Raw genomic sequence first — 72,089 nt, 5'->3', positions numbered from 1 at the left:
TAATGAAAATAAATGAATGATTGGATAAAGAACTAAATTCTTGTATCTAAAATGGAATTTGGTTCAGACGATTGCCAACTCTTTTTTGGTGACTAGGCTTTTTTTCAAACAAAAATTTATACAGAAACAAAAATTTCCTCAGCAAAATATGGCCTGAAAGAGTGCATGGAAGCAATTCTCTTCCTGGGTCTCTGAGGAGCTTCATTGCTTACGCCAAATTTCTTCATTGAACCGTTGAAAAGAGTGAAGCCAAGAGAGATTAAGAAATTGAATTTACAAGGTTACATTGCTAGTTAGGTACAGAGTTGAAAATAGAATTCATATATATTACCTTCCAATTCTTTCTGTCAGAACTCAGGCTGGTTAGGAGAACAGTAAAGCTTAAACTATGCTTTGGCTAAAAACCAATAATACAGATATGGGCAAATCACCTGGACCAAACATGGGAAGGTCAGGGTAATAATATCTGGAGTAAGATGGGCCATTAGCATGAAGAGGACAAACTGACGAAAGGAAAATTCCCAGCACAAGAGGCTCAGGGATGATCTGAGAAGAGGGCTGACCAAGCTTGGAGATGTCTCTTGCACCTTACAAACATGTATAGAAGACTCAGTTTTCAATCGTTGAAAATTGCCTTTTCTGAATGAAATCCATGGGCTACAGTCATAGAGTCATATTAAGTACAACGTCCAATTCTGTTCAGGTTGTGTACTTCCAGGGTACAAGTTGTAAAGTGTGTAAGTTTCTAAATCGTAAGACTTAGCCCCAGACAGGTGCTCTGCCTTTTATCTGCATGTGGGAATTTAATTTTGCAGTTTCTACTAAGGAATGGTGGCCTCAGCTGTCTTCTTCCTGACGTCTTTTAACCTGTATGCTCCTTTTAGCCTTTGAACTGATATACTTCTTCTAACATGCCTTTAATTTCTACCTTTTCCCTTTATCTTCCTGATTCTCATATGCCAAAAGAAGATTACTGTTTAACCTTGCAAAAAGCTCCAAACTTATCACTATTTCACTGGATATTTTTCAGAATAAAGTTGATGTGAAAAAAAAAAAGTATGGACAAGTCAGAAATCCTGGCTTTTATTTTATAATTAAAGACTGAGCACATTTAGCTTTTCCAATTTTAATCCATTATGAGCCTGTGATGGAGATCTACTGAAGAAATAGCTCCTGATAAACAACAATTTGTTTAATGACAATGATATTCAGAAGTGCAAGACTGTTCCAGAATCACTGAAGGCTCTTCCTTCTGTAGTTGATTGAGTTGTCCTTCTAAATCAGGGTTCAGGTCACTGGCGTGGCAATTTCAGAAAAAGAACATTTGCTTGCAACGTACCTGGCTATGGATGTATGCTGGAATTTAATTTCTACTGCTGTCCAACTCTTGGCTTTCCAAACACATACACTGGTCCTAAAAAAGGGCTTTGCGGTTCAGTTTCAGGACTTCCCCCGACCCCATCTCCCCAAATGGGCCACGGATCAGGGAATCTTATTTCTATTGTATTCATTAAAGATTTTAAACCACGATCAGCATCCAGAGGAACAGACAGCCCTTAATGAAATTCTAGAGGTGTCTGGTTTTATATGCAAAATAGCTTTCCCATCTCGGTCCAACAGTGATTCTCTTTTTACATTCTTCGTTGCTCGCTAATGTGACCAAGTTGTATTCTCTCATAACAGGTACTACCCCCCTTTCTGCATATATACAAACATTTCAACTCCTTTCCCTCTGCAAGCCACTGGCTGATTATTTTTTTTAAAATACTCAAACTAGGAAAGTATGGCATGAAGTACACCTATCCAAATTAGCCACTGCAAATGCAAATAGAACAGTTCTAAACATTGCATTTGATCATTTTTTTCCCTGTAATTTGCTGTTCATACGGATGCTTTGCATATGGTGATTAAATATACACTTTCTACTACCTGGGGAGCCAGAGCCCCTCACAGCAGACCAGTGTTATTTGGTCCCAGGAGACTGTGGCACTCCAGAGGGGCACTGTCACACGCTCTACCTGCTCCAGCTTGTCTTAGCAACAATGATCGCCATATGTGAAGCTGCAGGAAAACAGATGCTGTTTTTCCATTTGTGAAATCAAGTTGTTGGAAAGTCGTCAGGTTTCCAATGTAGGAAAGCTCGTCTAATCAACCTACGAAGACAGTGTGAGCTTTCTCAGAAATATCTGACGACATTCCCGAGTATGGGTGACTAGAAACATATATTAAATCATAGTTCCACAATGATAATCCTCTCCCCATACATGGTTGATAATATCTGTTTTGATGACTGAAAATGGAGTCTCTAACTTTCTTAAACAAAGGAAATACATAACCCAGTTTTCAGTTGCAAAAATGGTTCAGGGCACTAGCTCTAGGCGTAGGGTAGATTTACTGTAGCATGTTATTACATCAGTCATAAGTATCGAGGATTAATTCTCCCCTGATGACCAGGAACAGGAATATGAGAGATTCATAATCCCCTTTTTATCAATGCAAAAGTAAAATTTTTACAAAGCCCACTAAGTGTTCTGTGATCCACTCCTACCTCACTCTTGCCTGTATCATGAGGACTGATGCTACCTGCCATTTGTGTAACAAAATACTGTACTCTAGCTGTTTGCAAAGTCTCTTCATTCATAAAATTTGACCTGCTTCTCAGAGTCAGTGCCCGTAGCAAAGGAAAGTTTGAAATCTGATAGAATACATAACATATCATGTCAGGAAGAAAAGAAATGCTGAAGAAATAGAGTCACTTATAAACCAGACAAGCCATGGACATTCATTTATCTGCAATTATGACTATTTTAATTTTTTCTGATTTGGAGAAAGAAATGCAGGCAAAACCTGAATATGAGCAATATCAAGTTCACTTCAAAGGAACCTGGCTTCTAATCCTGTTTCCATCACTACTACCTGATTTTATTGCAGCCCACCTTTTAATTTTTCTCTCTGTGAAATGTAAGTAATACGCACCACAAGGCTGTCATAATAAGAAATACAATGATCTTTAAGGACTAAAAATCTATAGAATACCCAGGTATAAATAACATTGCCCTTCCTCACTCATGAGTTTGTCCCAGATTCCCTGATATTCTGACACAGGAGATGCAACTTCCAGGAAAACTTACCTCCTTGCGATGACTAAGGTACGCAATGAATAATGACTTCACGATAGTAAAAATATTATAGATACAAAAATTGCTGTTTGGAAGACAAATACATTGGGCCTACTTAGAGTAATTTAGGAGTTAGCATTTGAGCTGTGCTTTGTTTGAAATGTGGAGAATTCAATAGGATGGGGTGTTTCCACAGGAAAGAAAGAGCCCATGTAGGACAAGCTTGATGGCAGGAGAGCACAGGGCATTTCCAGGGGTGAGGGGTTTTTAAGTTACCATAGTTTGCATCTATTATGTGCACTTTTTGCTCAAATTTTTGAGGGGAAAAATTAAGATGTGTATTATATATGGGAAGTACTAATTCCATATCTATATGTTTTTAATTCTTTTATTTCTGCTTATGATTTAAAAGTGTAACGCTAGAAATCAATAACAATATACGTATGCAAAATAATACCCTGGAATACGTTAATCGGTTTTGTTGAACTTACAACGAACTTTTGCAACGACAAAGAGTTCTTGGACTTCTATGATGTGTAAATATTGTACATTTGTTACTGGTACATAAAATTTCTTGTACCTTGTATCTGTTCTTGTGATTTGTAATTATTTGTCACATAATATTTTTTGTACCATAATATGCTAAAAATAAATGCAAAAATTCCTTTGTAATACAAAAAACAAGTACCTAAATGTAAACAATTTTTTTAAAAGTTAAAGTTTATTGGGGTGACAAAGGTTAGTAAAGTTTTTCAGGTGTATAATTCTGTAATTATCAACCATGTTTCCCCAAAAATAAGACCTAACTGGACAATCAGCTCTAATGCCTCTTTTGGAGAAAAAAATTAATATAAGACCCGGTCTTATTTTACTATAAGACCGGGTCTTATATAATATAATATAATATAATATAATATAATATAATATAATATAATATAATATAATATAATATAATACTGGGTATAATATAATATAGTAAGACTGGGTCTTATATTAATTTTTGCTCCAAAAGATGCACTAGAGCTGATTGTCAGGCTAGGTCTTATTTTCGGGGAAACACAATATATATCACATTGTGTGTTCACCACCCAGAGTCAGTTCTCTTTCAATCACCATATAACAAATTTAAATTAAAAAATAAAAACAAAAGATTTTCTTTCCCTGAATGTTTGGGCTAAACATGTGAGTGCACATCATACATGGCAAAATATGGTAATCTGGCCAGAGAAAGTTGAAGGGTGGTGAAGGAGAGCAAGGGAAGAAAGACAGGTAAGTTAAAGCCAGATTGTGAAGGGTTCTGAATGAAGGTCTAAGGAATTTAGATGTGAGTCTGAGCAATGGAAAAGTTAGATGGCTTTTCACAGATGAGAATCAAGGTCAGAGCTACACTTTGCGGAGATCAACTTGGGACTTCAGTGTGTAGCATAGCTTGAGCCTACTATGGACTAGCACTCTGCTTGCATAGTAAAAATAAATGAAAAATGTCTAACTATTACATTGTTTTGTGCACCGGAAACTAAAAAAAAAAAAAAAAAATTCAAGCTAAAAAAAAGAAAAAGGAATGGACCATAGTAAAGAATCTTGCATTCCAGGAGGGAAGACCAGAAATACAAACAGTTATAAGTAAGTGCCAGGATTCAATAATAAATTGTATGGTAACAATAATTGTCATTGAACTTTATAGTCTACAAATCACTCTCACAGTATTTATCTCAACCCCTCAATAAATACTTCCTGAATGAATGAACAATCAACTCTCTGAGGTAAATAGGAAAGGTAAGGAATCTGAGAATTGAACTCACATGGGCAGTGAGTGCCGATCTGAGACTCAAATAAGATCTCATGGTACTTAATCTTCTGCTTTTTGTGGACTGATATGCAGAACTTAAAAGAAAAAGACATATCATTGACTTCCTCTGCTTTTAGGTTCACTAAGTACTACTGAGAGAAAAAAGAGCAAAGATAGATTATGCTAGGGTATTAGCCCAGGAGTCATAGTTAAATACTTCTGTGAATGAAGCATTCCTTAAGTGGATATTTAATGACCAAGGAGTGTGACTACTAATGGAGGTGACAAAAGTCTATGCCCCATCAAAGATTTGGGGCATAAATGGGACCATTTCTCAGCCCTTTTGGCAACTGTGGGAGCCACCCAAGAGCCTTTGAATAAATTGACTTTCTGCTTAAATCAGCCCAAAGTGATTTGGACTACTAAGAACCTTAACTCATACAGTAATTTTAGTAAATAGACGCAAAGTTTCGGTACCTAGTCAACTATGAGGACCCACATCAGAATCCTCGCTCATTACACGCTATATACCCTTGGACATGTCACTTTACCCAAATGAGCACATTTTATATCTATAAAATTGCAGAAATAATTTCTATCCCATCTACTTTTAGGTAAATGGGTTACCTAGGTAAACAGTACCTTTCATTCCTATAAAAACCCACTTTAGTTTTTTTAAATTAAAGTTTATTGGGGTGACAATTGTTAGTAAAGTTACATAGGTTTCAGGTGTACAATTCTGTAATGCATTATCTATATATCACATTGTCTGTTCACCAACCGGAGTCAGTTCTCCTTCCATGACCATATATTTGATCCCTTTTACCCTCATCTACCACCTTCCTCCCCGCTTACCCTCTGGTAACCACTAAACTATTGTCTGTGTCTATGAGTTTTTGTTTCTTCATTTCAAACCACTTTACATTTGACACAGTGATTTTATGTGCATTTTCTTATTTTTTATCAAACAAGTAAATGCACATAAAATCACTCTGTCAAATGTAAAGTGGTTTGTTATAGAAATGAAAGGTACAGTTTACCCAGAATATGATAATTATTTTGATATCATATTTCACCAACTGGTGAAAAACTAATAAATATATTATTTTGGATGTTGTTCTAAGGGGAAAAAATAATTTATTCCTGATTCTTATATTCTGCTATCATCTTCTATATCATCTTCAAGACACAATGGCTCAACACTGTTCAAGAAAAGGGAAAAAAAATTCTCTCTCTTTATTCCTCCCAGTTTCTCTGGGGACTAAGAAGCCCCAGGAAACTACTCAGCCAGTTCGCTGTGTGAAGGACAAGCCAAAGTGTTCCTGGAGGTTAAAACTCAATATAAAAGAACATCAGCAGTTGGGGAACAGGGAGCAAAAAACATACCCCTCAGCAGTCTGTTCCCAGCGAGTCAGAAGACAGGCCAATGAGCCTAAGTGCATGTGTGGGGCAGTGAAATCCGTGACCACCCTACTCATGTCATGAAGGGAAGACACTCACTTCTCTCTAGGAAATCCTCCCAGTTCATCTTCCCTCCTAAGGGTTACAACCTCCTGCTCTTCATTTGTGACAAATGACCAGGATTGTTCAAGTTGAAACCATGTCCTGGATATGTCTGTGGTATGTAGAGTTCAAGTTATTCTGTGGCTAAGTGACACTTGCATTGGCTTTGGACCACAAGTGAGAAACGTGGAAACGAGGCATCCAAGTTGACTGGCAAGAGTTCCAAATTGTATAAGCACCCAGGCTGTGATATGACAGAAGGCTGTTTTATTGAAAGGAATAAAAAGACCACAAACATTTTGTGTCTGGAACTGGTAAATGACAATTACCTCAGGTCTCATAGTGACCCAAAATGTTGCTTGGAGAGGCTAGACATTTGAAAGTTGTTTTTATGAGCTAGTATTTAGAAGGTATTATATTTTCACTGCTGTTCATTCCAACAAATGTTAAATGACCATCTAGCAGGAAGTGGGCCCTGATGAGATGCAGAAGAATACATAGTCTTGTCTTCCTGAGATTTATGATATGGAGGATTATCTTCCGTTCGTGTGAAAGTTCCACTGAGTTAGTCTGACCTTATTTCTACCTGAGCGGTGGAGAAGATTACTCCATCACCATGTGCATTTCCTGCCATTGTCTCCACTTTCAGGTGATTGCTTTTGTTTGTTCATCTTGGAGTCCCACATAGTTATAACAATGAGCCTACATAGGAACGCCTGCAGAGATTTTCAAAATCTTTCATTGCATTTCAGGATTTTAACACAGTTAACAAAGGCTGAGGCTTTCTATCGCCTTTATGCCACTGTAGCTTTGTGACACCCAACCATACTGGTGTCTCTCTTGAGAAGGCTTGCTTGTTTGCTGCATTTATTTCTGAAAACTTTTGGCTTTCTTATTGGTTTATTTTGCACTAGAGTGACCTTAAGTAAATATATTCTTTATTTGTTTAATTTGTCAAAGAGGAAAGGGACCATTTCATTTGTAAATTCTGTCCATTCTAACCTTCAAAATATATCCTGACTCTGAGCACTTTTATCTCGTCCATGCACCATCTTTCCTAGAGAACAGCACTCATCTCCTATGTCTTTCCTATTCTCCTGCTCCCTTACTAGGTCACTCTATGCTCCACAGAGTAGCCAGAGGCATGTAAAAAACAATCCAGATCGTGTCACTTCCCTGCCATCAGTCCTTCAATAGCTTCAGAGTCAGACTGAAGCCTTCTGGGGCTGAGGGGTCTAAGAGGGTTGGTGATGGGAAGTGAGGTGAGAAAGTCAACGCGGACCCAGGCGTGGGAAGCCTCACTTCCTCCCACTCGAGTCTCACCCTCTGCCGGCCTGGCTATAACTTCAGTAAGCTAAGTCTGCTTCCCTTCAGGAATTTTGAGGTACAGTTCCCTGTACCTGGAACTCTCATTCCCCATAAATCTCAGGTTTTGCTTTCTCACTTCATTTCAGTCTGCGCAAATGTCACTTTCTCAGACAGACATTTGTCCACCTCTGATCTAAATATCACCTTCCCACTGCCACTACCTCTACCCTCATTCTGTGGTGTATGCTTCATAGACATAATGGAATCTGTTTATTGATTTGTTTCCTCCACTAGAATGTAAGCTCCATGAAGGCAGGGAAATTATTGTGTTCACTGTTGCCTAGAACTGGGACTGGCATGAATAGGGTGTCCCATAAATATTTATTGAATGAACGAATCATATTTCATCCTTACCACAAATTATAAAATATTCTTAATCTCAATTAGCAGAAAAGGAACGTGAGGATCATGAAGGTTAAATTATTTGCAGTTCATTATGGAACAGATCTAAAGTATAGATTCAATGCCTCCTGATGTCAGAGGTCTTGCTCATCCCTCCACAGTTCTTTTCATGTACATTCTTTGAGCTAGCTCTTTGGGTGAATAGTTTGGACATTTATTCAACAAATATTTATTAAAGAACAGATTTTAAATGTATTTGAGAAAAAAATGTCTATCAAATTGCATCCCAAGTTGTCACATGGATGGATCTTGAGATTATTATGCTAAGTGAAATAAGTCAGACAGAAAAAGTCAAGAACCATATGATTTCACTGATATGTGGGATATAAAACGGAAAGCAAAAAAGGAACAAGGCAAACAAATAAAGAAACAAAAACTCATAGACACAGATAATAGTTTAGTGGTTACCAGACGGTAAGGATGGAGGAGGCTGATAGATGAGGGTAAAGGGGATCCAATATATGGTGATGGAAGGAGAACTGACTCTAGGAGGTGAACACACAGTGTGATATATAGATGATGTATTACAGAATTGGACACTTGAAACCTATGTAACTTTACTAACCATTGTCACTCCGGTAAACTTTAATTTAAAAAAAAATTCATCCCATCATTTAAAATTTAAAGAAAAGAAGTAACTTTCACAAATCACCAGCATCTCTCAGGGAATTTCTTCAGGATCATGGGGACCAGGAGCCCTGTGTTAGCAGCCAGACTCTCTCCTTAGCTGCATATCCCTCCACCTGTGCTGGTCTTACCTTTCACTGCCCCATGCTCCTGCCCTAAACCACAGTCCTGTATCATAATTAGAAGTGGATATTTTAAGATAAAAGCTGTACCTAGCAAATAAAGAAACATATTTGCTCTAAGTTTAATTAAATAAGTCTGGGCAGCCTTTTTGCAATATGGAGATTAACTGTCAAATTTATGTTAATATGATCTCAGAGAATGAAGCTGCTATAAAAAGTTTCTCCCCTCACTCCTCGCTTGAGCGCCTCATGTTGCCTTATTGAAGTTTCTTTAAATTGGTAGTGTCTTATTAAAATATCAGCAGGTCAGTTTTGCAAGAACAAGGCAGTTAAAAATATCTAACAAATTCCAAATGTTAGTTTAGAGACATCACTACAAAGAAACTGAAATCATACCTATTATAGAGAGAGAAACGTGTCACAATGGTGGAGTTTTCAGTATCTCTTTGGAATCATTCAATGCCAAGCTGTCCTTCATCTGATTAACACAGGATTATAAAGATATTCTAAGCACTCTCAGTATAATACAAAGAGCCTTTCATTTCTATGAGTGTGCCCCCCCCCTTTTTTTTTTTGCATGTGAAAAAGATGTGCCACCCAAATTTTTTTATTTTGTGATTTAAGGAAAAAATGCTAACAGTTTGAATCATGAATCCTGTTGTGGGGACTGAGTTAATTAAAAACCTGATGTATACATACAGCTGATCCTACTCATCCTAATGAACAACATTAATTCTAGGACATGTGTGGCTGTAGTCACATTGCTACAAATTACTGGACTCTTTCCTTTATCTGTTTCCAAGAAAGTCTCCCCCTGTTAGTTAGGAAAAAAGAAAAATATGATGCCTTAGTTCTGGGCAGCATAAATTACATGCATCAATCAGAGAAAGCTTAAATTAAAATACACATTTGGCAAACAAATATGAATATGTGGATCTCATCTGTGAATCAAAATGACTTAGTGCCAAAGCTGACCCCCCACTGTTCAACAGGAAGGTCACCGTGAGCAGCTTCTTTATCGTTGAGAAATGTTTTTGTGTCTTTTAAGGATGCAATTTTATATGTGCCCTAATGTTCAATCTAATGAGTGTTTCCTATGTACAGAGACTGATTTATTTTATAAAGAAAATACGGGCTCGTTTTTATTTATGTAATCCAAAACAGATAGCCAAATTAAAATGTGTGTGTATGTGGTGGTGGGGATGCAGTGGTTTATGCTTCCCAGGCTGAGGATTCTCCAATGTGTTTATGGTATTTTCTAATCTAGCAGAATACTATTTGTGAAATGGAATGCTACACCTTTCTGATATTGAGTGGTCATAAATCAGTCTATTCTTATTACCTACCGCATGCATTCTCGGGGCAGGGATAACTGCTTGAGAGATGCCCATTACAAGGCAAACCTTAAGTAGAGATGATCTTGGGTCCTTCAGGTTGCCATTTCTTGAAAATATCTGTAGGCGAAGCAGGCAGCTTGAGTAAGGCAGTGATCTCCCTGGACAGAAGTGTGTTTTATGTTGTGACATTTATTGTGAATATTCATGCTGTATTTTCTCACTAAGAAGTCATTCGCATAACTACAAGCCAGTATGATGAACCTGTCCATATTAAAGGGCGGGGTATCAGGGTATGCTACACGTGCCTTTGGTAGTTTGGTTGCAACTCAATACCGAGGACTCTGACAGTTAAATGGAAGGAGGCAAATAACAAGACTAAGATAAGACTGCACAAGACGCACACTTCAGTCCACAAAAGTCAACTCAGGAATTTGTTAAGTTACAGATTCCCAGGCCTCCCTCCCCCAATTTCCAATTCAGAAGGTCTGGAATAAGGCATGGTATCTACATTTCTCACGAGTTTGCCCAGTACTTCTTATTAAATGTTACTCAGAGCAAACTTTGAGAAAGACTGCTGGAAAGGTAACTGGGGGAAAAGATGACGAAGTGATACATGATTAGTTTGTTTCTATCAGTTAGACAAAAGATTCTATCAAGAGCGTAAATTCCAAGTTGGGATGAGTGATTTGTGCACAAATTGTCACTATAGACAGCAGGGTCCCCAGGGGATGGATTATCACACTTGTTTTACGTGGAGGTGTTATTTTTTTGGAGGAGGAAGACAGGAAATAAGTGAGATCAGAGAAGGGAGCTGCCCAGGATAAGGCACCTTTTATCTACAACTGCCAAACTGCCCAGATTTTTTAGCGAATTCCAATTTGAAATATTCGGTTCCATTATCCCTATCTGTACCATGTGTACCAATTTTTGATTTAGGAAACATGATTGCTGTGTTTCTTGGGTAAATTCTCACACTATGTTTTACATTCTAGGGTACTAATAAGCAAGTAGGGAAACTGCCAGAAGGAAGAAATCCACGCAGGTAGGGTGAAAGAATTAACGCTACGTAGTACCTATTTTGGAGGATATAGGGACAATAGTTCTGTCTGTTTCTCTTATGAGAAACACTGAAGTCTTCAGAAATCGAAAATGATGTGACCAAAAAGATATTTGAGGAATATTGTATCTTAGGGAGAAAAACAGCAAACAAAATCTAAGTCAATTGTGCATAGAGCCATGTTGATTGTTAAGATGGCCAAGATGAATGGGTTGGTTGTGCTGCAGTCTGTTCATTTGGCTCAGATAGGCACTGCCAAGAGTAACTTGGGTACAATTTTGCTCTGTGCTAATTAGAGTTGGTCAAATGATCCTCTGATGAATTTCCTCCCCTAGACAGAATTTGGGAGGATATATAACAACAAAGTAATTATCGGGGGTGCAAATTATCCATAGGGGCATCATCTACACTAGATCCAGGGATGGAGGACCTGGTCTCAACTTTTTAGAAATTTTGCTCCCCAACTAATGCAACCCCATTAAAAGTTCTCTTTTTAGTGGGCACATAACCAATAGTGCATATGCTGATAGCATTTTCACGTACAAATCTGATAGTTAGGCACACCATTACCCAATTTACACATGCAAATGCAGTAATTGTGTGCACTGGGTGCTCAGAGAAATCTGGCACACACCCAAAATGGAGGCCTTTTCAAAGCGTGACCAACCCATCAAATTCCTCTTCCACAGCAACTCATGGTACTGTCTTACCTCTATTATACAAAATTCTGGGGGATTCTGGGAGAAAGGATATGTGCTTTGTGGATTTCCCTGAAAAACTGGAACTTTTTATTTCTATTTGATTTGAACATGTCTTAAGTTCTCTTTTTCTTCCATTAATTGACTGAAGACTTTTCCTCTGTAGTAATTCACCATTTCATTTCTCTGCTTTAAAAATCAACTCTAATTAGAAAGTACAAATTCTCTCATTATGATTTATTCCCATCTAGAACTTGAGATGAGAATGATTATGAATTGTTGTAATAAATGATTTGTACTTTTAAAAGAATGGAGATTACTGTTTACAGCTATGTGCACATGAGTTTACTCCAAGATGCATTTGATTATTCTAATTTACTGAGCTGCTGCAGAAGCAGCCATTAACTATTTCCTGTTTCTTTGTTTATGTAGTTCAAATTTCCTGGGGCCTCTTGACTATTTAGGCAGTACAATGCAGGCAAAATAATTTAAGAAATATAAATAAGATTAAGTGTATTTGCTTTGCTAGTGTTTCTCAGAGAGGGAAAGTCTAAAAATCTGGCATTGATCATGGCAAGAGTTTTAGATTAACCAATGGTAGCAGAAAAATCACGAGAGGAAATTTTACAAAAAGTAAAGAAATAAGGGATATTTCAGTATTTTGTTAATCTATTGTCATTTTTAAGAAGTGAGTAAATTAAAATTAGGTTCAGCTAACGAGTGTTTGTGTCTGTTGCTTATTTAGAAATTGTACAAGCTTCCAAAAATTATTTATTAATTATTATTGATTAACAACCATTTGTCTAAGGTCTTAAATTTAGTTAAGAAAACGACTGATTTTATTTAACACATTAAATCGTATGATTTGGAGGTTTGTAAGAATTTTATAAAATTAAACCTTTAAAAAATTACTCATCATTATCATTCCATTTGGTTGAATAAAATTTTATACATATAATTTTAAAATTTAAACAAATCATGGAAACACTGATACTGTACTTAATTCACCAAACCAATGTAGGATATTTAGGAAGGTCAACTCATGAGAAACTTACTGCGGTGACATAATTCTTAATCAGTAAACTAATTTTTAAAGTATTTAAATCATGCTAAAACACATCTTTTATCTTAGAATTAAAGCCTTTTCTTCTTGTGACTACAGTCACAAAGGCTACTATGTAAATATACATAAAGAGAAATACAAAACCAAATGCAAAAAGAAACAGCTTAATAACTAATTTTTACTTTCTTTTGGACATTTTAGACCGTAGTCCTTTGGACATTTTAGGTTATATTCTTGAGTGGGCACTTAACTGAATGATTTTGTAAAATCTGTTAGTTTTTAATGTTTCTGGAGGGAGAAAAAAAGAAGAGGAAGAATAGAAAAAATAAGAGGGAGTCAGCTTCATAAAAATATGAAATTATTGCTCACAAAATGATATGTCATTATTGCCTATAATTAGAAAAAAATTATAAAGAATCAATAAAAAGACTCCTTGAACTAATAAGCAATTACAGCAAGGTTGCAAGATAGAAGATTAATATACAAAAGCAATTATGTTTCCTTTGCAAGAAAAGCAAAGAAAGTTTACATGTAGAAAAACATCCTAACACACATACACACAAAAGAGAGTAGCACATAACTGATTTGGACAGAGCTTGGGTTCTTGACAACTTTACTAACCCTTACAATTAAAAAGCCAGCATATATTAATTTCTGAAGTAGACAACAAAGTAAAAAACCCATATAGAAGGGTATGTCTCCTCTGTTAAACAAATTAATCTTTTAGACAAACAAGACAACTTTCTCATGAGGGTGTCTTTGCTTTTTGTTCTAAGCTAATCTCAATTTAATAATTTTGGGGGGGAGTCAAAAACTCCCCAAAGAGGCCACTGAAATTCCAAATTGTCCCTGGTGCTCTGTGTCCCTCAGAAAGAGAAATATACCAGTTAGCATCATCATGAGGAAACATGGAGGGAACAGGTGTTTGCCCTGGAAGAGGCAGAATTTTAGACTGAAAGGACCCCATCAGAACTGCAAGGGTTCAAATAGTCATGCTGTGAAACCTCTGTCTCCAGAGTTTGACCAAAGGCCGGAGCAGGGGCTGAACAAAACCTGATTCTACATCCTTGAAACTATAAAAGCAGTTCTCAGGGATACAAAGATAAGACTGAGGAAAAAGCCTCCAGAAAGTTTTGTGATGGTGATTGATCAAAAGCAAAGTTTTCCCAATGGTCTCTGATTCGAGGAAACCGTCTGGAATACTCAGATCCTAGGGACAGCTCAAAGACATATTTTTCAGCCATGTGCCAACCTTCTCCCCTACAGATTATTTCCCTTCTAGTAAGTACCACCCAAAACGCTCAACGAGCAGACAGACCATAGGAGCAGGTGTCAGAAAGCTAGAAACTAATTTCCCCAGGGAATAATATAAATCTGATCAGATAATAAAAACAATAGCAAAAAGTCACAAGGGACCTATTCCTAAGAAAACTACATAAACTCATTGAAAGGCTTCAGTGAATAGCAGAACTCAACTTAGTTTGAGCATTTCCAAGCCATGGGCAGGTTGATACTTCAAACAGGTAGAGACACAAAGCGTCTTAGATGTGCACACTGTTACTGATCTTAGGATCCTAGTCTAAAATCCTTTAGATGATTCTCAGTGGAAACTCCATCTCACTTCACTAACATTTTCTAGTGTAAGTAAAGTACCGCGCTTGGTATTTGAGATAGCGGGTCTCAAACACAGAAGATAGAATTTTCTCCCTATAGCAGTTTGCAATCCAACTAGGAAACACAAACACACACACACACACACACCATATTAAGTGTTACCATGATTGTGATTTGAAGTTGACTCTCCTTGGTGGACCATGTTGCAAGTGAGCACGGCACAGGTATTTCTCAGCATTTAACGCAAGGTTTTGTACATAGTGAGTGGTCATCAAACAGCTGTGGGCCTGATGTGATGCGGCTGACAAATATGGAGCTGACAACTAAAGTAACGAAATACTGAAGTTGTGTTCTTTTTCTTCTTACTATTTAAATGTATTTGCTGAAATTATTCATATCCTACTTTAGGACTTTTATCTCTATCTACCCCTAAGAAATACTAGCTGAAAGTTCGTTAAATAAATAAAATATTGCCAAGCCACACAAGTTCTGTGAAGACACAGAGAGAGATTATTTTGTTCATTGAGCTCTAGCCCAGAGGGGCAGTAACTCACACCTTCTTATCAATAGCAATAAATTGGCAGCCTCAACCCACTATAATTCTCCTGGGTAGGTACTGTTACCCATTCAGTGCTTGGATGCAAGTTTCTCTCATGGAAGTGTAACCAGAGAATGAAGCTACTATGTCAGACTCAAGATGGAGAGTCTCTCTTCAGAGATTTTAATTGGTTCATTCTCATTTTAACAAATCCATCAGGGAAAACTAAGGTAATAGAAAAAAAGAAATGGAATTGTGTTTTTTAAAAATAACTCCAATGGGACTCATACTGGTGGTAGAGATGTTCAAGGCCGATAGAGCACAAATGGCAGAGTTATTTTCCTATCTTGAGACTGAGATGTGATGTGCCATTGGGGCATACTTGGGCAGAGAGAGACAGTGACTGAGGCTCACCAGAATGAACAGGTAGATGATTCTGGAAGTTCTACTAAGTGACCAAAGAAAGCATCCAAGGCAAGCTTAGTAGTAATTCATTCAACAGTAGCACTGCATTTGTAAAAGTGGCAGCCAAGTCACAACAACGGGGAAGTGTGTCCCATGGATAAGAATCGTAGGAGACAGTTACCACCTGGATTTACCATCGATAGCAGGCTCCAGTCACTCAATGAGTGCTCAAAGACCGTCCTGAGATGTTGAAACAAAAGTGAGACCAGGGCTGCAAGCCTTGCTTTTGGGAAACTGCAGGTGAGGAGAGCTGGGACTCAAAAGGTGAAGGGAGGACTACTGGTCAGCATGGGATACACTGATTTGGTGGCTGCTCTCTATTCCACGGGGGAGAAGTTATTTGCATGTGGTGCACTGCACATCAAAATTGCCCATGAAACCAAGCAGAGATGCATGTTCTAATTGTGAAGCAGAAGCCTGAAAAATGAGGTAGGGACTGACCTGATGGAGGTCATGTAGCTGGAATGCTACCCCCCTATTATGAAAGACCTAACTTCTATGCATGCACTGCCTCCCACCCCTACCTCCGCCCAAATAGCACCACCAGTCTTCTTATGTGAACAAAAGGAGAACACAGAATTATGTCATTATTGTTTAAGATCTTCAGAGTTCAAAAACATACTCCTATGATACACATCTCCCTTAAAACATGTATCCTATAGGGTAGAGGTTGATTTCTCTATTTCTACAGTATTAATTACGTCACTTGGACCCAATAGTTGTTAGAGATTAGTCACACTGTAGAACCAGTTGGTCTTGAGATTCAAGAATCTTAAGTTTGAAGTCAAGCTTTTCTACTCATTTTGTGATGTTTAGTAAGTTACCCAATATCTAAGCAGATAGTGAACAAGAGACACTGAGATCAACAGAGCTGGTAGTAAAATGAAATATAAGACTTAAGCATTTCACATAGTTATAAGCTGTTGGGTACATTGTGCCCTATCCATGAGCTGCAGAGCTTTCCTGATTAATCTACTGGATCTATGAAAATCAGGTAAGGCAGGTATCCCACAGAGTATTGATTTTATAATACCTTCATTTATCATTGGCAGTGAGCTGCAACACCAATCTGAGAAATGTCTTGTTCTTCCCCGTTAATCCCCCATTGACCCCTGATAAGATGGTGATACCAAATGGAAAAGACCTTGATTTTGGTGTCAGGTGTATCCAGATTTGAAATCTTGTTCTGCCTCTTCCTAACTGTGTAAATTTGGACAAGAAATTTGATCTCTCTAAATGTGCATTTCTTTTCCTGTTGAAGACAAATGAAAAGAGCTATTTGACAGAGATGCTATAAAGGTTAGAAATGATTTATGTACAATGCCTAGCACACATAGTAGATGCTTCGTAAATGTAACTTAGTAAAAGGAAGAGAAAAAAGCATAGAATAGAAGAAAATGGGATTGGGTCTTCCGCACTTAACAGTTTAGAGGATTTAAGCTGATTGAACCTCAGTGTAGTCATCTTTAAAAATGGAAATAATAATAGCTATCTTACAGGCTTTTATTTTCATTTATACTACGTGCCATAGAGTGTGTCACGGAGTGGTTACTAAATAAATGATCATCATCACTGGCATTATTAATAATATATTAAGCTTCCTAATAGGAGCTCAGGTGGAACATATTTACAGTGACTTGCTGGTTAAAAAATGAGTTTACCCTATTTTATTGCCCTTATTTGACTTTATTTCTCCATTTTGGTTTTCTCATTTCATCATCTTACAGATTAAATAAATATCAAATGGAGAGCTGAAAATTATTTTAAAAAATTATGTTGAGTCCAAATTGCAGACATCTATTAGTAAATTATGCTAAATAGATACGATTCTGATTTCTTTTTATTTGCCTAAAAAAAAAACACATCAGGTTGTGTTTTGGCTTCAGAAAGCAAGATCCTGCAGTTGAGACAGGACAGAAATAGCCTTTAAATCTAAATGAAATGAATAGTCTTGCAAAGGGGGAAAAAAGGGAGTTTTTCATGAGTCCCTGGAAACCAGCGAAAAAGCGTCAGAACTGTTGTTTTCAGTAATAATCGTGATTACTTGGTTAAAATATCCCATACGAGGAGATTTCTATGTTTCTGGTGCCTCTACAAGGAAAATTAAAACAGAACACACAGCATTGGGGCCAATTTGTTTCCAAGGAAGTCAATTATTAATACAGTATTTAGTATTTAATGAACTAAGCCTATGTATGTGAAACGCTGGAAGGAGATCTTCATACCAGCGGAGAACAGGTGTTGATATAAGCTTTGCCCGTATGTTTACCAGCTGATTAGTACCCATTAAAATGATAATAATCTAATAAAAATTACTTTATATCCAGTGAAAGTAGAAAGTCCCCTGTGTGTTGGAAAATGATTTTTATTTCCATTGCCAGGCAGTGATAGGATTGAAATAACAAGAGTCCACACCCAAGGCAGCCTGAATATTCTGAATTTCTATACCTATCATTTTTCTCCTTTGGTGTCTCTTTCTCCACAGGTTGTCTCATGCAGTCAGGACAGTTTGCTTTTTGTCATGGCTACAAGGGAAGGGCAAGCAGATATCCACCCACCAACATCCTTTGTGACAATGGGAAAAGAAATCAGATCCTCAGTAAATGAGGCTGTTTTGCCAGCCTTAGAAGGCTAGATGAAGCTCTGGGTGTCCTGAAGGCCGTCCTGGGTTTGGTTTGTCCCCGAGAGCCCTGAGTAGTTGTTAAGGAAACTCTGAATAGGCAATTTCCTGGGAAATCCCTCATTTCAGGCTAGCCACCGTCAAACTTGTGAGGAATATGAAGTCACATCATCCCCTGCCTCAGAATTCTGATGATTTTCTTCATGACACGCTCTCCTCATTCTGTCTCCACTGAACCTGGCATACTTTGCTTTTGCTTTCCTACCAAAAGTTGAGCTCAAGAAATTTTGAGGAATTTAGTTACACCGTAGGGTAGAGATTAAAAACCAAGGGCTATTTGCATTGTGACCAGGGTCAAATCCCTCCAAGCTGACGAATTAACTGTTTCCTGGAGAAAATGTGGGCATTTGGCCAAGTACAGGCAACACAGGCTGATATGCATTCATTGATCTGTAAAGATTCCAGGGCCCAAGTTACTACACAATAGAGTATATATCATTATTCTTATTGACGTCTTCCCAAAAGTGTTGACGGAATCCATTTCTACTGAAAGAATAACTTTTGGAGGTAGAAATAAATTATTTTAATTGGTTTATTTTAATAGAGATGGGGACTGTATGGAAATGTAGAGTATGGGAAGGAGGCATAAGGAGAAAAACCAGATGATTTCTGGAAATAAGGATTGTGTAGAAACTGTGAACAAGAAAGAAGCATCTCAGTACTAATGCCAAAGTCTGTACTTTGTTTATGCATTCTGCAACCCTGAGATTGTGCAATATTTTAAATTGCTTAATACTTCTAATTAACATGAGGCCAGAATGATTTAAGGACAGTTTTGGTAAATAGAAAGTTCCACATTTAAAATAAAACAATCTAACTGATTGGGGCAAAGTAGAGTTCTTTTTAAAGGAGACTTGGGCTAAGCCCCAGATAAAGGCAAAGAGTAGTCAGGCTATGGAAGGGGAAGGTCAGCAGAATTGAGCATGGACCTATCCCCTGCTTTTCTGGGCTGCTACAGGAAACAGACTTGCAGGAAGAGGTCATGAGGTCACTTGAGGCCCTGGAGTTCAAGGTAGCCAGGCAAAAATCTCAAGGGCTCAGACTCTCTCTTTTCCAAATAACACATTGTGAATTGTTTCCCGTATGCGTGTGGAATTGTAGCACAGTCACCAGGCTGACAGAAAAGCATCACTGTCATTTCTATGAAGGAAACTTGGAAACTATGTTCTTTCTTTGCCATGACGGGTGACTTAACGTTCAGTGAAAACCTCTTGTTCTAGTCAGTGGCCTTGAAAAATTGGATTGGGAACCAAAAAAACTGTAAGTTGGCCACTTTAGAAAGTGTGACTAATGATTCTTTTGTATCCATATGTCTTTATCTTTAGCACACAGGATAGTGAGTTGGCACTGAATTAATAGTTCTTAGAGTGAACTTTCACCTGACCTCAGGAGAGCCGCCTGAGCAGGAGGAGGATGAAATCTGCGATTACAATAACAGGAACTGCAATATAAAATTTGATCTTATCTTTTCAGCACACAACAAGTACAAGTCTCAACTTTTATCACTCATTTATGGTTTATTCAGCAAAGTCACACAAGTAAGCCTCCAAGGGGTCTGCCTATTCTTATGTATCTGTCTAACACATCTGGGTAAAAAAACAATTACAATGGAATCTCAAAAGTGAGCAAGAAGCCCCCAAATCTCATTCAAGATAGAATTTGTTTTCCTTCCCTTAGGAAATTTGGGGAAAGTATTTGGATTTAGTATATATGGATTGAACTTAGGGTACCTAAGTTTGTTTGGGGAAGTCATTTGAATAAGTCTTTTAAGGATAACATATGGGAAGGAAGGAGAGGCTTTTATCAAGTCCCCAGGATATGCTGAAGTGATGGCTTCATTATTCCGTGAAAGGTCAGAGAAGGATGAGGAACAGGGAGCATCCCTGCCGACTGTGGGAGCTCTCCTTGAGTCCAGGAGAGGCAGTGGGTCTGTGTTCTTCCTCAGTGTGCAGTAAGAGACCTGGCCAGGTGGCTATAAGTAAAACTTACAGGGCATATGTGCTGCTTTACCCAAGGCCAATCTGCCCGTAGACTATTCCATGGTTGGTTCATGAATACATAACAGTGAACCCTAGGAAGTAAACCCTTCTGGGACCCATACTGTTAACATAGTGACATGGCTGCCAGATCTCTTGGCCTTCAAAATGGATGGACACCACTTCTGATTTCTTGGATCTTAACACTCCTGCCCAACTTTTGATCTTGTCCAATTCTTCTGGCATCCTTTGTAGTTTTCGGTAAGCTCACTCTACTCCAGCCTCAGAATACAGCCATTCCTGAAGAAGAACTGTAAAAGTATGACATAGATTTGTCTTTCTAGCTTACCCATGAAGCTTTGGGTAAGTTCTGGAGACAAGTTTGGTAATACAATGGCTGTCATGAATGCTGAGTATTATACATGCTCATAATAACAGTGAGGCCTTGAGCTTTCCAAAAACAGGAGGAATTCTTGAAGTCAAGATGGTAAGGTACAACCTCTTCTTTGGCCCTGGTAGCCAGCTGGAGCTGTCACTGGTATTAGCACACAGACTATCATAATGGTGTGTCCTTTCTGTTAGAAGAGTCAGGCTGTCGTCACAATTTTAGTGAAACTTAGAAGTCAGCTATCCCATCAACTAGACTCCTTGGAGAAGAATGTTCTAGCTCTATGCAGTGTCCATAAAGAATCTACCAGCTCACAAATCAATAGTGAGCAATGTGAAATTTTCTGGGGATTTTATCAGGGAGATACAAGAGGAGACTTACATCAGAGTCCAACAGTGAATCATTTAAAAATGCTCATGAGACATGTTTGTTTTCCTTTCATCTCGCTTGCTGGGACCCACAGGAATTTTCCTCTCTGTTCTTCCATCACATAGCACCCAGGCGCCTTCCGCTGGGTTTCCATCTTCCCCTATTTACCATGCAGTTACCAAGACCACTCCCCTTTTGAAGGCAATGGTGACTTATACTACAATAGCAACAAAACATTTCTATTACACCAGAACTAAATCTTTAAGGAGAGGTGACCATTTCCATGTACATGGTACTATTTACTCTTTTTTGCAGCCTTGGGAGCCAGGCATTATTCTCCATAGTTCATAAGGGAGAGAACTGAAGTCCAGAAAGCTTCACAGTTAGTTTAAAAAAAGGTGAAATAAAAGCTGAGCCATATGACTCCAATTCAGGGTGATTTTTGTACCCTACAGGAACCAGGCACTCTTGGACACTTAACATCTAAGGGGAGGGAAGAGATTATTGGACTTTCATTATAATCCTAATCACAAAAAGATAATAAATTTTGACCAGAATGAGTTTGGAGGCCTGGATTAATCCACCTGTCAGCTTTCCTGGAAAGGGTGTTTTCTGAGAAGAGAAGTGAATGAGCCAAAGGAAATCAGGGATTCGTGGTTAGGAAAGAAAAATGAGAGCCCTCACACAGAGTCTTTTTCTACAGCTTTATTTTGCTCAACTCATTTTGTCAGCAGGGATTCTTTCTGACTATGAAACAGAGAAAGAAGAAAACCTTTTCTTGACAATAATATACATGTGCCATGAAAGAGACGAAGCAGAGGATTAAGCAAGAAACCCAGTTATTTTACTGCCCTACGGCATTACTCATTTTCCTGACACATTATGTTTTTAATTAAAATTGCATGTGAGTTAATTAAAATATTCACTCAGGCACTTTTTTTTTTTCCTCATCTTACATGGGTTCCTTGTTACTCTTTTGCTTTTTGGTAAAACTCACTTTCATTTGGACTCTGCTGCCTTTATCAGCTGCAACTTTAACAAAGAGTCTGTGTAGTAAGCTAACTTAAAGAAAAATCTAATTTTAAAAACTCATCCTTAAGTGACAAGAAGGAAAGAAGGTGGCCAGGGATGGAATCATTATGGCTCCTGCATTCTTCCCTGATTATTTAATGAAAAACATGAAATTGGCATTGATAGAAAGTGTATTAGAAGGGGGCCCTGTGATTTTTTTTTTTTTTTTTTTTTTTTTTGCAATAGGTGTGTTAATCCATCCATAGTCCTTTGTTCCGGAAAGGATCATTGTTTATGGCCTTATGTAAACTCACCTTTCCATGATTACAGCTAACTGATTAGCCTTTGGTAGCCATCTATTTAGTTCACTATGTCAAATGACAAGCCAGTAACCCTGAGAGACAAAATCCCTATTGAAAATGTTGACATACGAGGTCTGACAATTAAGTTCACGAACTTGTTGCAACGATGTTGCTAACCTTTTTTTTTTTATATATATATCAGAGGGATTATTCATTATGAATTTGTACCATCTAGACAAACAGTTAACCAAGTTTACTATTTGGAAGTGCTGAAAAGGCTGAATGAAAAAGTTAGACGACCTGAACTTTTTGATAACAATTCCTGGCTCTTGCATCATGACAATGCACCAGCTCACACAGCACTGTCTGTGAGGGAGTTTTTAGCCAGTGAACAAATAACTGTATTGGAACACCCTCCCTACTCACCTGATCTGGCCCCCAATGACTTCTTTCTTTACCTGAAGATAAAGGAAATATTGAAAGGAAGACATTTTGATGACATTCAGGACATCGAGGGTAATACACCAACAGCTCTGATGGCCATTCCAGAAAAAGAGTTCCAAAATTGCTTTGAAGGGTGGACTGGGCGCTGGTATCAGTGCGTAGCTTCCCAAGGGGAGTACTTCGAAGGTGACTGTAGTGCTATTCAGCAATGGGGTATGTAGCTCTTTTTCTAGGATGGGTTCGTGAACTTAATTATCTAACTTCGTAGAGACACAGCAACCCTGGTAACCAATAAGGTCTGTATTAGACCTGTGAGGACAAATACACTGGGACTGAAGGCCATGTTTGTGCATTTGCAAACAGGAAGTTTATTGAAAGGAAGAACAGAGGGGAAGAAGAAAAGATGGGTGCAGCTACATGACCTATGCGATAGACAAGAGCTTCAATGTCTTCCCATCCCGCTTCCCATGTGTATTGGCTGAGTCCTTCCTGTATTCCTGAGATGGCCTGTTTGTTTTTCTGTTTTACAATAAGTTCCTCTTATTCAGAGTAAGCGAAAATTAATTTTAGATGCTTGAAAACACTGAGCTCTGACTAAATTATCCATGCTTTAAAACTCCATCTATCCCTAAGCAGCCCTGATAGAGATAATATTAAAAAGCAAAATCATAGTATAAATAGTAAGAAACAAACTACTGTAATTCAAGAATATATATGATGAAACTATATGGGCAAAGTAAAGTCTAGAAGTGGAAGAGTGTGCTTTCCAACCATATTAGAACCCCTTTGTGAAGTTTGGGGGAAATCTTTTTTTTTTCTTCCTTTTTTTTCTTTTTTTCCCCATCTCCAGTAATGTTTTATACCTCAAAAATGCATTAATGTTTCTGAGAAACTAGTGCCTGGCTGACCTATGTGCTCAGTTTCCTCGCCTACCTGGATAAGGGCTGCCATGTCCTTTTCCGCAGATCAGATTTCTAAAGTATCAGCATTAGCCTGGATAGGTGTGGTACTCACCCAAGTTTGACTTTGTGTCATGGCCGGACAGCTCCCTGCCTGGGACATGCAATCCATTCATGTTCCAAACTCTCGAATTTTCTTCCCAGCTTAAATTCCATGGTATCACATTATAATTCCATCCCAATTCTTTATGGTAAAACCATGGTTAAGAGTTTAAATCCATATCTCTACCTAGCTCTAGCCTGTTTTTGAACAGCATATAAATGGAGAAAAACTTACAACTACTACAAATAGTCTCCCTTTAAATGTATCCTTGTGAGCCTCAGACACACCCATAATGGTGCCTGGCAGCCATGCCATTTTCCCTAGTCCATCCATTCTCTCCTACACCACCCTCTTGTCTCTCCTCAACCTCCATATCCCCTCCTAAATGCACTCTTACTCTTGGAGCTTGTGGGAATTCTCTTCTAATTACTCCCATTTTTCTCAATGAAGTAGGAAGTAAATTCATCAGATGAGAGAGAGAATGGTAAGGATAGGAGCACCTATTGGAGATTTGGGGCATGACTCTCCCCTATCATGTATATTTTCATACCTGCATTGTAACCTGCATATACCTGCAGATATTGTTTATATGGATGAACTGTCAATAATCCTAGTTACAGTCCAACCTCTCCACTCATGTAGCAAGTAAATCATCCTTTCTACATAAGAACATTGCTCCAAATCTCTTGTGCCCCTATGTTTTCATTCTTCCCTTTCTTCTGGAGCTTCTCATCAGCATAGCATCTTACTGTTATTTCTCTCATCTTAAAATCTTTTCTTGATTCTTCTTTTCCCTTCAGTTACCATCCCTGTATTCTTCCCTTAATTGATGGACTCTTGGATGAAATTTACTGGATTAGTACTTCCTGTTCCTCTCCTTTTACTCTCTTGAATCAACTCTAGTCAGGCTGTGGCCCCCATTCACTGCATCAAACTCTTCATATCATGTCTCTTGTGGACTTCACATTTCTAAAATCAATGGTCAGTTCTTAGTCCTTATAGACTTGACTAATCAGCAGCATTTAGCAGAGTTGAGCACTTCTTTCGCTATGATACACTTTCATCATTTGTTCCCAGGACATCAGACTCAATTTTACCATTTCACCAGATCCTCCTCCTCAATCTTCTTTGCTGCTTATTCTTTGTCTCCCTGACCTCTTAATTTTATGGTTCCTCAGGACTTAGTTCCTCTTATTATTATTTTCATCTACCCTGTCACCCCTGATAATATCATTGAATCTCATGGTTTTAAATATAATTTCTATGTAAATGACTCCCAAATTTAAAACTCTAGCTCAGACATTTCTTCTGAACTCCAGACTCCTATACTCACCTTCTTACTTGATTTCTTCATTTAAATATCTATTGGGAATCTGATATTTTAATCTAAAACTCAACTCCTGCTATTCTTTCCACTACGCTGCCTTATCCAAACCCTTCCTATCTTATTGGAGGGCATCTCTATTCTTCCCATTTCTCAGCCCTAAACCTTTGAGTTATCTAAGATTCCTCTGTATCTTTCTTTCATGCTCATGATCGTTATTTTATACAACTCTATGTCCTTCACCTTGAATATACAGAGGGTGCCAAAAAAAGTATGCACCTTTTAAGAAAGGACAAAAACTATTAAAACTGTAATACTCAATATATGAGGTTGGACAATTAAGTTCACAAACTCATCCCAGAAAAAGTGCTACATACCTCATTGCTGAATATCACTACAGTCACCTTCGAAGTCCTCCCCTTGGGAAGCTATGCACTGATGCCAGCGCCCAGTCCACCCTTCAAAGCAATTTTGGAACTCTTTTTCTGGAATGGCCATCAGAGCTGTTGGTGTATTACCCTCGATGTCCTGAATGTCATCAAAATGTCTTCCTTTCAATATTTCCTTTATCTTCAGGTAAAGAAAGAAGTCATTGGGGGCCAGATCAGGTGAGTAGGGAGGGTGTTCCAATACAGTTATTTGTTTACTGCCTACAAACTCCCTCACAGACAGTGCCGGGTGAGCTGGTGCATTGTCGTGATGCAAAAGTCATGAATTGTTGGCAAAAAGTTCAGGTCGCCTAATTTTTTCACTCAGCCTTTTCAGCACTTCCAAATAGTAAACTTGGTTAACTGTTTGTCCAGTTGGTACAAATTCATAATGAATAATCCCTCTGATATTAAAAAAGGTTCGCAACATCGTTGCAACAAGTTTGCAAACGTAATTGACAGACTTCCTATACCGATAACAAAAGATGGATACAGGTCACGTTTGACTTCTGCAATTATAAGAGGTGCTCAGAGTGGTTACCATCAGCACCCAGAGACTTCTGATTACGGCGAACTACTGCTTGAGCAATGTTGACCAAAGTGTCCTCTTGTATACATTTTTTTGGCTCTCCCGATACTTATCCAGAATCTGACAACTGCTTCCTATCTCCATTGTCACCACACTTGCCCATTGATCAGAATTACTCCAAGAACCTAATAAGTGGTTTCCCTGATTCCCGGTTGGTGCATCTACCATGGCTAACAAGGGTCTGACATAGCTTACTTAGTTCTAGATACAGTGACTTTGTTGATCCTTCAAAACTCCAAGAACTCTCCTGTGATCCCTCAGCTTACTTCTCAGATATTCACATGCTAATTCCTTCACCTCACTTAAGTCATTGTTCCAAAGTCATATTTTTAGTATCTACCTTGACCACCTATTTAAAATTGCAATCTTCTATATCCTCCTGAGGCCTCATAACCTGCTCTCTTTTGTTTCCTAGAGTTTATCATCTTCTAACATACTATTTAAATTTTAATGAATTTTATTCTGCTTTTATTCTATTGATCATTTCCCACATATGTAAATGTAATCTCCCTCTAAAATTAGGGGTTTTGTAATTTTTTAGCATTAATATTTCCAAGTATCAAGAACAATATTCCTGGCATCTAGTAGGTGCACAATCAATGTTTGCTGGATAGTTGGTTGAATAAATGCTTCTAGGCTGAGGAGACAGATCAAAGATAGGGGAGGCAGAGATGACAAGAATTTGCACGGATGAGTGTAAAAGAAAGCGCTCCAAAGATGTGAACAGGGATTCTCTTAAATCTTCTGCCAATTACTAAGTTGTGACATCTACAAGGTGAGATTCCATGAAGCTGAGGAAACAACAAATACCAGGAAAAGAACAATTACTTAAGAGCTATAAATTACAAAGTGCCCAAGCTTACATGATTGTCCTGACCAATCAGAATGAAGAGATCTCCTTGAACACCAGGTACACTCAACAGAAACCCCACAAAAGTCATGCCTTAGGAGTAATGCCAAACTAGTTCATGAGGAAAGGCTACTCTAGACTTGCCTAAACAAAGCTTGAAAACAAGCCTTAAAAATATCAATCTAATCTATAGGTAAATTCATACCCTGGAAGACAATCTTAACACTCTTTAAAGGAACACAACAGAATCCAGACACAAAATCCAGACAACGAAAAGAAGACAACAAAATCCAAACACTGGATATTGTACCATTTTTAATATCCAGCATTTAATTTTCAAAACGTACTATACTTGGTAGTTACAAAATATTCACAGGGATGTAAAGTACAGCATAGAGAATATAGTCAACAATATTGTAATAACTATGTAGAGTGCCAGGTGGGTACTAGACTAATTGGGGGATCACTTCATAAATTATATAAATGTCTAACCACTATACTGTACACTGAAACTACTATAAAATAATACTGAATGTCAACTATAAATAAAAAATAAAAATAATTTTTTAAAAATTCTCGAAGAGAAAGTATTATACTTGCAAAGAAGTAAGAAAATATGACCCACAACCATGAGAAAAATCAGCTAGTTCAAGGCAAAATGTGTGAAAAAGGAAAACTGGCTTTGGTGCTTTCTTCCTGCACATTCAGTGGAATTCTATATCTCAAAGGCTTCCCAGCTCCTAACCTATCCATCAGCCTCATGGTGCTCAGAGCTCCACCCACCAGTGTTCTCCCTTCTCTTTCTCTATATCTAACTAAATTCACTTGATCTGTCTTTACGTTATTCTTGTTTACATAGTTTCTCTCTCCTCTATCATTTGCTTCTAGCTAATCTGATAAACATACATTATAAACATACATTATAAACATACATTATAATGTATGATAATGAGAAAAGTTTAGAGCTACAAAGCTTCCCCACCCCTATTACTATATGGAACTTGTTTTACCCCTCCATGGTATTGACATCTCACTCTAAATTGCAGGAACTTCACTCGAAAAAGTAAAGAGGTAATTAGGTACAAAATATCCTTTGAATGTTGTCAACTCATGGGATGACCTATTGATGTGATGTAGGTGGACACCTATTTTGAATTTCATATCTGGGGGCCCAACCAATCATGATTATTGTTACCAGGGCATAAGATCAGGGATGGACCAGCTATGAAGGTGATAGATGCAGAAGCACCAAGTGAATGGCCAGATTTCCTTAATGTTATCCTGCCTTAAATTAAGATTCTGGGATTGTGGTGTTTGAGACTGATGTGGGGTGGACCTCGCAAGAGATATCAAGTGGCTCCAAATGGAAGATGAAGTGGGTAAGAGGTTCAAGGAGTTAGAGCCTGACAGGAAATCATCAGTACTGCTGAAGAAAAAAGCAGTAGAAAACTCTTCAGTGAGCAATGGTCACTGTCTTGTTTACAATTTTTTAAAGACGTCCTGGCTATTTATACAGAGACACTCAGCCTCTATAGCTCAACCTTTCGACATCTTTGGAATGACCGTTGTATTTGAAAATACTGATCGTTGTAACTAAACATTTTCCAAAATGTTTAGTTTAACCTGAAATATGTTAATATATTTCTTTCACGAAATCAGATAACTACCTAATTTTGTTGAAAAATTACTAAGGTTTCTTTAATTTTTTAAAATGATTTAAACTCAGCAGGCATCTCACCTCAGAAATAGCCAGGCATTATTTAATTTTAAAAGTGCTTTAGTGTGACATTTTAGGCATTTTGAAAAGTGCATAAAAGATAAGGTTACTTGACAGTAGGGCTATTTCACAACATCATTACACTGATAACTACTAGAGCCATTTCATTTGCATGAAACCATTTGATTATGGCATTGGAAATCAAGTGATATTGTGTTTGGAACCATTTGCGTATGCTATTTATTTTAGCATAATACATATTTATTGGTGTTTTATTCACAATATAAGTCACATGTTAATAACAGTTTAACGAGCTTTAGAGCATTGCCTTTTCACATGTTCAATAACAAGTTCATGAGTAATTCCACAAAGTACACATATCCAGGAAGGCCTCCTAATCATATTTACAAAGCAGCATTTCTTCCACAATTGAGCAGATCTGTGTATGATACAGTCTGCTTTGTAAGGTTGCCAGATTTAGCAAATTAAAATACAGGACCCTAAGTTAAATTTGAATTTCAGGTAGACAATGAATAAATTTTTTAGAATGTCTAATGCAGTATCAGGCACATATTTATACTGAAAAATTATTTATTGTTTATCTGAATTTTACATTTAATTCGGCACCCTATATTTTATCTGGCAACTCTACGCCTTTGTGTTAGAAAGACAAACTTGGTACCTGCTTAAAAAAATATTCAACCACAGATATTTCAAGCTAGTATAAACCCTAGGGACATTTCGGTTCAATAACATGGCATTTACAAATGCCTTAAGCTATCAACATCCCAACCCCCTAAATCCCCCACCATTTGGATCTTGGATGTTCCTAGAGAGAGCTGGGTGGCATCCCTTTCCCTTAAATTACACCTACTGAATTACATTGTGTGCAGGAGCCTATTTGATATAAAGAGATTTAGATCCCAATATGTCATTAGCCTCACAGGAATGAAGTAATTAGTGGAAAAAAAAAAAAAAAAAAAGAGTGATTGCCTGGGTTGGCCCAGCCCATCAGATTGCGTTGTAGGAAAACACAGTGGATTTCCTGATAGGAAACTCACCATCAGTGTGGATGGAATCTGGCCCCACCCACAAAGTCAAGTTGAAAGAGGGGAGTGAATGCAATTTCTAGATTGTCTTGACACACTCGCTGCTGGGCTGTGTGAATTCTCAAAGTCTTCACTCATGGCAGCAAAGGATGCATCTAGAATAGTTCCTTGCAGGGGCTTCAGCTTGGTGCTCTGCGGTACCCTCAGGCTGCCACTAACAACCAAGCGATGGTGCTTATGGCAATTCAAGATGGGAGGCTAGTCTAGACTTCACACCCTTTCTTCCCACACCCAACTTTGTGCCCCAGTGCTCATCCCCGTGTCTTATTTTCATTGAGAGTATGTGAAAATGAGTTGTGAATGAAGAACACAACCAGATTGCATCTGCTTCACATCTGCATTGCGTGGTTAAACTAGTGATGTTGATGCTGATTCAGAGCTACTGCCAGTGAATGAACAGCCCTATGTGTCCAGGAGCTGTCAACACCGTCTACCTCTGTGTGGCATTTGTGGCTGATTCATGTGTCTTTTGCCAACAGGGTTCATAAATTAAAGATTAATGGGAGAAAGAGGCAACCCAGTGGGGACAAAGCATTAGTAAAGCAGGAAGGTCTTTTGCTTTATGGAGCTGGAATAACCAAGAGGATTCATTGTTTCAGCTGACTTTGGTGTCTGGCCAAGCCAGAGGCACTGACTGCAAGCACATGTGGCTCCACCCCGTCCTTTGCCACCCCCAGTGCCCCAGCAATCCTGCCTCCACCACACAAGTTGTTACCAGACTGGAAAACCGTAGTAGTTCTCCTTCTTCTTCCTTGTTCTTTGCTATTTTTAGAGAAATCTGAATAACAACTTATTCCCCTCATTTATTATTCTTGATGAATGCTAAATTATTCTAATAGCATTGACTGTTCTATTCATTTATTATTTGAGGATGATTAGAAGTGAATAGCTATTATAAAGCCTCACCAGTTCCAAAAATTAGACCTTAGAATTTTGTTTCCTTTTGGCTCTGAGTAATTAATCTCTATTGCTTCCTCTAATTCTGTCACACACACACACCTCTTCCTTCTTTTTAGTCATGGTCTATTTTGACTCCAGAATCAGGACGCCCAGTACTTAAAAGTTTATCCAGAGAGGTTATGAATGAGTCTCTGACATGCAATGTCCCTCAGGCATATGGGTTTTAAAATTATGTTTAAGTTCAATAAGGTCCCATAACTCACTCACAATCATGTTATTTAAAGGTACGGAATACTACGTAAGACATGGCTTAAAGAAGACAACAGAGATACAAGCCAGTATAAATCACATTGCTATTTACAGAATAATAGACTGAGGTTCTAGCCTGAGAGCAAAATAAACATTTTTTATAATGAGGCTTGTTATAAAACCCTCCAATTTAAGCATCTGAGGCCATAAACCATCTTATTAGCTTATCTCCCTCCCTCTCCAAACATTCTCCTCCCAAATCAAAGTGGATGCATTACTTTTTCTCAAATATGTCAGCTTTCCCATAGTCTAAATTTTCTGTTTCTCTTGGCCTGGAATATCTTTTCAGCTTCTCCACACCACCTTCCCATTGCTATTGTTAAAATATAATGTTTCCATGAAGACTCACTTTAAATTCCTTCTTTAATCCCCTCATCTCAAAATATTTTCTCCCTCTATAATATGGCCTTCTTCCTCTGAAGGACTCCATTTACAATTGCCATTGTCATGTATATGGACAAATTCAGATTTTATGGGGCATCATGCTTACATAATTTGGGGGATCCTCTCCAGGAAAAAGAATATGAAATTACAAATACAAATATAGGTAAAAAGGAAATGTTTTAGGGCGATACCAGTGTAGTGGTTGAGTAAGGCACTCCAAAAGTCTATCCCTGCATAAGAGCAACGAAAAAAAAATCCTGGAAAAAAAATTGGCAGAATCAGTTTTTTTTTAATTAATTAAAAGCTTGTAGTAGTAATCCAGGGAATGCTTATTCAAGAAAATGGCTGATGGTTGATTCTTTGTAAGAACAATGAGATTTGTGGCATTTTACTTTACTCTAGTCTCATCTCCAGTTCCCCAGATTAGTGGTAGACTTGAAAATCACAGCCCGCATTCCCAGTACTGGTTCTGGTGGAAGAAGAATGAAACTTATTTGGAAAGAATTATTATTTGTTTTGATCAGTCTGGCTCAAAAAGCTTGTCTTTATTTCACCTATCTTAGAACATACCCAGTGCTAAATTTGCAATGGGTAGTGGGTGAAGGTAAGAGGCTGAGGTTGGTGCATTTGTTGTAAAAAATTACAGGCAAATGTTTTAATTGCTATTGTCAGAGGAAATAGATAACTATTGAAGCAAATAATAGACTAACCAAAGAGCTTGGAAGAAAAGACTAAGGCATTAATAAGATGCTTTTGAAAGTAGCAGATTTGAAAGGCTGTGAAATATTCCTGGAAATCTAGAAAGCCACACAAATGCACAGAGGCTGTGTGCATGCTCAGAAAAGACCTGAGAAGATCCTATGCTCTCACGTCTAGTTAACTTTGAGGCTATGTGCAAGAAGAAAGGGAAGGCTAAGACGGAGTTGTAAACTGCCTAGAAAAGGGTTTAATGCATACCCTAATAAATACAGAGACCCTCTGCAAAGACTAATAGATTTTTTGTTTGAAGTATTTAAGAAAATATCTAATTATTAGCTGACCACTAAGCAAATGGAACAGAGATTTCAGTGGCCACACTCAACAAAGAATATAAACTACAAAATTAGTTCAGAAAAATCACTAAACAGAAAACAACTGTAACAAAGAGCAACAACAAACCGTGGAGCAGGGTAGAATCTGACTTCCAAAGATGCCATGTTATAATGATCAAAATGTCCAGTTATCATCAAAAAATAACGAAGCATGCAAAGAAACCTAGAGACAGGATAAATAGCAATCAACAGGAAGTTCCCCTTAGGAAATACAGATGTAGAATTTACTAGAAAATAGGCGTTAACTATCACCTATTTAAAGTATCTTTAAAGAGCTAAATGAAACCATGTCTAAATTATTAAAGGAAAGGATGAAAAATGATATCTCACCAAATAGAGAATATCAATAAAGAGACAGAAACTATAAAAGAAACCAAATGGAAACTCTGGAATTGACAAGTACAATAACAAATGAGAAATTCACTAGGGTTCAACAGCAGATCTGGAAAGAAGAAATAATTAGCAAACACAAAGATCAATTGAGATTTATCTGTAAATCTTGTAATCTGTAAATTTTGTATCTGTAAATCTGTAATCTTGAAAACAGCATGAGAGAAGTGACTCATCACATACAAGAAAACTTCAAAAAGATTAACAGGTGATTTCTTATTAGAAATCATGGATGCCAAAAGCCAAGAGATGATGTACAGTCATGCTTAACATTAGGAATACATTCTAAGAAATGTATTGTTAGACAATTTTGCCTTTGTGCATAGGCTGTACTTACACAAATTTATATGGTATAGACTACTATACACTTAGGCTATGTGGAATACCACCATCAAATATGTGGTCCATCATTGGCCAAAACAACTTATGCAGTGCATGACTATATTCAAAGTGTTGGGGGGGAAAAACAAACTGTCAAGCAAGAATTCTATATCTGGCAAAACTGTCCTTCAAAAATGAAGGTGAAAATAAAACTTTCCCAGGAAATCAAACTAGCAAACTTGCCTTACAAAAAATGTTTTAAAAGGTCCCTCAGGTTGAAAAGACAAAATATTAGAAAGAAACTGGAACCCACATTAAAAAATAAAGAGCACTGGTAAAAGTAACTATATAGGTATATATAGAAAACAGTATTATTGGGATTTTTGTTGTTGATTGTTTGTAACTCCTCTTTTTTCCTATTTGACTGGAAAGGCAAAAATATAAAGCAACAATTATAAGTCTATATTGATAGGAACTCAGTATATACAGATGTGATACATTGTGATATTAACACCATGAAGAGAGGAGAGGATTTCTCTGGAGCTATATAGAGCCAATGTTTTATGTACTAGTAAAATAAAATTGGTATTAACTGAACTAAATTTTTATAAGTTAAAATGTTAATTGTAAAACCCAGAGTAACCAGGGTTTAAATATGTATAATAAAAGAAATGAGAGTGCTAAAATGGCACACAAGAAAATAGTTATTTAACACAAAAGAAGAGAGGGAGCAATGGAAAAATTGAGGAATAAAAAACATATAGAAAACAAAGAGCAAAAAGTCATACTTAAGACCTTCTTTATCAGTAATTACATTAAATATAAATGGATTAAACGCTTCAAGGATATATATATGTGTATATATATATATATATATATATATATATATATATATATGGGATATATATGTATATATATATATGTAAAAATATATATACATATATATATAAGGATATATATATGTATATATATCCAAAACAATCATGGACATTTAGATCAATGAAGTAAATTGAGACCAAAAACAACCCCACACAACTATGATCAATTGAATGGGGGAAAGAATACTCTTTTCAACAAATGGTGCTGGCACAACTGTATAGCCACATGCAGAAGAATGAATTTGGATCCCTACCTTACACTATACACAAAAATTAACTCCTAATGTATCATGGACATATACCTAAGATCTAAAACTATAAAACTCTTGGAATTAAACATAAGTGTATATCTTGGTGACCTTTGGTTAGGCAATGGTTTCTTAAATATAATACAAAACATAAGCTACAAAAGAAAAAGTAGATAATTGGACTTTATCAAAATTAAAATTTTTATGCATCAAAGAATACTATCAAAGTGAAAAGACAACCAAAAGAATAAAAAAAAAAATTACAAATAATATACCTAAGCATCTAGTATCCAAAATATATAAAGAACTACTACAACAAAGTAATAAAAAAAGAAACAACCCAATTAAAAGATAGTCAAAGAATTTGAATAGACTTAATTTCTGCAAAGATATGCAAATTGCAATGAGTACATGAAAAGATGTTAAATATCATTAGACATTAGGGAAATGCTCATCAAAACCACAATAAGATACCACTTCACACCCATTATTTTTCATTTTTTTAAATGAAAAGTAACAAGTATTGGCAAGGATATGAAGAAACTTGAACCCTCCAGCATCATTGATAGGACTGTAAAATGTTGCCAGCACTATGGAAAATAGTTTCGCAGTTCCTCAAAAAGTTAAACATAGAGTTATACGAGCAATTGCATTCACAAGTATATTCTCAAGATAACTGGACTGAAAACATATATTCACACAAAAACTTGTACACCAATTTTTCATAACACTATTAATTCATAATAGTCAAAACATGGAAGAACTCATATGTCCATTAATTGATGAATCAATAAGCAAAATGTGTAAAAGCCACACAATAGACTACTATTTAGCCATTAAAAACAAGTGAATTACTGAACATACCACAGCATGAATGAACCTTGAAAATATTATGCTAAGTGAAGGAAGTCAGACACAAATGACCACATATTGTATGATTCCATTTGTATGAAATGTCCAGAATAGGCAAATGCATGTGGACACAAAGTAGAGTAGTGGTTGCCAGGGGACTGAGATGGAAAAAGTTGAAAGTAGAGGGTTTCTTTTCTGGGGTGAAGGAAATGTTCCAGAATTAGATAGTGGTAATGGTTTTTCAGCATTGTGAATATTTAAACACCACTGAATTTTACATTTTAAAATATCTAAAATGGCCGACTTCATGTTATATGAGTTTTATCTAAAAAATAAATAAATAATTGAGTATTTTAGAATAAGAAAACAAATAAAATGTGATAAAATTTAAATAACGTACAGGTAATACTATTTTTAAAGGCTGTCAGACACTACAAACTTTTCATCCAGAAAAAATTATATTGTTATATTTGGTATTATAATTATTTATATTATATCTTTATACATAAAACCAAACAATATTTACATTACTACATTATATATTCACTCTCTAGTATATCTTCAAAACTATATTTTCCCTTATTTTTAGATGTATACTTTTTGATTGCCTCTTCATACAATAGCAATTTTATATTATTTTCCACAGAGAGAACAGAAATAAGTCAGTCTTTCTAGAATGATTGATTAAAATGTGTTTTATTATTGATATTTGGGGTGAATCAAACATGCAACTTTATACACAACACACTGCTTCAGGTTTCTGCCCTACAAACTCAGGACTTCTGTTAAACTCTACTTCAGATGGTTCCTCTCAAAAAGGAAAAGAATGTCTGGCATGTTTATTTGTACTTGCTGAATTTTGAGCATGTTCCTATCAAGAGAAAACCATCCTGTGTTGAGGACGGAACAAATACTCCACTTCCAGTGTTACCATGTCTGATAATTAGAAGCTCTTTCCACAGACTAGCTTTTGGCTCCATGTATTTCACGTCTTACTCATGGGCCACGACCCACATTGTCACGTCCAGGACACATTTTTATCATGATGGGCCTGCACATTCACTTCACAATGCCACATGGTTTGGCACAGTGGGCTGTAGGAATGTTCTGGCAAGTTCCTCTTACACTAAACAGACAGGTAAGAATAATTTAAATTTAACAGAAGTGACGGGAAAAATTAGTAAGTAAAGAAAACATAAATATAGCCCACGAAACTCAAATTAAATATATTCTTAATTCAACTTCTCCTTAGCTCTATCCCCAAAATTTCCGTGGCCCTCCAGGCGACAAAGTAGAAGGGAAATAAATACTGGAGGAGAATTTGCTGTGAAAGAGACAGTGGTCTTAACAGATTGTGATTAATGCGGTTTGGGCGGTTTAAAAAACATATCACATGACCTTGGGAACAAATTGCTGGGGGACTCCTTAGAAGTTAGAAAGGGGCTTGTGGAAGAGAGAGGTCCTGACGTGTCTGTCATACTAGCTTATCACTAAATCTGCCTCCGGCATGTTTCATTTTCTCTGTCGTACACTGCCACTGTATACAAGCAACAAACCTCGCAAGACAATTACTTAGCTGATATGATATCTAGGTGGATGTCCCCTCACTTTTACATGCTTTCTTCTGAGAGGTGCCCACTCCATTAAAGAGTATGAAATTCCCAGACCAAGCAGGATCCTTTGGTCCTGGGTGCAAGAGTCATTTTCACTCCTCTGCCGAAACCTCTACGCAAGCTCTCAAGATCCATTTGGACTCTGCCTGGTGATCAAATCCTGGCTCAGTCACTTACCATAACTGCATGAGGTTGACCACATTACTTTAACCTACCTGAGTCTTATTTCCTCATCCATAAAATATCTACACTATGGCATGGCTGTAAACAGTACATGAAATAAGTTATATTAAGTACAAAGCATACTGCCTGTTCATAGTGGGTACTCAGTAAGTGGCAGCTACTGTTGTTCGAAGAGTTATGGTTACTTTTTATTTGTCATAGTCTCCCGATTGATTTAGTTAAAAACTTAGATTGCCAGCTTTGAAAGTGGAATCTATCAAATGATTTATCTTTGTATTCTGTATTCTCTACACTTAGCACCTTACATACAGTAGGTGCTTAGTAAATATTATGGAATTGAATTAGTAGAATTTGGACAAAACTCACATATGCACAGCTACAAACTTCAGAAAACAGCACAGCCTCGCTTTTCCAACACCAATTTATGCCCAGAGAGCTTCCCTGTCAGTGGGTCACTCCCTGGAGTGGATTACTAGGTAATGGGTATCACCTAGTCCTGGTTACTAATCCCAGCTCTGCCATTTACTAGTTGTGTTGCTTTGGACAAATGGCTTTGCATCCCTTTGCCTCAATCTTTTTGTCTGTAAAGTGGGGATAAGAAATGTTTCTACCTAATGGGGTTCTTGTAAAGATAAAATGAGCTAATACATGCAAAGCTCTTAGAAAAGTGCTTGATAGAGAAACATGTTCAATAAATGTAACTGTTGTTAGTTATCACCAAAATATCCCAGGCTCTGTGCTAGAATTTGGGTTTGCAGAGCTCACTGTAATACTGCTCAGTACCATTCTCTGGTGGGCCTTTTTGCAATAGTCCTTCTCCCTGTGTTTTCCACACTTCTCACCGTTCAGCCTCTGTTTACTATTTTTTGCCTCCAACCTCCACATGGAACACATGAGGCTTCTGACTAGTTCTTATATTTTAGTGACGGCCCACGAGACTATTTACTTGCTTTTGAAATTCTTCACTCTGGACACCTGAACAAATTTTGGATTTGGTAGGATAAGCCGGATAGGAATCCATCCAAGGAATTTAATGAGAGGACTTAACAAAAGCTAACAGACCACTTCAAACTAATGCTCACCATATGTAAATGTGTGTCTTTCCTCTAGTGACTGAAATAGAAATATGATTAAGAGAAAAACTTGAGTATCTGTGCAGAAGGTGTCTGCAATGTGGGTTTAATTTTAATGAACATTTTCATAATTCACTAGCATTCTCATGAACTAATAGTTTTTTAGAAAGAGTAGGGCATCGTGTTACTTTACAAAGTGAACGTTCTCGTATTCTGCAGTAGCAGGTTGCATTTCTACGCACAATCAATCTTTCTTGTTCCTTGGACTTTTGCCCCCTTGATTTGAGCTGGTCATTGATCTACATAATCTTGAAAGCTCCTTCCATTTAATCCATTTTCAATTTTAGGATCTCTATTAACTGCTAGTTCTTTTCAATCTTTATATTTATTTCTATTAAATTTCAGTAGAAACAGCTAAAACCAAATCTGTACCTCTCATTCTTGGAATTATTTCATTGACTTATTTTATTCATCTCTGTATATGTTTATTTAATTACTGAAATGACATTGTGCCAGCAGATGTAGTCTCAGCCAATTCTGTTGAGAAATTAGTTCAAAGGACGGTGATCATCTGATAGGTACAGTGATTTCTGGGTTCAGTGTTTCACTGACCGACTATTTTGGCATCAGGGCAATCTAAGTCATGCATAGAGCTGGTGTTCCAACACAGTCATGCCTCCAAGTTCATTTATTGACTTACTGTGGGTAAATCTCTTGAACTTCTAAGTTCTGGCATCATTTATTAGAAAGATAAATGAGAGTAATTAAGCTTCAAGGCCGTTAAGTGTTGAAACTTTTTGGAATTAGTGAGCTATTAAAATGACAGAGTGCTTGGCTTTTCCTAGGTAAGTCATGGTCTTTCACCTCCAGCGTTACTTCTTGGAGTGACCTCTGCTGGTTCCATGAAGCCAAATTTAACCCTGCAGCAAGTGGATTGGATGGATGGCCAGGTTGTTTTCAAAGGCCATTTTGGCTAGATTATTTAATATTAAACTAGACAGGTGATAAGCATTACCTTTTAGTTAATATATATATATATATATATATATATATATATATATATATATATATATATTTAAAAGAACTCTTCACTTGAATAACCAGACTTACTGATGATCAATGAATGGTCTCTTCAAGCAGAATAGCAGTTACCTCTTTTCACAAAGTAGACCGAGGTTTGTGTGACTTTTTGGATTTTTTCTTGAAAATAAACCAAGCTCAGGATTTATTCATTTAAAACAGCTTAAATGTAATTAATGAGGTCATGTTTCCCTAATTTTTTATAAGTGATAGGAATCAAATATTCAGGCCATTTAACTTTCTTAAGAAAGAAAAGATCTTGATCAGAATCAACAAGTATAAACAGCCGTGAGATAAATATTATACATTGACTTATATTTTTCTTTCTAAATATACTCCTAAATTCCTGTGTAGTTTAGCAGATTCTGGGTGTAAAATACCATAGAGTTACTGTGAATTTGTGAACTGTTATTGTTTGCTATTTTTCATTTTCTGAGCTCTCACAAAAAATCAGAGGACTTTGTTAAGCATGGTTTTGCATAATTTCCCTAGTCAGTGCTCTCACGTTTTAAACTCCACGGTCATTATTTCATATTTAAGATCTTTTTCATTCTGAAATCTTTATTTTGGTGTGCACAAAACACCTTCTTTCCAATGAAGTGACAAACATTTTTGCAATGCTACTTTTTTTTCAAATTGTGAGTGGTTTGAAAATTGGAAGAAAATATCAAATGAGACATTATGACATCTTTTCATGGTGGGTTAAAAAGATGTAGAAGTTCATCAAAGCAGAGGGCCACACTAGAGAAGTATTATTATTACTTAAAAGGGACATTCTAATTATAATCTTGATGTTTCTATTATTTTCTGAAAAGGTAATTTTAATATTATTCGTAGTCAGGAACACTCAGAGTTTAACACTTCTTGGATTTAACCAAAGATAGCACAAAATTAAGAACTTACCTCATAAAGAAAATGTTGATTTGATTAACTCAAAAAATACTAACAACAGCATTCTGGTAAGCCATTTCCAGCGCTAATGATTTTTTTCTCTCTCAAAGACACACTCGACTTTCTCTTTCTACCTCTTCATTACCTTTCCAAATAATTTCCTTGTCAATTATCTTCTGCCTGAGCACACACAAGTATGTGTTTTGAAAATCATCCCATCTGATTGACCATTATTTAAGAAAGAATATACATATTTTGTATTATTTAAAATATTTAACATTTTAGCATTTTTAAAGTATTGGAAAAGGAGTTACTTTAGGAAACCAGCATATTGTATCATGGGACATATTACAATAAGGTTTTACACAAAAATATCATTAAGTTTAGAATGTGAATTTCATAAGGGCAGGAATTCTTGTCTATTAACCTGCTGTAAATCCCAGGACCAAGACAGATAATGAACAGATGTTCAATACATGTTTGTTGAATGAATGAATGAATGCAGACAATGTTGCAATATTCTTTTTTATTCCTATTTTAGATATAGATTAGATTTACATTGATATTTTAGATTTACTTATCTATCCAAATTAAATATGGAAAGTGGCTGACCTAATCATGTTTAATTATAGGAGTCACATTTCCCATACAGTTGACCTCCTTCTGTCCCACTCCTACAATTTTAACTTCAGGTTCAGGTTTACCCGTAATAACCTTTCCCTACTAGCTTTTAGAGTTTCAAGTTTTGTTACTCAAGACATTACATGGCAACCCATGGGTCCCTCTACACTGCAACTTTTTTTATTGGAAAAGTTTATTTTAGTCTGCCATTGTTCCTCTTATCTAAATTCACTTTGTGTTACTTTGCCCCCATTGTACAATTGTGAAATTAGAAAGTTAAATATACTGGAATTTAGATCACAATGTGTTTGACTTTCTTTATCTAATTACATACAACAAAACAAGGTAAAAGGAAAGAAGGAAAAAGAAAGAAAGGGAAGAAAGAAGGAAAAGTTTCAAGGAAAATTAGAATGGAGAGAAATATGAAAATGTATCAGAATAAAAGAATAGAGGACACAAAGTGATTTTCAAAGACAGTGTTAGTCATGTCTTGTTTTCCTTCCTTTTAAATTTTAGGTTTGGGACTTAAGGACTTTTGCTATGTAAGAAAATCATCAAGGCACCAACTGTAACTCCAGTTTGCCATCTTATTATCTTCCCTCAGCTGTGGAATTTTAAGCACATTTGCTTTGTCACTAGTTTTCTGTTATTTCATCAAGTTCAAGGCAAGAATCACTTTTGCAATCTTTGCCACTGATCTAGGGAAAGAACAGGGGAAAGAGAGAAATAGGGAGAACTTCCTTATTATGCCTAAGAAAGATCTCTAACTGACCAAGCCAGAATACAGGATTCTTGTGGGTTGTTTGTTTGTTTGTTTGTTTTTTTATTAGTTTCAGGTGTACAAAGAAATGTAATAGTTAGACATTTAAATCCCTCATAAAGTGATAACCCACACCCCAAGCTACTGCCTTTCTGACATCTTACGTAGCTGTTACGTTACCATTGACTATCTTCCCTATGTTGTACTCCACATCCCGTGACTATATCTACCTATATATTGGGGTTGGGGGAAGGGTGAGGATTCTTGTGTTTTAAGGGAGCAGTTTAAATCATCCCATCCATGGCTATGCAACTGATTAATCTTCCCCCAAAGCTGAGTTCTCCAGGCTTATCCCCAGGACCGTCACCTGCAAGAGCAAGCGCACTTGGCAACTTTGGAAACATTGTCTTGTTAAATTAAGATAAGGAGAACTTTATAATGTGAATTATTTATATGTGTACGTGGTTGTTTTTTTAAAGAAACCGTAATAACCAAGCACTCTGCATTGCCCAGTTTCCACTTTTTATCCCATCTATAAAATCAAGTATTCCTTGAAATTTCTTTTGCAAAATCTAACCCTTTATGTATGTAGCACTTTCACCTCTCCTCGCCTGTCCTCAAAATAAAACAAATGGATAGGTAAAGGGAAAATCGAGGAAAAAAAGAAGGTATCAGTAAGATGTTAACAGATGTCTCTTACTCCACAGCCTGAGCAAACACTTCTTTCTACCAGAAGTGAGTTTCTCATATCCATTTTGGTTAATTAAATTTTCACCACTCTTTAGTGATAGACAGCCGAAATGACTTTCTCAAGGGAAATGTTCTACCAAAACGTTTATTTGGTTGTTTATCTTTAGCATCAGATTATAGTCCCTGGAAAGTAGGGGCATTAATAGCTTTGCTCACCATTACTTCCCAGCACTTAGCATAGTGTCTGGCATCCAAACATAATTGCAAATGAATGAACAATAGTTTAGAGATTAGCGGTTTAATATACACTCACAGGTCCTGTCTGTCCTGTCTTTATGAGTGTTTTGCTTAACCTGAGGCTCACTCAACAAGTCATGAAGTTGGAACAGAAATTTTCTTTATGCTGTTTGGTCAAATTCACTCCCTGCCAATAAGAATATAGCCGATAAGATACCTTCATAGGGGGCAGACCCCTACCTGCAGTCAGAAACCAAAATAGAAGTTTTGCAGAATTTGATGACTCTTCAAATGTCACTCTCAGAAATAGAAAATCATATACTCAATACTAAATATAAAATAGTTATCTTTTAGAAAAAGGCTCTATACTAAGAAATGAGATAGGGATCACTGCTGTTCTATCAATTATGTCCCTTCCATTTTGTATATGCAACACCTTTCTCTCTGCTAGCATTTTTTAAATCAGCAAATCCACATGTCCAAATCTCACCATCTTATAAAGCCCATCATGTAACCTCAAACTAATTGCCTAACCTTGTTTCTTTCACAGCCAAGCTTCTTGAAAGAGTAGCCTCAAATTAATCCCTTGACATCTTTACTCCACTCACCTTTCTACTCATTACAATCTGACTTGTGGCCTCACCACTCAAAAAACAAATGAGGACCTCCTAGTTGTTACATACAGTAGACACTTTTTTTTTTTTTTTTTTTGGTCCTTTTCTTATTTGGCCACTTTGTGGCATTTGGCTTTAAAAGAAAACATTTTTGAAGAGTTTTTCAACAAAACTCTTTATTGAAAAATCTTGTCAGTTTGTCTTATGTGGCATTTTTCCTTCCCCCACCCTCACCCCCACCCCGATTTTTCTTCTGTCTCTCTGCCCACCCTTTTCTCAGTCTCCTTTCCGAGCTCCTCTTCTCCCATCTGCTGCTTAAATGTTGGTCTGCCATAAAGTTGCACATGTTACCTTCTGCTCCCCCCATTCTACACATACTTCCTGGGACAGCTCATGTGTGTACAGAAAGGTGGATACAGTGCTGATTTCCAAATCTGCCTCTCTAACCCCAAAACGACTGGTTTCCTTCATGTGGATGCCTCATAATTATGGTAGCTGTAACTTCAGATGTCCAAAGCAAAAAAAATCTAAAAATCAACTTCAACTTCTCCTTTTGCCTTACCTCCCACCTGTAATCCATCTCTATGCTCTCTTGTCTACCTCTTAAATGTCACTCAAATATGCTCTTCTGCTTCTTCCCCAAGAGTAGAATCTTATTTCAAGCTATTTCTTTCCCACTGGCATTACTATAATGTTTTCTAACTGAGCTCCTGGCTTCCCAACCCTAATCCATCTGCTGTCAGGCAAAACTTTCTTGATTGCCGCATGGTCCAGGGCAGAGGTAGAATACCTTTAGAATAAAGCAGAGTAATTTATCCAGAAAAGTATACCCTAAGACAATCTATACCTTCCTCTCTAATTCTAGGATTATGAAGTAATATTTAGATTTGTAATTTGATCTCCTATGTGCACTTACCTACTCAGGGGATACAATTTGGGGGTATTATTTATCATCTAAATTGGTGTCTAATTGTAAATTATAAGTTTTAGTATATAATTCATTTCCTCCTTATGAATTTGGTCAGCAATGATTGTTTCCCATAACCCGACAAATTGATAACATTAAGCATTTAGATGTGCAGTTTAGGACCAGATCTTGAAGGGTGGTGACTTAACACTAACTGGCAACCTCTATTGGCAGCTTCCAGTGTGCAAATATCTAATAATTCCCTGTTTGAATATTTTGTCTGCTGGTCTTGGATATATCACGACTGTGGCATTAATTACATCATGTCATTTTAAAGGGCCAATGAAAGACCATCCTTTTCAAAAGTATTTACTCCATGATTTTTCCAGATCTGAAAATCGCAAATATTTCATTTTGTTGAAGTCAAGGTGGATAGCATTGTAGGTGGGCATGATTCTTGGAGTAATATAGGAATAGACCTCGTTCTGGTCCTGTAGCACTAAGTTCAGAACTGTATCTGGCACAATCTCTATGAGCTTGAAGCCTGGGCATGATGGATGGTGTATCACTCTTTCCTAACAGTATGCAGTGTACCCTGTAATCATGTTGTCTTTCATAACTGTGTAAATACAAGATGGACAAAGTCCATCAGACAGATAACATGGTTCCTGGACCATGTCTAGACTTGTCTGTGTAGAGAACATGTTACGCTGTTGAAAGATTCCTTGACTGCAAGCTCTCTTCCTTTATTTGAAGGACTGCAGAAGCCATCTCTCTTCCTATAGATTCTGTCCTCAACATGTCACTTACGTTCGTTAGAGTCTCCCCACTCCCAGACTAATACCTCACATGGATCCCTCAAAAACAGAGCGTGACAGGAGATCATGAACTTTGGAGTCAAAGACAACTGGGCTCACACTCCATCTCTTCCTACTCCCTCTATAACCTGAGTAAACCACATACCCTTTTTAAGACTCAGTTCCCTCATCTATTAAGAATAATGAGAAAAGTTATTATCACCCCAAGGGATGCTACTTGGATAAAAGAGAGAAAAATAAGAATCAAATATCCAGTGCTTTGGATGTCCTCTCACATCTAGTCTTTACAACGCTCCCAATATATGTCTGTTATTATCATCATTTTATAGACAAAGAAACTGTGGCACAGGTAAGTTAATTAGCTTGCATAAAGTCACCAAGCTAGTAAGGAAGGATCGGGATTTAAATCCAGGCAGACTGACTCTAGAGTCACTCAAAAACTGACCTTTCAACCACTATGCTTTACTGCGTGGGCTAAACACCTAGCATACTTTCTGGTACACAGGAGATACTGAATAAATGTCTCATTAGGACAACTGCAGTAGCCTCTGGTGGATTTCTTTGAGTCAGGTGTTACTCTCTTCCAATGTATCCTGTAAGTTTTTCCTAGAGCCAACTCTCTGAAATGCAAATCTGATTTTGTCTCCAATTCAAAATTAAATATTAAAAAAATATATACAATATTTTCTATTGCCTAAGGTTAAAAAGCCTAGACTCTTCGATATGCCATTACAAAGCCCTCCACAATATGGTTGCTACCTACCCTTATAGAATCATCCTCTGACACTCAGCACCCCAGCCACACATCATCTTATGTCCTTGCCATAGCTGATTACTTACTATTTCCCAACACCTTTGTACAACCTGTTACCTCTGTTTACCTGGTTTGCTTCTCCTGCTGCTCATTGCAAACTCCTATTCAGCCTGCACAGTCAAATTCAAATTCTATTTCTTTGCAAGTTCCCCTTAATCCACTGACCCCCCCCACCCCCAAATCCAAGGGCAGTTCTTTGCTCCTTCCTCTGAAACCCAGAGCAATTTATTTGTTCATATTAACTCCTCAACCACAAGCACATGAAACCTGAACATACCTGTGATCCACTGTGTTCTCAGTGACCCGAGAATTAAATTATGGTTTGTTTTGCATGGCTTTTGCAGGAAAGTATGAGGAAATCACATGTCTGTCTTTGAGGGAAGCAGGAGTGGAAATGTGGAGGTTTAGGAAGAAGTAAGCATATTCCTTTATCCTTCCTACTTCAAGGAGAGAAAACAGCTTTTCTAGGGCTTCATATATTTTTAATGACTCGCTTCTTGAAAGGAAATCAAGCTCTTTGTAGAAGGAAATATCTGAATCAGCCCTTTGTGGTTGTGGAATGATAAAGGAAAACAGCCAATTCCCCAAGTGGCTGCCTGGGATTAGCAAAAGGGTCAGTGTTTGTATGCTCCTCAGAGGACAGACGCCTGAAATCACTCAGGCTAAGCATGTTTAATTGGCAGGACTTCGGAGAAGACTAGGAATACATACAACTGAAAGTTCCCAGCACTAAAAGTGATAGCGGCTAAGTGACCAAGCTTCGTAGGGAGAGCTGGCCTCCACGGGACTTCCTAGAAGCAAGAGCAGCAGCATTGGTTTTATCAGACAAGGCCTTTTGGTGCAATGAGGACCTAAGGTGGTCACGGTCACATCAAATCCCCACTTGACGGTGGCTGACGAGTGAACCTCATCTTTGTCCTGTGTAAGGCCTGGGGTCCTTCAGTGATCAAGTGAACCCAGGAGTGTGATGATAGACTTTTAGCCAAGAAGACATCTGGGGTTTTCACTTAGTTTTTATTTAATTTGAAAAATTAAAAACGTGACACAGTTCATACCATATAAAATATGAAACAGTTGAGTGTCTTACTCTGTATACATTTTGGTGTGTGGGATGTCTCCATTTCTATACGCTTAATCTCCTTCAGATCTCCCAAACACATCCATGTCACTTCATGTCACTGTCATCTTTCACATGCATTTTTCAAACAAACTTTATTAACGAGTCTCCCAGTTTTCATTCTTGCACTCCTCTAATCCATTCTCAACATAGGAACACTCCGTTTAAAACAAAATTCCAATCAGCCACCACTTTATTTAAAATTCTGTAATGACCTCTCATTGGTCTTTGGATAAAGACAGACACTCATAGTTTTCAGCCTGATCTCAGCCCAGCCTGCCATGAGTTTTACCTCCCATGACACCTGTACTTGCCCTCTGAGCCCCAGCCATGTTGGCCTTGCTGTTCCATGCTGGTGTCAGGCTCTTTTCCACCCTAGGAACCATACACACATTCCTGCCTGGGAGGGAATTAATACTATTCATCCTTCAGATCACAGCTCAAATGTCAGGGATGTTTTTCAAGAATCCTCTCTGACACCTCCACATATTTGGACATAAACATAATCAGACAGGGTTAGTTTGCGACTTTACTTGCTCCCATAACCTTTTACATCATAGCGTTTACTACAGTTTTCAAATACAGATCACTTTTTGTGATGGTTTGTTCAATGGCTAACTCTCCAATAAATGTTCAGCTTTATGAGAGCAAAGCTTGTTTTGTCTCTTTTAATCAACAATTTGTCCATCACAATACTTAGTATTTGACAGAAGGTATTTGTAAAATCAGGCTCCATTTTGCAAAATTATAAGCACTTAAAACTGGTATTTGGCGTAGGAAAGGGATGTAAAATGGGAGTAAGGAAGAAGGTATTTTTGTGGTGATATGTTGGAAAAGATGAAGCCAAATGAGACAAACTGAAGCTCATGATACAACAGTTCTTCTGTTCTGGAGTCTGGATTCTATGAAGCTATGACATGGATACTGGAATTTACTGAGAGGGGATCAGGGAGGTGGAAGATAAGCGGAATGACCTATGATTTTAAGAGGCGAAACACAAGAGAACAGTTAAGTTGGTCCCCAAAGTATGAAGTGGATCCCTGAGGAGGAGACAACTCCCAGGTCATAAAAGCAGAAATGCTTTTGATATTTGGATGGGAGACCAGATTTATCAGGTAAAATAATTGATAATAATAATAACTTAAAATGAACACTTAGCTGAAACCATAGGCGAAGATCCAAATATTAGGTTGGTGCAAAAGAAATTGCGGTTTAAAAGGTTAAAAATAATTGCAAAAACCACAATCAGTTTTGCACCAACCTAATAGTTCCCATTCAACAGTGCCTATAATTGGAAATTAATATTACTGAGCACAGAATTACTAATCATGCTAATATAAACTATATAAAGTATTGATATTGTCTTTATGTAGTGTAACATTGTTATTATTTTGTTTCCAGAGATAATTACTTATAAGAACTTTAATGTATACTCTCCTGACTTAAGTTCCACCCATCCTACGTTGGTTTTAATCAGGTCTTAAACTTTTTAAGTGGGGATTACCCTCCTATTTTCAGGAATAAAATGCCAGCAGTTGTGGAGTATGAAGGCCTCGACCCATGGCCTGTGCGTGTCCCTTCCAGCCTTGCTGTTGTAGGTAGTTGTACTGGCCAACTGCCAGCTGTCAGCTTCTGTGCCTGTTTGCCTGAGGGCCTTCTCTGAACTCGATCTGCCTGCCTGGGAAGGCTGAAAAACTAGACAATTAACTCCTCCTTCAACTAATGGCCGATAGGAGATGGTATATAAATGCACTAGTTTCTTCCCTCTGTGCTTGGGGCAACTCAGAGGTGCATGTTCAACCCTGACTCCCTGGCGCCAAGAGTTACCCAGTGGATACACTGTATTTTACTGTATATAATGTGCACTTTTTTGCCTAAATTTGTGAGGGGAAAAATAAAGATGCGCCTTATATGTGGGTAGTGCTAATTTCATATCTATACAAATGTTTTAAATTCTTTTATTTATGCTTATGAATTAAAAGTGTAACTCTAGAGATCAATAACGATATCTGTATGCAAAATAATACCCTGCAATATTATAATCGGTTTTGTTGAACTTACGACGAACTTGCAGCGAGGAAGAATTCTTGGCCTTCTATGATGCATAAATAACATAAATTTGTTACCAGTACATAAAATTTCTTGTACTTTGCATCTGTTCTTGTGCTTTGTAATTATTTGTTACATAAAATTTCTTGTACCATAATACGTTAAAAAATAAATGCTAAAATTCCTTTATAATACAAAAAAACAAGTATCTAAATGTAAACAAATAAAAATTTGAATTAAAATATTGAAACAAAATATTTTTTCCCTGAAAGTTTGGGCCAAAAACATAAATGCACATTTATACAGGGGAGCGCATTATACACGGCAAAATACGGTAAGTCCCAGTTATTCACAGTAGGAGTTTGTTTGATCAGTCATCCATTATTCACTGCTTTTTGCTGTCCTTGTCTCACCTCCCCAACTCTCCTACTGCCATTTCCTAGTGTCACCTCTAAAATAAGCTACTTACATTCACTTCTTTGTCTTCAGGTCTGCTCCTGGGGAAATCCAAATTAAGACAGTGAAGAAATAATGTGGGAACTCTTACAGCACTACTCGTATCATTGTTCCTGTTCTATGTACTTTTCTCCTGAATTCAAATTATTTGTGGGAAAAGACCATTTGCATCTCTAACACTCATACTCAGGATCTAGAGTAGCCTACACAATACTGTTTTATGAAACCAACAAACTTTAATATTGTTAATATCTGATACTTGCATAGCACAATCTTGCTGGGTACCATTCTAAGAGCTTTTCCTGTATTAAGTCATTTACTCCTTGCAACAACCCTATGAGAAAATGTACTGACCCAAACACAATCACATTCTATACAAGATTTACACAACACAGAGTTTTACTAACAACCAATGAAAGAAACAAGAAATAAGCAACTGATATGGCACCAATATCAGGAAGTCCCTGAACTATGGGATGGAGCTTCCTTCATCCAGACTGAGATACACTGTGGTTTTGAATGAACAGATAATCACTATGTGTGACGTACAGGGAAGCCCATGGAAGCTGCATATTTTTAGGGTGTCCTCATTTTTATATCTCCTAATCACATAGACCATGTGAGTTACCAATTTCTATTCTCCAATGGAGATGTGACTCATAAAGCTATAATTTACAGATCAAGTTATGGTAAGAAATCCACATAGATCAGGTAAATCCTCCTAAAAGCTTTCTTAGATAAGAACTTAGAGTAAATGCTACGAAACGATTTGTCTGTTATATGGTCAGGTATGGATTGTCTGAGGCATCTCTGAAGGTGGGAAGAACAGAGTTACAGACCAGCTGTTAGTTCCTTTCTTCCCAGCTAATTGCAACTATTAGCACCCCTATTTTACAAATGAAGAATTGCGGTTCAAAGTGGTTAAGTGACTCGCCAAAGATCACACAGTTTGGGAGGTAGGTAACAGGTAACTACCTGCTGCTAGTGGTTTTGTCATGGGTGATTTAACCTGGTTTTTCCCCCCCAATAAAACCAGGAAGAAAAGGTTCTACTCCTTGTTAAATTGTACTAGTGATTACAGCTTTCAGATAAGAAAAAAAAAACAGTGACGAGCTAAAGTGTTGTGCAAACAGACCCTTAGATGGGGTAATCTATTAGAGAAGCCATTTTGCAGAGTACATTAAAGGAAAGGAAACCTAAATTGGAATCAGTGCACAAATCCGATGTGACTACAGTTCATGATGACTCTGTATTTAAAGTCAGAAAATTCAGTCTTGAGCAAATGCAAAGAGTCTAAAAAGTTTCTCAAGCTAATAATAAAGACCTTGATATATGGAAGTAATTATTCCATCACAATGGAATAATGGCACGGAGATCGGTGAACACGGACAACAAAAGGACTGGAGAGCCTTTTAGAGAAATTTCTCTAACAGAAAGCATTCTCTTAGTCAAACCTGGGGAAGGGTTTTTATAATCACTTAGTGGGAAAATAGTTAATATCAGAATTATATTTATAGAAGTTTTTGTTTGATATATTTGTACATATATCGTGTTAAAGTTAATTTAGTAAATTGCAAGTGTTCTTATTTTTAAATGGTGATTTCATTCTCTTAATGAAATCATCATTCGTTTATTTGAAATTAAATATAAAAACATTCATTCAGGTGCTGGTTTTGATAAATATCTGAACTCCAAACAGCCAGGATAATAAACATTCTGTTACTCCAAATTGCTCAACCATATAAACAGTGCCCTAAGAGTATTCTTTTTTAGCAAATCTTATCCTTGGTTGCGTCCATTATGTTCCCTGTAATGTCATTTCCATAGGAGGCACTCTGGATTTTTCCTAAAGGTAGGTATTGCCTCATTGACGTCTTTTTAGATTTACTCTTCCAGACATCCTGTCCCAGAATAATATATGATTTTAGAAGGATGATCCTGATGGGAAAGTGAAATAGTCACAGATGTCTCAATTATATTTCTATTTTCTCTCTCTCTCTCTCTCTCTCTCTCTCTCTCTCTCTCTCTCTCTCTCTCTCTCACACACAAACACACACACCCTGAAAATCAGAATTTTTATCCTTTCTCTATATAAGAAATGAAGGACTAAAAATTTACATTTGCCATCTCACCTCCATGTCACCTTCCTGGGCTTTGATGTAATGCAACAGAATGACAGCTCCTATTTAATTAAACAGATATCTGGATTAGCTCCAGCTGTGGGCCATGCAATCAGTCCTTGTGTGAGTAAAAAGGGGTGTAATCCCTGGCCCATAGATCATTTCTGCATGGAAATCTGCTCACACTCAAAGCCATACACAGGCCGCTGAAAATGATTTTTTTCCTGTATGAATTACTTAGAATGTACAGCTGCCCCTTCTCTCCACAACCATCCTCACCTTATGAAAAGAACCCGGAAGGCTAAGAGCTTGATTTGTCCTCTTTCTGTAAGTACTTTTTAATCAAAAGAGGCCCTGCCTGTTGATACACCCAGCATTTCTTTGTTTGCTGCAAGAAGCACTATAGATGTGGTTTGCTGTTTAATGCAGTTTTTTTTTCACATGCGCCTCTCCAGATGGGTGTAATTTGATTCTTTGATACATACTGAACAGATTTTTTAGAAATAGCTTTTTTAGAGGCAGATTTTTTTGTTGCAATATGACTTCATCTTTCTTCCAAAAGGAGGTATCTTGATCTCTCTGAACGGGTTTACTCACAAAACCCATCTTTTTAATACAGAAGACTACAAGAGCCCGTCCTGTGCAGATTTAGACCAATCACAGGCCATGGAGAGAGTAGAGATGTGTTTGTTTTGCTCGGTTTCATGAGCGTTGACAGAGACTCATCAATCTGGGGCAGTTGGTCTACAAGGAGGCATTAAGAAAGCCCTTGAAGCTTTTTGGAGGAAGGAGTAGATAAAGATGCGCAAACAGGGCTGCTCAGTGACTGTGTACACCTTATGCTGAGCTCACACATGTCCTCATTGTTTCTACCGTGGAGAGTGAAAGAGCATCTTCTTGCCAGAGAGAGGTAGAGGGGTGGGGTGGGTGGACAGAAAACGTTCCAAAGACATGTTGGATTTTCACAGCTATTCTTGATGGCATCTTTTTAAAAATTAACTGAAGTATCACACTTTCTCCAGTGTGTCTATGGTACACAGCATTCTTCCAGACGAGTCAAAATTCTCACCATGCATGGAAGGCTTTGCGACTCTGAGTGTTTCGGAGCTCTAAGCATGGAGAGCGCCGATGGGTTTGTGCTTCTAAAAATTAATTAATTAATTAAAAGTTCCCTTAGACTGGATTCTTCTCTGATTGCTGAAATTCACCTGCCAAAGCAACCTGGTATCTCAAAGCCTGGCACTTTGAGTAACACAGAGTCAGCTTTGAGGTGGCACTTCCTATGGATGCACAGCGATGGTGTCCTGTCCCTTGGCATGGATGGAAGTGAGCGGAAGAGTGGTATAAAGTCCTTCTCTGAGAGCAGTGGTTCTGAGCCCTGAGTGCACACTAATAAGTCACAGGGAGGAGCTTTAACACACAACAAGTGTATGGGCCTCAACCCCACAGGTTCTGATTTAATGGGTCTGCATAGGGCCCAGGCATTAGTAGTTCTAATAGAATCCCCATCTGATTCTCATGTGCAATCAGGATGGAACCCACAGTCATAGAGACACTTTTTAGATATTTGACTCTGGATTTCTAGATTAATTTTTCATTGTCAGAACAGACTTTCACTGTCCTAGCTACAGATTTTATGCTACAGCAAACCTTAATTCAGATAGAAAAAAACCTAAAGTCGAGCTCATCGTGAGACATGATTATCCTCTTCTTAGTTGGGGCAAATAGCAATGTGAACTTGAGCTCTGGCCTTAGCAGATCCTGGGCCCTGTGCAATCCATTATGAGACAGTGGTACAAAGAGCCACCATGTAACAGCTGCTATAGTAGCTCATCAGCACGGACAAACTGGCCGTCCAAGCAGCGGAGCCAGGAATGCCTTCTTTGCCTTCTCAAGGACATGATGTAGGCTAGTACTTTCTCAAGGGAAGAGACACCTAATGACATCATTATTATGAGATAAAGGGTACACATTGGTTATTTGAGTTCCCAAAGAGAACCCTGAAGGTAATAGTCTGTGGGTCTCTCCATGGACTAGATCAATCAGAAGACACGTTAGGCCATAGTTGTGCTCAGAAAAATGCCAATATATCAAATCCTATGTTCCTATCATCGAAGACTGTAATTCCAGAGATGTGTGTTTTGACTCAATGTTTTATAATGAAAACAACACTGATTTATTGAATGTCAGCTATAATTTTATATATATGTCACAGGATGTGGAGTACAGCATTGGAAAAGTCAGTGGAATTGTAACATCTATATACGATGTCAGAGGGGTAGTAGATTGGGGGAGGCAGTTTATCACTTTGTGAGGGGTGTAAATGTCTAACTACTACATTGTTTGTACACCTGAAATAATAATAATAATAATAATAATAATAATAATAATAATAATAATAATAATAATAGAACACTGATTTGAAAATCATTAAGCCTGATTCTTGTCCTAGATCTATCACTCTCACCAGTTGTGTGGTGCCAGGGAAATTACATAACAGTGATAAAAACAGTACTGGTGGTGACCAATGAGTGAGCACAGACTAAGGGTGGATAAGGGCTTTACGTGCTTTTACGTGCTTCATTGAATTTTTACCAAAAAACTATGAAACAAATATTATCAATCTCCCACTTTTAAGATAGGATTTGGAGATATTAGGTATATTTTTCAAGGTCATCTAGTTCTAGGATTGAGATTCCTATTTGCCTGGCTCCCAAGCCAGTACTTCTGACTATTAATATTATGTGATGCTCAGTATATCCTTGGTCTATTTCAGCTCAAAAAATTATGGGTTGTTTCTGAATGATCGTCAGCTGACAGTACCATCTAATACTATTTTAAAAGACCACTCATTCAACCCTAAAGCGAATTTGCCGAGTAGTTAGTGCTCTATAAATAACAGAAGTGTTTAGGTATTTCATATGTTTGTTTCCACATATGTTTGCCGAATGTCCTATTTAAGCAAAAAATAAAAAATGGTGAGATCATCCCACACCTCAAGGAGCATTCAATTGTAGGGAAAATAACTACAGCAAATTGTGTATTGTATAAATACACAATACAATATTGTGTAGAGGCCTATAAAAGGGGCAATGTTTTGAAAAGCACAGAAACGTTTTTTGTGGTGAGTAGAATCATGCCTTCACCAAGTTCATAATGTGTATTTTTCTGTATCAGGTGCTCTAGCCAATAATTCTAACAAGATATTCTTGAATAAACATAACTCACACAGTGATACTTGAATCATGCATTTCATTATGCTCTCCAGTTTCCCATTCGACTCACACATTTGGGGATTTGTTTCTTGCAGAAGGGTGTTGGCAGGGCAAGTTCCCCATGTCAGCAGCATTGGTGTCGGCCTCTTTGACAAGAATTGGAGGGAATCCAAATTCCTACCAGTGGACTCACGGCTTTGGGTTAAGGCTTTGATAAAACATCAGTGTGATGTATCAAGTGCCATAAATTAAATAGCTTATCAATGCCATTTGAACACATACTTAAAGGACCTTCTATCCAGAGAATTCAGGATCACTAAGGAAATTAAACAAAAACAAGGTAGAGAATTTTCTATAAGGTGTGAAAAAAGATAGGCAAAGTCCAGAACTGGGGGATGATAAAAGATAGCGGGATGTGGAGCTGAATTCATGTTGGTCAGGGGATGCAGATCACGTTTGCTGGCAGATGCTCCCAAGGAGGATACAGAAGGGGATGGGATGCCCAACACAGACTTTCTGTCTTAGCTTGGGTTCTCCCAAAAGTCGAGCCTGAGACAACGTCTTGGGTATAAGTAGTTTATTTGAATATGACCCCAGGAAGTAATGGTGAGGTATTAGGGACAGTGAGATAGGGAATGGCATAAAGCCAATAAAGAGTGTGCTAATGAACCAGCTACTGCTGAGGGCAACTGCGGCTCCGTTCCTCTGGGGCCCTCTGAGGAAGCATGAAGAATGTGCCTAAAACTCGTCTCACCTAAAGAAAGGAAGACTCACCTACTCCCATGCCTCATTATTTGAGGGTTGCCCTTAACATGTTAACTTCACTTCTAGATTTCACCTGCAACTGGGCTTTGGAGAAAGCTCCAAGGATGCAAAGCAAAGAGACCAAGTGGTTGTGCTTGATATGGGACCCTGTGCATGAAGTTATGTGCCACCCCTGGGATGGAATGAGGTGACCCAAGGAGATGAGGCATGGAAAGCCTCAAACATGCCAGATCTGCCCACTTGACAGTTTTGTCAAGGAGTAGGGCCACTGAGATTTTTCATCTCTATTTGTAATTCATACCAATAACCAGAAATATCATGATTTTAGTAGACCCTATGAAAGCTAGAGTAATGGCCTCTCTGTTCTCTTCTTCCCTGGCTATGAAGATTAAATATGACAAATATTTCAAAATAGTCACTCGTTAAAAGGCAGACCAGTTAAGACTGTTCCAACTTGTCCAAAGACACTGAAAACTCAATTCACCAAGAGCTTCCATGTATGGAAAGCATAGATCACACCAAGATAGGACTCCTGTACCCAAATTAGAGGAAGGTTTTTGGTCCCACTTTCTAGCCCTACCATAGTAATCATGTTAAAATGATTTGCTTTTGAAAACGCATCTCTAACTTATGACATGGTGGTCAGCACTTGCTGACACTTGGGAGTAAAGCCAGTTTTATCACATAAAACATTGCTGCTGTTTTCAGCAGTTTGTTTTCATTTTAAATTCCATTGAAAGAAAAACATAAACGCCTTATTTTTCTTTGGAGATGGTTTCAAAGGGTGGGATTGGGATTAGAGGCATTGTGGAAGGATGAAATGTCCTTGCACAAAATGAGTGCAGTTAAAATTGTATCAATAGCCCTGTGATAAACTGATAAACCCCAAGCTCAGTGCGGTCAAGTTTAACATGCCTGAGCTGACATGCCAATCTGCCAGCAGTCATATGGTTCTCATATGGCGACACTCCACAGATGCCAGCAGAATGTGAGAAGTTTCTGGCTCATTTCCTTTGATTTTCTTGAGTGCCATGTTGCCTGTACACATGCATACTCACATTCATGTACACGCACACACACGCATCTTTGTCATATTATAATATCACGGCTTTAATCCACTCCATCCCGGCAGGTGCGTTAAAATGACCTCATCCCTGCCCCTGTGGAGATTCATAATAATTCATCAATTAACAGTGATGTTATCATTTTCCAAATTTCAAACAGAATAAGAGTGTTCTTGTGAGTCTACATAGATTTCTTTTGAGCAAAATTTTTTTCTGAATGTCATACATTAGGACTTATGTTTCATTCTTGTCCATTTTTTTTAAATTTGATTTCCCTGAAATGGATTTTGTAACAAATTCTGAAAAATTAATATTTCTAGTATGATTGAAAACATACAACTGCAAAAAAATAAGCACTTTTTTCTTCCTATTTCAAAACTGTCACTTTGTTGAAAGAATCTATTGCTTTAGCTATTGTGTAATATCATTACATAATTTCACATAATTAACAGTAATTCTTTAAATATTTAAAAAATTGATTAAATGTGTTTTCTCATTAGATCTATTGAGTCCTTGAGTTCACACCATACTTATTTTAACCAGTTCACTCTTTTAAATCAATTCAATTTACAGAGAAATTCCTTGTATTACTTTGTAAGTGGTACTGAGCAAAGTAAATGGAAAATGAAATCAAAGTGACATATTCAAATAGTTATGACAAATGCAACTATATACACAAATGAACCACAATTCTAGCCAAACTTTATCCTCAACCCCCGCTTCGAGCAGGAAAGGCATGTCTGTTTCAACTCTGTATTTCTTTTATTCAAACCTTAATGGCACATAAATATTTGTAATTTAATGCATACAGTATTTACAAATATAAATACAATATGGTCTACCTTTATCTTCTAGACCCTTATATGGAGTGAGCTCTTTAGGCATACTGTATATAAAGTGGCTGGCAGATGGCAATTGGATAAAACTAATATACTGTCTGGCTCACAAATGAAGAAAAGTATCTAATGAGTACTATCTTCCATCTTCTCCCTAAGGATGTTGCCATTACAGAAGATATGATTTCAATAAATATAATGAATTATTTTCATTATAAACACACCACTGCCAATTTTTTTTCACAAAGCAATGTTTATATAAATATATCCCAAAAGCAAAGAAAAATACTTTCAAATCTAAATTGAATTCATTCTGAAGCCTATAATCACAAGGATCTTCTAGTAAACTTTCCTTCAATATTTAAAGAAATAAATATCCACAAATTAGATCAAAATGTCTGCAATTTGTTGAGAGACATAAAAAGACTCTCACCCTTTTTGAGTGTTTTAGTATTGATCATAATTTTGACAGAATATCAAGCTCTCCAATTTCTCAGTAACCCAGATTAAAATAAAGCAATAACAAAACCATTGTCATAGAGTATTAAATTATTATGAAACTATTTATATCTTAGAAAGAAAAGTTTAGATGTGTTCACCTTTCCTTATTATTCCTAAACAAGAGAAAGAAGGATAAGATGACTAACAACAGACACATCATTTTTACACTCATTTTTAAGCTTGTCTTCTACCAAATAGTCAACTTATAAACATTGTCCTTTGAAAACTCTCCTCAGGCTGATTACAAGTGGTGATAAGGACGTTAAAGAAATTGACATGAGTTTCGCAATCAGTTTAATTTATCGAAAAAAATACTGAGTACTAGATGCCAAACAACTGTTAGATGTTCAAATACAAAGATGAATAAGACACAAAGATCTTGTTCTCAAGGAACTTATATTTATCTACTTCCTTTTGAAATTGTTAATGAACAATGCTTGGATAAAGAATAGAGTGCAGGAGGGATACAGAACAAAGGAGAACTCCATTCTGCATACAAATTAAAACCAGTTCCTAATCTCCTTAGTAGAAGAAACTGTAGTACGTACAAGGTGTTTAGAATGTTCTTTTACTCACACACTCTCATTTGTCAATTATTATATCTTAGGTAACATTTCTTAAAGTCACTCTTAAATAATTCATACTATTTGGAATTTTATATAAAGTCTAGACGGAGATTCAACTTCTTTTAGCACACTCTTTATGGATAGAGTACTGCAAATTCTACAAACAAAATTATAATGGGATTATTAACAAATTCTTGGAGAACAAACTGATGTTAAGCACATGAGAAACCTTTTACTTTCGGGCAATTGATAAATTCTTCCTTTAATTGATCCTTATAGATCCTTAAGGATCATCCATAAATTGATCCTTATGAGTCCAAAACAGGTCTCTAAAGGAAATCTATTACATGAGAAATTCTTAGTCTGGACTTGAACGAATAAATAACAATGTCAATTCCTGAAAAAACTCAATAATTTTTTCCCTTATTTGTGGGGATATGTTTATTTATGCATTTTGGCTTTGGCTTATGTAAATGAATGAGGCTTTCTGTACTGAAGATTTAAATCGTTCTCTCATCTACGTTAAATGGTCAGTTAAATAGGACTGTCTCAGTATTCCTGGGGGAAAGGTCACTTGGTAACCACGTAGGAAGCTAGTCATGGGATTTTTGACCCCCTTATTTCATCACGTATGATTGGTGTCTCCTGAGGCAAGTTACTTTATCTCGCTAAATCTCAATTTTCTCATCCATAAAATAGGATCATAACAATTCTTATCAAATAAATTTCTGTTGAGGATTAAATGAGAGCATTCATGCAAGCTCCTAGAACAGTGCCTGACAGATAGGAGGCACATAACACTAACAATTAGGATTAATTTTTATTCTGTCTCTGGTCAGTCAGGTTTTATAACTAACATTTCCTCTGGGAATAAAAATAATGTGTTACTATAGAAGTCCTGGAAAAGTAAGAAGAGTACGATTTTTAAAAAGGGAACCACATTTTAGCTCAATGTTATATATCGTTATTTTTAAAAATTTGAACATGTATTGCTCCAATTTTCAATGGTATCAATGAAGTAATATTGACTCCCTTGTGTGAAACAGAAAATAGCATCCTCTCTAATTCAAACAGCAGTAATCATATTTAACAATTTTGTCAATGTACTTTTAGATTATTTTCCTGAACAGATAGTTTTGTTGTAAAATTACTTGTTGTATAGTTTACTCTTTTTAAACAAATATAGATCATTAAGAGATTGTCATATTATTACATAATCTTCTAATATTATAGTAGGGTTTTCAGTGGCCAGTATTCTATTTTGTAAAAATATCAACTTATTTTTCCAAATTTCTCTTAAAAGAAATTTAAATTGTTTTCAAATTTTCTCCAATACAAGTAATTTATAGTCAATCATAGTAATTGCATAGCTTTAATTTTTTAACTTTTAAATGTTTAATTCACCTTAAAACTATGTTAGAGGATATGCATCTGATTGTTTCTTTCAGATAAATTTCTAGAAGTAGAATTATTATCCAATAACATAGGTAATTGATATATGCTACCTAACTATCCCTAACAAATTCTACCAAAGTTTATGCTTAATAATATCACCGTAGCTTAAACAAAGTGTTATCATTTCTTAAATTGCCAATTTGACAAAATAAAATGGCACAGAAGGTATAAATTTGCATTTTCTTGTTTTATTCTCACTTGTTTCATTGTTCTGTAAATCTTTAATGCTCTTTGTTTATTTTTCTATTGAGACATTCATTTACATATTGATAATTTTTAAAAACTCTACATTTCCTCATTTTGGTCTGTCTACGCTTGAACTACAGCACATTGTTAAAACAAGTGTATCTTTACAATATTTAAAAATTTTAATTGGCAAAATAATCCTCTCACATTATTCTTTTTCAAAATTTTCATTGTTAAATTTTTTACTAGATATTTAATATTTTCAGTTAATATCAATGAGGTTTTTATTCTTCCACATTATTGTGATTTATGTATGTTGAAATATATAGAATTAGCTGATATGTGTAAATATGTATATATGTATATATATGCCTATGTATTTTTTTCTAACCAATCATTATGTTGAATTTATTGAATGAATTACATTGAAATCCCTTTTCAGTGCTATTAGTGTTTTCAATAATTCTTTGACTATCCAGGTAGGTCAGATGTATCCTACCATTAATGGTAATATATACTTCTTATTAATTTTATTATCTTTCAAGATTTATCAGAACATGGAGAACAATATTATGTGATAGCAGTGATGGTGGACGTTATTGGTTTTCCTACTTTTAATATTTCAATCCTAAGTATAATTATGCTATTGAATTAAGATAGAAGTGTCTTTCTATTGCTACTTCACTAAAGAATATTTAACACTAGTAACAACAGCTAGTTTTTCTCACACAGTATGAACTCAGCTGGTCTCTGCAAAGAGTTTGCCCTGTTTATACTTGCAAGCATCATGGTACTTCAACAGTTGTATGATTTCTAGTATTTTTGGCTTCTAGGTATATGCTATTTCAACTGTTTTATACCATTTTCTACATGATATTTTGGAGTATTTTTCTTTTTTAGTAGCTAGGAAAAAACACAGGCTGCTTTAAATTATATGGATACATACTATTACTTAAAAATATTTGAAGTTTCATTGCTCTAATTTTCAACATTAATAGTAAAATATTGCCCCCTATATAACAGAAAATTAGACTAATGTCCTTTTGCTTTCTTCCATGTCTCCTTTTCATGCTTTTTGATATGTTTGACATACAGAAATTTGAGGCCCACGTATTACTGCCAAATTATTCTTTACATTATGTATCTTCTCTTAAAGATCCATTTATGGTAACTATATATTCCCCTTTCTAAACATATTTGTGACATTTTTGGACTAATTAATATTTAAATGTTTTCAGTGCTATCAACCATGTCTTTCCTGCCATGATTTCCTCAAGTGTGATTCATATCTTGGTTGCAAGACTATATCTTAAAATATAGTTTGTATATTTTCTGAGCCCTTGACTATCTAAGGATGTCCATTTGGTACCATTACATATAAATCACAACATGCAGAATGTAGAATTTTTGGGTAACACATATTTCACCTGAAATGTAAAGATATTACTCTTTAAATGTCATCCAGTTTTTAATATTGCAATATTGCAGAAGAGAATTTCTAAGGTCAGGGCCATTTCTTTTTGGTAGGCATCATATTTGTTTGGTGAGTTTATAATTATTAAACTTCTTTGTCCTTAAAAGTCTAAACATATCTTTGGACATATCCAGATGCTGGAATTTTGCACTGTGTCTAGTCGGCCCTGTCAGACTGCAGGGTTAGTACATTGTTTCATCTCAGGTGTGTTCCCTCTATTATATACAGTTGATAGTTGGCTTTTACTCATTTGTTCTCCATATTAAGCATCTTCTTGTCTTCCTTTTCATTTTCTTTTCCTCTCAATTCTGAAAGACCTAAACAAGCTAAGTTTCATCATTGGTAAAATATGAGAGAGGGCAATTCTTCTCTTCACTACTTCTAAGATGGTATTATTTCTGCTATTTTCTCTTCAGCTTCAATACAAGACTGTATTTCCTTATATATTTCAATGTAGTCCTCCAGTTCCCTTTTTATTTCTGCTTGTTTTAGTCAGCCTGCATTTTCCTACCAGTCGGGTGTTCTATCATCTCATCTTTCAGTTTTTGTTTTCAAAGGATCATGTTTTCTTAAATGTTATTAAGTGAACGAAGTAGAGGCCCTCGAAAGTGTTCTTCTCCGGTTCTCAAGTGCTATGTTTCCTCTTTTTGTGTTGCTGAATCTTTTTGAAGGCCCAGTTTCTCACGTCTATGCGCATGTGTGCGCGTGCACGCACACATGTGGTTAGCAGATTGTTGTTTGGTTTTGAGTGATGAGCATATGATGAGCATTCTGTCTTGGTCTCGAATTACATATGAAAAGGGATTTCTCTTAGATCTCATTACTCATCCTTGGAATGCAATTGGAATCCTCTCAGATCTCAAGCTGGAAAGCAGTTTGAGGTAATTTCTATTATTAGTTCAGGGACATAGCATTTTGAAATGAGTGGGGAAAGGAGCCATGTATATAAATTTTGCAGGAAAGCTCTTACTTTCTACAGTTTCCACTCTTAGTGTAGCAGCTGCACCAGATGCATGGATCATCTTTCTATATCTGAGATATTCTGTAGGTGGGCAGGGCAGGCTTTGCCAAAGCACACAGCTTGACTGCATCATGCCTTTCCTCAGGGCTCCTGCTGCCACTCCTAAGAGAATCCCCATCGACTTTCTGCTTGGTGTCATTTTATGTGGCTGGTGTTCCCCCATCGGCCTGAGTTTTTGACCTTGGGCAAGTTGCTTAACCTCTCTGGGTTAAAATAACATTAACTACCTCTTTGGATTGTTCTAGGAATTCAATGGTTTAATATATATATATAGAACCATGCCTGACACATAGCATACATTTAATAAGGAATAAGGAATAGCTTTCTTCCCTTGCCAATTGTAACTAGGCACCCAAAGCCCCTGCTAGAGGCTGAAAGGGAGTCCAGGACTGTTATCCCCACATGACATAACAAGCTCACCCCCGTGCTGTCAGTGAAGACTATGTGGGGAGCCTGGACTGTGGTTCCACCCAGCAGTAATGAGATGCCCTCCCCATACCCACTGTGATGATGTCATAAAAGGCCTAGAGGAGAATCAGGACTTTCACCACCACCCAGGAATGAGGCTCCGTGGGGACGCCACATGGGGAGCAGTGATGAATTACTCCTCTCTCTATCAGAAAGGTATCAGTGGACACCTAACAGAGCCCAGAACTCTCATCCAAAGTCAGCAGTAAGGAGAAGCCTACACTCTTGGATGACAATGGAGGCGGAGGGGAAAACCTGGACTTCTAGTCCCACATGACAATCACAAGGCAGTGGAAGAAGCAAGTTGAAAAAGAAGATTTAAATAAGATCCAGAGCTTCAAAACATATAATACCCTAAATGTCCACATTTCAATCAAAAATCACCGGTCATACCAAGCACCAGGAAGATTTTAAATTGAATAACAAAAGACAATCAACAGATGACAAAAAGAGATGACAGAGATGTTAGAATTAGCTAACAAAGATTTAAAGTAGCCATGATAAATATGCTTCATGGAACAATTAGGAACATGCTTGAAATAAGTGAACAAAAATTTAAAAAGTCTCTGCTAAGAGAGAAAATTACACCAAAGAAATAGTAAATATAAAAAAAAACTATATGAAAACTTTAGAACCTTAAAGTACAAGAACCTTGTCACATAGACACAGCTGCAGAATGGAGGGAACAAAACAAAAAAACAAAAAAACAAAATAATCAGTGAACTGGAAGATAAAACAATAGAAATTGCCTAATCTGAATAACAGAAAGAAATAGACTGATTAAAGAAAAGAAAAAAAAAAGAATAGGAACCATTGGGACTATAACAAAAGAGCTAACATTCTAGTCACCGGAGTTGTAGAAAGATACCGTATTTCCCTGAAAATAAGACCGAGCCAGACCATCAGCTCTAATGCATCTTTTGGAGCAAAAGTTAATAAAAGACCCGGTCTTATTTTAAGATAATAGAAGACCGGGTCTAATATAATATAATATAATATAATATAATATAATATAATATAATATATTATAATATGATACTGAGTCTTATATTAATTTTTGCTCCAAAAGATGCATTAGAGCTGATGGTCCAGCTGTCTTATTTTTGGGGAAACATGGTAGGAGAAAGACGACAAGTTGGAAAAGTCTATATCATAGATATAATGGGTAAAACTTTTCCAAATTTGGAAAAATATAAACCCACAGATTCAAGAATCTGAAAAAATCCTCAAACAGGATGAATCCAAGGAATCCATACCAATAGACATCATAGTCAAACATCTGAAAACTAAACACAATGAAAAAAATCTTGATATCAGCAAGACAGAAATGACAATTTACCTACAAGAGAAAAGCAATTCAAATGAAAGCAAATTTCTCATTAGAAACCATAGAGACCAGAAGGAAGTAGCACAACATTTTTCAAGTGCTGAAAGAAATAAATTGTCAACCCCTAATCCTATATTCAGAGATAATAACCTTCAGGAAGGGGGAATAAGGACATTAACTGATGAAGGAAAACTAAGATAATTTGTTACCAGGATACCTACCACAAAAGAAGAGATAGAAAAATTTCTCTAAACAGAATTTCAATGATAAGTAAAAAAAATCTTAGAACACCAGGAAGAACAACAACAACAACAAAAACATACTAAGCACAAATATGTATAAATACAGTAGGCTTACCTTCTCCTCTTAAGTATTCTAAATTATGTTTGATGGTTGATGCAAAATTATAACATTGTCTGAAGTGGTTATAAATGTGTGTAAATTAAATACTTAGAACAATTATATTCTAAATGGTGGGGGGTAAAGTTACATACAGGGAAGTAAGTTTCCTACACTTCACTTGAACTGGTAAAATGATGACTAATAGACTGTGATAAGTTATGCATATTCAACATAATATTCAACATAACTAAAAGAGCTATACATACACTCAAAAACACTATAAACAAATAAAACTAGAATTCTGAAAAATGTTTAAGTTACCCAATGATAAGTCAAGAAAAAGAACAGGGAAATGAAAAGCTGAGAGAAAAAAAAGCAAACATAAATAAATTCACTGACTTCAACCCTAATATAGCAATATATATATATTCAATGTAAGGAGTCTGAATACATCTTAAAAGACAGGTATTTGGTAGTGTAAATTAAAAACATGACCCAAATATATGCTATCTACAAGAAACTCACTTTGAAAAGGTAAATAAAATTGGCATATATCTAGCAAAACTGACAAAGGAAAAAAGGGAAGTCACAAATACCAATGTATTCCTATGTACCAATCTACGAAATGTACCAATATTAGAAACAAAACATGGGCTATTACTAAGAATGTGCAGATACCAAAGAACTGCAAGGAAAAATTATGAACTGTACACACATAAATTTGACAACTAGATGAAACGAACCAATTTAAAAAACAAAAACAAAACTACCATAACTTATTCAATTTGAAATCAATAATTTGAACTATTCAGGAAATTGAATTTATAATTTTAAATCTTCCAGAAAAGAAATCTCCATACCCAGATGGTTTAGCTAGAGAATTCTACCAATCATTTAAGGAAGAATCAATGCTAATTCTACAAACTCCTTCCAAAACATAGAGGAGGAGGAAACACTCCCCAGTGCATTGTATCAAGTTGTTATCACCTGATACCAAAACCAGACAAACACAGTACAAAACAACAACAAAATAAATATATTTTATTTACTGAATAAAATGAATATAGACACAAATATACTTTTAAACTATTAGCAAATAAGTCAGCATTTTATAAAAAGTATATATTATGACAAAATAGGGTTTATTCCAGAAATGTCAGGCTAGTTCAATATTTGATAAGTAATATAATCCACTATACTAATAGGCGAAAGAAGAAAAATCTTATGATCATACGCATATCTACTAATGCAAATAAATAATTTGACAAAATAAAAATTCATTCATGATAAAAACCCTCAGAAAAATAGAAATAGTGAAGAATTTCCACACCTTCATTAAGAGCACCTATGAGATACAGACAGCTAATATTACTCTTAATGGTAAAAGATTAGCTAGATGCTTCCTTCCTATGATCAGGAACAAAGCAAGGATGTCTGCTCTTACCTCTTTTTTTCAACACAATGCTGGAAGTTCTAGATAATACATTAAAGGTAAGGGGGAAAAAGGCACACAAATCAAGAATATAAAAATGAAAAGAAATAAAATTTTGCCTATTTGCTGATGACATAATTGTCCACATAGAAAATTCCAAGGTATCCACAAACAAAACAAACAATAACAAAAAAAACCCCACAAAAAACCCTCTTAGTACTGATAAGTGAGTTCAGAAGGTCACAGATAAAAAGATCAACATATAAAAATAAATTGTATCTTTATATACTAGCAATGAACATGTGGACACCAAAATTTTAAAAATAATACGATTTTTAATTGCTAATAGAAATGAGACACTTAGGTATAAATCTACCAATACATTTATGGGACTTGAATGCTAAGAACTACACAATACTGATGAAAGAAATCAAAGAACATCCAAATAATGCAAAGAAAGACCATGTTCATGAGATGCAAGACTCAACATAGTAAAGATGTCAATTATCCCCAAATTGATACAAATATTTAATGCAATTCCTACCAATATTTGAGCAAGATATTTTCTACATATAAAGAAGATTATTCTGAAATTTATATGGGAAGGCAAAGCAACTAGTACAGTTAAAACAATTTGGGGGGAGAAAAGGAATAAAGTGGGAGGAGTCAGTCTACCTGATTTTCAGACTTGTATAGCTACAGTAATTAAGAGTATGTTGTGTTAATTTAAGAATAGACTTAATAGAAAACCCAGAAATAGACCCATACAAATATGCCCAACTGATTTTTGACAAAATGCAAAAGCAATTCAATATAGAAGAAAGCCTTTCAAAAAAGGTGCTAGAGCAAAGGGATACCAATAGGCTAAAAAAAAAAAAAAAGAACCTCAATCTAAGTCTCACACTTTATATACAAAAATTAATTCACAATGGGTCATGAAGTTTAACATATAACACAAAGCCATAAATATTTTAGAAAAAAATTAGAAAAAATCTTTGAGAGTTAGGACTGGACAAAGAGTTTGTAGAATAACACCAAAGAACAGTCCATAAGAGGAAACAAATGGTAAACTGAACTTCATCAAAAATAAAAACTTGTGTTCTGTGATACAGCCTGTTAAGAGGATGAGAAGATAAGCAACACATGGGAAATAATATTTGCAAACCACATGTCCAACAATGGACTAGTACCTAGAATATACAAAGAACCCTCAAAACTCAAAACAGTAGAAAACCAAATGATCTATTTACAAAATAGACAAAACACATGAAGAGACATTTCACCAAAGACATACAGGTGAAAGAATAGCATGTGGAAAGATATTCAAAATCATTTGCCTAGTGGAAAGATATTCAAAATCATTTGCAAATTAAAACCACTGAGATATTACTATATAGTCATCAGAATGGATAAAATAAAAAATAGTGACAATACCAAACGCTAGAAATAATGTGGAGAACTGAAGAAACATTGCTGGAGTGGATGTAAATTGGTATAGCCATTCTAGGAAACCATGTGGTAGTTTCTTTAAGAAACTAAATATGTAACTAACATATGACCCAGCGATTGTAATCCTGGATATTCAAAAAAAAGAAAAAAGAAAAGAAAAAGAAAAACGACTTATGTTCACACAAAAACCTGTACATGAATGTTTATAGAAACTTGATTCCTAACAGCCAAAAACTGAAAATAATCCAGAAGTCCTTCAACAAGTGAATGGCTGAACAAACAATAGTTTATCCGCAACATGGAAGACACTGAGCAGCAAAGAGGAGTGGACTTGAGACCCACACAACTGGATGAATCTCCAGACCATTATGATAGATGAAGAAAGCCAATGTTAGTTACAAATGGTATGATTTGATTTATATAACATTAATCAGATGACAAAACTATAGACATCAACAACAAATTAGTGATGACCCTGTTACAGAGAGGGTGAAAGGGAAATAGATGTGGCTCAGAAAGGGTGACAAGAGCGGTCTTGTGGTGATGGAATTGTTCTGTGTCTTGACTGCATCAATGTCAGAATCCAGGCTGTGACTTTGTACTGTATAGTTTTGTGAGTGTTACCTTTGGGGGAAACTGGGTAAAAGATACATAGGCTCACTTTGTACTATTTCTTACAACTACACTTACTTCAAAATAAAAGTTTATTGAGAAAAAACAACAACAACAAAAACAATGCCTCCATCCCCAGAAAGAACACTACAATTTTCAACAAATAAAGTTTATGTTTTAGAATCTCAAAAGACCAAACAAAATCAGGAAAACTGAAAATCATGAATATTAAAGAATTTTTAGTGTAAATAATGTTAACAAAGCACTGACAGATATTCACCACATCAATGGAAGGCAACAATCCTTCAATGTGCTTGGATGTTTGCAATTATGGAGAGCTAGAAAATGTGTGTTTGCTTTAATTTGGGGCAATGATTTAGCGCTCTCCAGTCTAAATTTTCTTAGGAGCCTGTGTTCCAGCCCTTGGGTTGGATCAATTGGCTGAATCATGATATCAAATGAATCTAAAGTAGCTAAGGTATAATCATGTGTTAAATATATATATGGATCTACTTTGGCAATTGTCACTGTGTACTCAAGTGTATGAGCACATAATTTGTGTTTTCATTTGATATATGAAACTTTCATCATAATTTTCCATCCCTTTTAAAATAAAAGACATATTGTGCAGCTCTAAAATTTTGTAACTGAATTTATCAATCAATGTTGAGTAATGGTTAGAAAAGTAGAAAAAAATTGCAAGTGATCCAGCAGTATTATTCCAAAAAAAAATTACCCTTTTAATTGAGAAGGGAGTAATGATAAGTAATTCACTGTATTTCAAATTTTAATTTTGCTTAGTCATAAAGGAGAATGCACAGGGATTTAATTCTGATAAACTACATGGAAAAACAAATAGATTATTTAAATTTTGTGAAAAGAGATGTAGAAGAGTCACCACAGCATGAAATTCTCAAAATAAAATATCAAGAGTTTAAAAGAATATAAAACAAATAGTTAAAGGCTTTGATGCCATTGCTAGAAAAAGCCAAGACAGACAGAAAGAGAGATTGTCTACAAGAAACAGAATTTATCAATTCTGAAAACAAGAAAAACTTTTATTTAAGAGAAAAAGGAAAACAGTTAATAATGTCTTCCTTAAATCTTACTTTACTTAACATTTTGAAATCTTAGTAAAATGAAGTTATAAATAATAATGTATTCTAGATACAAGTATTTCCACGAAAAGTTGTATATGTGACTTTATGCTGTTACTTCTTTTACTTAAGAAAACAAGCTTAGCTGCATCATGTGTTTAAAGAACATCCTACTCACTTTTAGAGAAAGTCTTGTCCATTGACAAAAACTGTCATAATGCATTTCATAATCACCAACTAATTAGAGGTATATGATCACCACCTAAATTAGACTCATAGTTTCGGTGGGGATTAATCTGTTGATAGCCATGCACACTTTTCAAATCAAGATATTTGATGAATTCTTAGCATGTGTCACAAACTTGTATCTAGTACAGTCCCCTCCAAATGCATATTTATGTTTTGATTTTTCCTGCTCTCTCCTGAGAGGTAATGAAGAAAGCAATGGATCCTATTTCTATCATATTCTTTCTTTTCTTTGCATTACCTTTTCCCTCTGAAACACAAATGTGTATAGCTGTTACTTCTAAATTGTGCATTTCATTTATCATATTACTTTTCTATCCTCTGGCAGAATCCTGCAAATAAAGGGTAATGATGGTATTTATAGACATCCAGGTTAAAATGGAAGGATGCCTAAAACATTTCTGCTCAACTTCCCATTAAAATACCCATGAAGATATCAAAAAAGACAAAAACTGGCAATTGCTTCAGACTCGAGCTATAAGAGAAAATGACACGTCAAAGTCCAGGTAGACTGTACACTAATTGCAATGCTGACTAAAATGACTCTATCAACATAGTTCATAGTTCTGGCCTCTAGACCATCATGGATTCTAGCCTCTGAATAGGGCACAACAGTTCACTTTGAAGCAATCTGGGGAAACCATTTTGACATGTCTCCAGATGGTTCCAAGAACTGGAAACCATGTCTGACTACCTTAGCTGGATCAGAAAATCCTATTGCTGAATCAAGATCCAATCTCAATCCAGGAGACTTGCATTAGAAGAATGCCAATTAATTATTGGGAATTCCACCAACTTGGAACTTTAGGTTTAAATCTGAGAGGGAAAGTATTCTAGCACAAGTTTACAATAAAGGAATTTAGACTATTCTACCCTGTCTGCTGGAGACTCCAAAAATAAATACAGGTCTTTCCTTTTCTATACGATAAACAGAAAAGAAAAATTACCCACTTTGTAGAGACATGAGGCAAAAACCTCATTGCTCTGAAGGTTAAGAGGATCATACTTCTGATGCTTAATTTCTTTTTAAAAAGATTTTTAAAAATTGGAAGAAATCTGATTAATTTCCTCCAAAAATTATGGGAGAATATGGACCATATAGGATAAAGCAAGATACCAGAAATGAAAAAAGTCATGAAAAAAAATTCTAAGTGAACTGGCTGAAGTATTAATGCAGATTTTAAAATATAATAGCAGAAAATGACTTAGGATACATACAAATAAAATATGTAGTCTTTGGCTCATAAATTTTTTAGATAATTGGCACAATTTGATTATGCATTAGGATATTAGGTATTGGATGATATTAAGGAATAATTGTTAATGTTATGTGTGCATTATGAACACATAATAAAATTTCCATATTTTTAAGAGATGTACACTACAGCACCAAGAGATGAAACGGTATGATGCCTGGGATTTGTTTTAAAACATTTCAGCAAAGAAATGAAAATTAGATAACGGACACATGATGCGAACGTGGTGAAATCTAAGTTGTTGCAGATGAGTGGCAGGTACAGACGCAGACGCTGAGGGCGAGTCGGAGGGCAGATATTTTCTAGGGGGTAATTCAAGTGAAAGATAAAGGGAGGCAAAGCATCATCAGTCAGGGAAAGTGTACAGGCCATGATACACATCTCACATCTGTAAGAAAATAGGCAGAAGGAGGCAGAACTGAGAGGAGAGTCTCGGACTGTGTTGCAGATGTCATGGTGTTGACCAGTCCAGATGGGTGTTGGCCCATCCAAGAGTATCAGCAGGGCAGAAATGGCCATGCCCTTGAGCGCCTGCTGTGCTCACCCCCTGACTGGGGGCTGCCCCCAAGAAAGGGTGTCTTGACATGGAAGCTGAGGCAAATCCCAAAGGTGCTGCATTTAGAGATTCAGCTCACTGCTCTCCTCACAGCTGAAGCACAAGTTGCTTCTTGATGGGAGATCCAAGCAGCTCACCTCCACGGCTACATCACTGGTGCATAAGGTTTATTGTGCTATTTTTAAAACTATTTTGGAAATTTTCATTAAAAATGTTCAAACACAATAGCAAAATTAAGATGTACTTTGGAGGCAAGAATGTGTAGAACTGATGTTGAAGAAAGTCAAAATGAAGGACAGAAGACAAACATAAGATATTCACCCAGAAGAAAAAAAAGAAAAACCTCTGAGAGAAGATAATTGAGCTAAAAGACAGAGAACCACCAGAGAAAACCTATGTGCAATGAGCACAGAAATAAATATCATCATAGATCATGATAGAATTCATATCCCATTGGAAGAATGTACAAGCCAAGAGCAATCTGAGCCTCAGGAAAAGTGAATGAAAAAAGCAAACTCAGAAAATGGCGAAACTTGCCTTTTAATGTTCTCTTACAAAGAAAATATAGCTCATTTATTTCTTCAAAATTATCTTCCCTTTCTCATAATTCACTGTGTGTTAGAGTAAATTTCTTCCAATCTGGTGAAAAAACAACAAATCTGATTCACTAAGTTGAACAGTCTCTTTAGATTTAATTCTGTTACTTTGGAACAGATTCTTTTCAGATTCTTTCCCTGCACACCCCCTCCACCTGCTACCTGAATAGTAATTCTAAAATGAAAAGCTGAAATTAAGAATTCAGTGAATAGAGTATTAAAGGCAGCTTAATAGTTACAGGCCAGAAGAAATTATTCAGAATGAAACTCAGAGAGACAAAAAGCTTACAAATACAAAATAAAAAGTAACAGACATGA

Source organism: Rhinolophus ferrumequinum, chromosome 14 (genome assembly GCF_004115265.2).
Source record: "Rhinolophus ferrumequinum isolate MPI-CBG mRhiFer1 chromosome 14, mRhiFer1_v1.p, whole genome shotgun sequence".
NCBI classification, from domain to species: Eukaryota; Metazoa; Chordata; class Mammalia; order Chiroptera; family Rhinolophidae; genus Rhinolophus; species Rhinolophus ferrumequinum.
Note: the sequence above shows the minus strand (reverse complement) of the source record.